The sequence below is a fragment of the Diceros bicornis genome, chromosome 34, assembly GCF_020826845.1.
Source record: "Diceros bicornis minor isolate mBicDic1 chromosome 34, mDicBic1.mat.cur, whole genome shotgun sequence".
Lineage (NCBI taxonomy): Eukaryota > Metazoa > Chordata > Mammalia > Perissodactyla > Rhinocerotidae > Diceros > Diceros bicornis.
Genome location: NC_080773.1, coordinates 14,665,267 through 14,726,214, shown reverse-complemented (window position 1 = coordinate 14,726,214; position 60,948 = coordinate 14,665,267). Strand labels below are relative to the sequence as shown.

Sequence of the window (60,948 nt, the reverse complement as noted above, 5' to 3'; positions counted from 1 at the left end):
CTTTTTTATCTTGAATTCTGCTTTCTCTGATACAAGGATGGCTACATCTGCTTTCATTGCTTGTCATTTGCTTGAAGTATCAATCTTCTATCTCTTCTCTCTGAGCCTATGTTTCTCTTTAGAGCTGAAATGTGTTTCGCAGCAGAAGCACAATGTTGGGTCTTATTTTTTAATCCATTCAGTCACTCTCTGTCTTTTGATTGGTTAATTCAATCCATTTACGTTTAGAGTAATTATTCATATATAGAGAGGTTAATACTGCCATTTTATCTTTTGTTTTCTGGTTGTTCTATATTTGCATTGTTTCTCTTTCTTTATATTTCTGTCTGTAATTTCAGTTTGGTGGTTTTCTGTGAAGGTTTCTCAATTTACTCTTTATTTATCGTTTATGACTATGCTCTGATTTTGTGTTTTGTGATTACCACCAGGTTTGTAAAAAAAAAAATCTCATAGATGAGACAGTAGTTTTTCTGATAGCCTCTAATCTCCATTAGCCTATGCAGGTTCCATCTATTTCCTCTTCTCCTTCTATGTTTTTGTTCTCAAAAATTATTATTTCTTGTGCTGTGAGTTTGTGACCAAATTGAAGTGTTTATAGTTATTTTTGATGCTTTCTTTCCCTTTATCCTTAGGTTACAATTAAATATTTACTAACCTATTCTGATGTAAAGCTGCAATTTTCTGATTTCATCTGTCCCTTTATTGCCTTGCTCAAAGTTTTGTAGACCTTTGCCTTTCTGTGTCAGAGAGGTGGGCTCTCTACAACATTTCTTGCAGAGAAAGTCTAGTGGAAATGGACTCCCTTGGGTTTCTTTGTCTGGGAAAGTTTTTCATTCTCCGTCATATCTAAAGAATAATTTTGCTGGATAGAGTAATCTTGGCTGATAGTTTTTCAGTGTTTTGAATATATCATTCCATTATGTCCTAGCCTGTAAAGTTTCTGCTGAGAAATCTGCTGAAAGCCTGATGAGGGTTCCTTTGGAGCCTATTTTCTTCTGTCTTGCTGTCGTTAATAATTCTTCATTGTCATTGACTTTTGACAGTTTTAATATTATATGCCTTGGAGAAGGCCTTTCTGGATTGATGCATTTGGCAGTTCTTTTAACTTCATGTACTCATATGTCCAGCTTCTTCCTAGAGTTAGGGAAGTTCTAAGCTATTATTTCTTTGAAAATATTCTCTGCTTCTTTCTCCTGCTCTCCTTCCTCTGGGATATCTATTATCCCTATGTTGCTTTTCCTAACTGAGTTGAACACTTCTGAAAGAATTTCTTCATTTCTTAAAATCTTAGTCATCTGTCCTCCTCCAACTGAGTCACTTCTAGGTTTTTATCTTCAAGCTGAGTAATTATTTCATCCATAAGATGTGCTTTATTTTTAATGTTTTCTACATTATTTTTTATCTCATGAATTGTTTTTTCACATCTAGAATTTTTGTTTTTTTTGTTTACAGTTTCAATCTCTTTGGTGAATTATTTCTCTCTTCATTAATTTTATTTCTGACCTCACTGAACTGTCTTCCTGATGTTTCTTGTAACTCATCGAGTTTCTTTGTAACAGCTACTTTATTTTTTGTTTTTTTTTCTTTTTTTAATTGAGGTAAGCTTAGTTTATAACATTATATAAATTTCAGGTGTACGTCATTATATTTTGATTTCTATGTAGACTATATCATGTGCACCACACAAAGTCTAATTAAAATCCATCACCATACACATGCGCCCAGTCATCTCTTTGGCCCTCCACCCTCCTCATTCCCCTCTGGTAATTACAAATCTAATCTCTGTATCTATGTGTTTGTTTGTTGTTGTTGTTCTTTTTATCTTGTATTTATGAGTGAGATAATACAGTATTTGACTTACTCCATGTGACTTATTTCACAAAGCATAAAACACTTAGGGTCCATCATTGTTGTCCCAAATGTCAAGATTTCATATATTTTTACAACAGTAGTATTCCATTGAGTGTATATACCACATCTTCTTTAACCATTCACCCCTTGATGGGAACTTAGGTTGTTTCCAGATCTTGGCTATTGTGAATGATGCTGCAATGAACATAGGGGTGCGTATGTCTTTATGCATTCATGTTTTCATGTTCTTTGGTTAAATACTCAGCAATGGAATAGCTGGATCATATGGTAGTTCTTAATTTTTTTAAGAATCTCCATACTGTTTTCCAAAGTGGCTGCACCAGTTTACATTCCAACCAGCAGTGCATGAGAGTCCCCTTATCCCAACATCCTCTACAACAATTGTTATATTTTGTCTTGTTAATTATAGCCATTCTGATGGGCACTAAGTGATATCTCACTGTAATTATGATTTGCATTTCCCTAATACTTAGTGATGTTGAGCATCTGTTCCTGTGCCTGTTGACCATTTGTATATCTTCTTTGGAAAAATGCTTGTGCAGACCTTTTGCCTATTTTCCAATTGTGCTGTTGTTGTTGTTGAGATGTATGAGTTCTTTATATATTTTTGATATTAACTGCTTATCAGATATATGGTGTGAAAATATCTTATCCCCATTGTTGGGTTGTCTTTTTGTTTTGTTGATGGTTACTTTAGCTGTTCAGAAGCTTTTTAGTTTGATGTAGTCTGATTTGCTTATTTTTTCTTTTGCTTCCCTTGCCTGGTCAGACATGAAACTTGAAAATATGCTGCTGAAGACTGTTGTTGTAGAGCGTACTAATTTTTTCTTCTAGAAGTTTTATGGTTTCACGTCTTACATTCAAGTCTTTAATCCATTTTGAGTTAATTTTTGCAGATAGTGCAAGATAATACTCTTTCATTCTTTTGCATGTAGCTGTCCAGTTTTCCCAACACCATTTATTGAAGAGACTTTCCTTTCTCCATTGTATGTTCTTGGCTCTCTTGTCAAATATTAGTCATCCATAGATGTGTGGGTTTATTTCTGGGATTTTGATTCTGTTCCCTTGATCTGTGTGTCTGTTTTTCTGCCAGTACCATGCTGTTTTTGTTACTACAGCTTTGTAGTATATTTTGAAATCAGAGAGTTTGATACCTCCAGCTTTGCTCTTTTTTCTCAGGATCCCTTTGTCTATTGAGGGTCAAGTGTCATTCCATATAAATTTTTGGGTTCATTGTTCCATTTCTGTGAAAAAATGTCATTGGAACTTTGATAGGGATTGCGTTGAATCTGTAGATTGCTCTAGGAAGTACAGACTTTTTAACTATGTTAATTTTTCTAATCCAATACCATGGAGTATTTTTCCATTTCTTTGTGTCTTCCTCAGTTTATTTCAACAATGTTTTATAGTTTTCAGTTTTATAGGTCTTTCACTTTTTTGGTTAAATTTATTCCCAGGTACTTTTTTCTTTTTGTTTCAATTGTAAACGGAATTGTATTTTTAATTACTCTTTCTGTTACTTCATTTTTGGTGTATAGAAATGTGGCTGATTTTTGTATCTTAATTTTGTATCCTGCAACTTTCCTATATTCATTTATTATTACTAATGTTGTTTTGGCAGATTCTTTAGAGTTTTCTATATAAAAAATCATGTCATCTACAAATAGTGACAGTTTTACTTCTTCCTTACAATTTGGATCTCTTTATTTCTATTTCTTGCCTGATTGCTCTGGTTAAGACTTCAAATACTATGTTAAATAAGAGTGGCAAAAGTAGGCCTCCTTCTTAGTTCTTGTTCCTAAAGGGATAGCTTTCAATTTTTTCCCATTGAGTATGATATTATTTGTGTGTTTGTCAAATATGGTCTTTAATATGTTGAGGTACTTTCCTTCTATACCCATTTTATTCAGAATTTTTATCATAAATGGATGCTGTATCTTGTCAGATGGTTTCTCTGCAACTAGTGACATCATCATGTGATTTTTATTCTTCATTTTATTAATTTGGTGTATCATGTTGGTTAATTTGCAATGTTGAACCATCCCTGCATCCCTGGAATAAATCCCACCCTATCATGGTCTACGATGTTTTCGATGTATTTTTGTATTTCATTTGCTAGTATTTTGTTGAGGATATTTACATTGATGTTCATCAGTGATATTGGCTTGTAATTTCCTTTTTTTGTGTTGTCCATTTCTGGTTTTGGTATCAGGGTAATGTTGACCTCATAGAATCAGTTAGGAATCTTCCCCTTCTCTTCAAATTTTTAGAAGAGTTTGAGACGGATAGGTATTAAGTGTTCTTTGAATGTTTGGTAGAATTCACCAGAGAAGTGACCTGCATCCTGGAGCTTTGTTTTTGGGGAAGTGTTTCATTACTGTTTTGATCTCCTTATTGGTGATCGTTCTATCCAAATTCTCTATTTCTTCTTGATTCAGTTTCGGGAGGTTGTATGAGTCTAAGAATTTGTATATTTCTTTTAGATTATCCAAATTGTTGGTGTATAGCTTTTTGTAGTATTCTCTTAATCTTTTATATTTCTGAGGTGTCCATTGTAATTTCTCCTCTTTCATTTTATTTATTTGAGCCTTCTCTCGTTTTTGCTTTTTGAGTCAAGAAAAAGGTTTGTCAATATTTGTTATCTTGTCAAAGAACCAGCTCTTGGTTTCGTTGATTTTTTTCTGTTTTTTTTTTTTTTTTTTTTTTTTAGTCTCTATTTCATTTATTTCCACTCTGATTTTTATTATTTCCTTCCTTCTACGGATTTGGGGCTTTGTTTGTTCTTCTTTTTCCAGTTCCTTTAGGCGCAATTTTACGTTGTTTATTTGAGATTTTTCTTGTTTCTTGATGTAGGCCTGTATTGCTATAAACTTCCCTTTTACTATCAATTTGCTGTGTCCCATAAATTTTGGCATGTCATATATTTATTTTTATTTGTCTCCAGGTATTCTTTGATTTCCTTTTGATTTCTTCATTGAATCAATATTTGTTCAATAGTATTATGTTTTTTTCTATGCATATTTGTGGCTTTTCTAGTTTTCTTCACGTAGTTGATTTCTAGTTTCATGCCATTGTGGTCAGAATATATGCTTGGTATTATTTCAATCCTCTTAAATTTATTGAGTTGTTTTGTGGGTTAAGATGTGATCAATCCTGGAGAATGTTCCACGTGCATTAGAAAAGAATGAGTTATTCTGCGATTTTTGGATGGAATTTTCTGTATATATCTACTAAGTCCATCTGGTCTAATGCGTCATTTAAGGCAACTGTTTCCTTATTGACTTTCTTTTTCAATGATCTATTCATTGGTGTAAGTGGGGTGTTAAAGTCCCCTACTATTTTTGTGTTACTGTCTATTTCTCTTCTTATGTCTGTTAATAATTTCTTTACATATTTAGTTGCTCATATGTTGGGTGCATAGCTATTTACAAGTATTATATCCTCTCACTGGCTTGTTCCCTTTATCATTACGTAGTGCCTTTCTTTGTCTCTCATTACAGTTTTGTTTTAAAGTCTATTTTGTCTGATGTAAGTTTTGATACTCCAGTTTTCTTTCATTGCCATTTGAATGGAGTGCCTTTTCCCATCCCTTCACTTTCAATTTGTGAGTGTCTTTAGGTCTGAAGTGTTTCTCTTGTATGCAGCATATATATGGGTCTTGCTTTTTTAATCAAATCAGCCACCCTATGTCTTTTGATAGTAGCATTTGGTCCATTGACATTTAAAGTAGCTACTGCTAAGTATGTACTTATTCCCATTTTGTTGCTTTTATTCTGGGTGTTTTGGTAGTTATTCTCTGTTCTTTTCTTCTTCTCTTGCTCTCTTCCCTTGTGGTTTGATGGCTTTCTTTATTATTATATTTGGGTTTCTTTTTCTTAATTTCTTTTGTATTTATAATAGGTTTCTGGTTTGCGATTACCACGAGGTCCATATGTAATAAGCTACATAAATAGCAATCTATATTAAGTTGATGGTCTCTTAAGATTGATCTCTTGCTAAAAGATCTATCTTTTTACACCCCTCCACCCATATTTTATGTTTTTGGTATCATGGCTAACCTCGTTTTTTGTCCGTGTGTATCTGTTACCCTCTTATCATGGAAATAGATAATTTCAGTCCTTTGTCTTTTGACCTTCATATTAGCTTCATAGGTGGTTGACCTGCTACCTTTACTGTATAGTTGCCTTTACCAGTGATTTTATTTCATTTTTTGATAATTTTCTTATTCCTATTCATGGCCTTTTCTTTTCCACTTAACTAAGTCCCTTTAACATTTCTTGTGAGGCTGGTTTATTGGTGATAAATTCTTTTAGATTTGCTTGTATGGAAACTTCTTTATCTCTCCTTCAATTCTGAAAGATAACCTTTCTGGGCAGAGTATTCTGAGCTGTAGCTTTTTTCTTTTAAGCACTTTAAATATATTGTGCCACTCCCTTCTAGCCTGTAAGGTTTCTGCTGAGAGGTCAGCTGATAGCCTTATGGGGTTTCCTTTGTATGTAGATTGTCTTTCTCTTGCAGCTTTTAGGATTCTCTCTTTATCTTTAATTCTCTTTTTTTGTGTGTGTGTGAGGAAGATTAGCCCTGAGCTAACATCCATTGCCAATCCTCCTCTTTTTGCTGAGGAAGATTGCCCCTAGGCTAACATCTATGCCCATCTTCCTCTACTTTATATGGGATGCCACCACAGCATGGCTTGACAAGCAGTGCATCAGTCCATGCCCATGATCTAAAGCTGTGAACCCAGGGCCACCAAAGCTTAGCTCATGAACTTAACCACGATACTACCAGGCCAGCACTTTTATCTTTAATTCTTGAAATTTAAATTATAATATGTCTTAGTGTGGGCATCTTTGAGTTCATCTTGTTTGGTGCTCTCTGTGCTTCCTGTACATGGATCTCTGTTTCCTTCCTTAGGGTAGGAAAATTTTCAGTTATTATTTTTTCAAATAGATTTTCTGCCCCTTTGTCTCTCTTCTCCCTGTGGGACACCTATAATACGGATGTTAATATGCTTGATGTTGTTGTTTTTTTTAAGACTGTCCTCATTCTTTTTAACTCTTTTTTCGTTCATCTGTTCAGCTTGGGTGATTTCCTCTAGTCTTTCATCCAAATTACTGATCCATTCTTTTGTATCATCTACTCTGTTATTGAATCTCTGTAGTGAATTTTTCATTACCATTATTGTATTCTTTTGTTCTGATTGGTTCTTTTCTACACTTTCAGTTTCTTTGTTGAAATTCTTACTGTGTTCATCTATTTTTCTTCCAAGGTCAGCGAGCATCCTCATGACTATTAGTTTGTGCTTTTTATCATGTAGATTATTTATCTCTGTTTCCTTTAGTTCTTTTTCTGAGTATTTGCCCTTTCCTTTATTCAGAAAATATTCCTTTTTATTCTCATTTTGCCTAGTTCTCTGTGCTTATGTCTATTATTAGGTAGATCAGCTACATCTCCCAATCTTGGGGAAGTGGCCTTATGTAATTCATGCCTTATGAGGCCCAGCCATGTGCTTCCCTCACATCACCAGTTCCAAATATTCCAGAAGTATCCTCTGAGTGAGTTACATATGTCCTTCTGTTGTGCAGGGTTGCTCTTATTGTAGGTGCATGGGGAGGCTAGGCTATCCCCATGGCCAGCTGACTTTAAGGTTCAGCTGTGTGCAGCTGCTATTGTCCCATTAGTCACTTTGTTGGGGTAGTGGAACCCCAGCACAGTTGGCTGCAAGATCTAATAGCACATACCTGCTGCTGTTTTTCTGGCAAGTGTGTAGGCCCCCAGCATAGCCGGTTGCTAGGCTCAGGGGCTCACAATTGATGAAGGCCTCTGGTCTGCAAGGCTGTTGTCAGGTCTCTTAGAAGTGCAGCTTGGTGGGGCCAGTCTCAGGCATAGCAGCACACAATTGTTTCAGGTGTTGGAAGGTTGGGCAGGTCGCTTATGTGGCCATATATATATATATATATATATATATATAAAATAACAAATGTTGGAAAGGATATGGAGAAATTGGAACAGCTTTGCACTGTTGGTGAGAATGTAAAATAGGACAGCTACAAAGGAAAACAATAGGGAAGTTCCTCAAAAGATTAAAAATAGAATTACCATCTGCGCTAGCAATTTCACTTCTGGGTATATATCCAAAAGAAATGAGAGCAAGGTGTCAAAGAGTTATTTATACACCCATGTTCATAGCAGCACTATTCAATATAGCCAAAAGGTGGAAGCCACACAAGTGTCTGTTAATGGATGAATGGACAAGCAAGATGTGGTATATACCTGTAGTGGAATATAATGCAGCCTTAAAAAGAAAAGGAAAAGTGACACATGCCATAACATAGATGAACCTCAAGAACATTATGTTTAATGAAATAAGCCAGTCACAAGAAGACAAATATTTATGATTCCAGTTATATGAGGTATCTAGAGCAGCCAAATTCACAAAAACATTATGGAGAATGGTGATTGTCAGGGACTGGGGGAAGGGAGAAATGAGGAGTTGTTGTTTAATGGGTACAAAGTTTCAGTGTTGCAAGACAAAAAAGTTCAGGAGGTTGATTGCACAACAATGTAAATATACTTAACACTGGTGAACTGTACGCTGAAAATTGGTTAAGATGCTAAATTTTATGTTATGTGTATCTTACTGCAATTAAAAACTTAAAAAAAAATCTTTTCTACAAAGAAAACTCCAGGCCCATATGGCTTCACTAGTGAATTTTACCAAACATTTAAGAAAGAAACATTACCTATTCTATACAAACTCTTCCAGAAAATTAAGAAGTAATGCTTCCAAACTCAATCTACGAAGCCACTATTACCCTGATATGAAAATTAGACAAAGTCATTACAAAGAAAAAAAAATGTACAGAACAATATCCTCATGAACATACCAATTCTAAACAAAATTTCAGCAAATCAAAAAAACAATGTATAAGAAGAATATAATACATTGTGGGTCAACCCCCTGATTTAACTGTATTACCCATGTGGGTTTACTCAGGAATGCACGGTTGCTTTTACATTTCATAATCAATTAATGTAATTCACCATATTAACAAACAATTATATCTATATCTATGATCATTGCAGTAGATATGTAAAAAATATTTGATAAAATCCAACATACATTCATGATCAAAAAATATCAGTGAACTAGGAATAAGGGGAATTCTTCAACTTGGTAAGAGGCATGTACAAAACACCTACAGGTAACATAATACTTAATAGTGAAAGACTGAAATCATTTCCTCTAAGATTGAGAGCCAGTCAAGAATGTCTGTTCTTATTATTTTCTATTCAAGATTGCACTGGAGATTCTAGCTTGTGCAATAAAGAAAAAAAAAAGGAATAAAAGTCATCCCGATTACAAATGAAGAGGTAGAAATCTTTTATTCACAGATGACATGCCTGTTTAAATCTGATGGAAACTACACACACACACAAATCTACTAGAACTAATAAGTGAGTTTAGCAATGCTGCAGGATACAAGATCAGCAAGTGCATTTCTATATACTAGCAATTTCTATGTACTAGCCATGAAGTAGAAGTTCTTTTAAAAGAATATTTACTATATCATCAAAAATGTGTAATACTTAGGAATGAATCTGACAAAATATGTGAAAGGCCTGTACTCTGACTGCTACAAAACACTGCTGAGAGAAGTTAAAGAAGATTGTATTAGTTTTCTGTTGCTGCTGTAACAAATTATCACAAATCGAGTAATATAAAAACAAATTTATGATCCTTAGCTCTATAGGTCTGAAGTTCAATATAGGTCTCACTGGACTAAAATCAAAGCATCAGCAGGACTGGGTTTCATTCTGGAAATTCTAAGGGAGAATCTGTTTCCTTGCCTTTCTCCAGCTTCTAGAGGCTGCCTGCATTCATTGGCTTGTGGCCCCTTCCTCCATTTTAGTGTCAGCAATAATGTATCTCTCTGATCATCCTTCTATAGTCCAGTATCCTTCTGATCCTTCTCTTCTGCCACCCTTTGCCGCTTATATTAAGGACCCTCATGATTACATCACAACCACCTGAATAATCCAGATTACTGCCCCTATCTTAAATTCAGCTGATTATACCCTTAAGTCAATCTGCACAGATAATTCTCCTTTGCTGTCTAACCTAAAATATTCACAAGTTCTAGAATTAGGATGTGGACATCTTTGGGGAGGCCATTATTCTACCTGCTAGAAAGACCTAAATCAATGGAGAAATATATTGTCTTCATAGGTCAGAAGACTCATATGGTTAAGATGTCAATTCCCTACAGATTCAGCACAATTCCAATCAAAATCCCAGGAGACTTTTTTTTCTTTTAGAAATTGACAAACTGATTTTAAATTCAGATATAAATGCAAAAGAATTCAAATAATATACCTTATAAAAAGATGAAGAGTGTTGGAGGATTACATTATTTGATTTCAGGAATTGCAAATCTACAGTAATCAAGACAGTTTGGTATTGGGTCAAAATCAACAAAATAAAGAATAGAATAATAGAGAGTCTGGAAATTGACCCACATATGTGTTCATATGATTTTTGACAAAGGTGCAAAGGAAATTCAGTGGAGAAACAATACTTTCAACAAATAGTGCTGGAAAAATTGTATATTCATATGCCAAAAAGTAATTTTGATCCATACCTGTCACCTCATGCAAAAATTGTCTAAAAATGTATCACAAGTCTGAATATAAAACCTCAAACTGTAATGCTTCTAGGAAAAGACACAGGATCAAATCTTTGTGACCTTTGGTGGGGAAAATTTTTTAAGATAAGACAATAATAGTGCAATCCATAAAAGGAATAAGTTGAACTTCAGCAGAAGTAAAAACATTTGCTCCTCAAGAGACACTATTAAGAGAACAAGAGGAGAAGACATAGACTTGGAGAAAATATTTATAAATCACCTACCTGAGAAAGGGTTTCTCTCCAGAATAAAGAACTTTCAAAACACAATAGTAAGAAAATGAAGAACTAAATGTAAAAAAAGGACAAAAGATTTGACCAGCCACTTCACCAAAGATGACATACAAAGGACAAATTAGCACTCAAAAAGATGTTCAGCACCATTAGTCATTATAGAAATTAAAATTAAAATTAAAATGAGGTACCACTACACACCTATCAGAATGTCTAAAATGAAATAGACTGACTGTACCAAGAGTTGGCAAGGATGTGGAACAACTGGAACTCTTATACACTGCTAGGGAGAATGTAAAATCCTACAAGAGGTTTGGAAAACAAGTTGGTAGTTTCTTACAAAATGTATGCCCCGTATCATATGATCCACCCGTTCCGCAAATTGGTATTTACTCAGAGAAATGAAAGTGTATGTATATACACACACATCTATGCAGCAAGATTTGTAAGAGCCCCAAACTGGCAATAATCCAAATGTCCATCAACAACACATCAATGAGTAATCAAACAGTGGAGTATCTGTACAATGGAATACTCTCAGCAGTGAAAAGGAATGGGGGACTGATATTTGCAACAACATGAAGGAACCTTATATTACTCTCTTGGTAGTGCTGTAATAATTCACCTCAAACTTAGTGGCATAAAACAACACAATTTATTCTATTGCATTTCTGGAGGTCAGAGACCAAAATCAATCTCTGGGCTAAAGTCAAGGTGTTGGAGGGCTGTATTCCTTCTGGAAATTGCATTCCTTGCCTCAGTGTCCCTTCACATTGCTTCAACCCCTTGTTTTGCATTGTCACCTCTCCTGCTATTCACTTTGAAATTCTTGCCTCTTTCTTTAAGGATACTTGTGATTACCTCCTTGGCCTACTTGGATAACCAGCTCATTTGATGACCCTTAATTTAATTCCATCTACAAAATCCCTTTTGCCACTGAAGGTCACATTCACAGGTTATAGAGATTGGGACATGGACATATTTGGGCGGCCGTTATTCAGCCTACCCCAGACTTCAAAATAATTATGCTGAGTGGAAAAAGGCAGACACAAAAGAGGATGTACTATGTGATTTCATTTCTATAAGATTTAGAAAGTGCAAGTTCATCTCTAGGGACAACAGCATGTCAGTGGTTGCCTGGGGAGGGGGTTTGAAGTGGGGGAAAATAGGAGTTACAGAAGGGCAGGAGGAGACTTTTGGGAGTTATGGATATGTTCATTATCTTGAGTGTGGTGATGGTTTCATAGCTGTGCAATATGTCAGAATTGATTAAATTGTACCATTTAAATATATGCATTTAATTGTATGCCAATCATACCTCATTAAAACTTTTAAAAATAAAATAATAATAATACGAACATAGTCTCACATATAAAAACAAGCTCTTTCATAGATGCCAGCCATGCCTGTGTCCCCCGGAGGCCCTCGGTCTCTGTGTGTCTGTGTGTCTGCCTCTCTTGCTCTCCTGTTCTCTCTCTCGGTCTCTTACAACTTCCCTTTGTCTGCCTCCATTTCTATATTATATCTTTATATCTCTTGTCTATTTCTAGGCCTCTCTTTTTCTCCGAGTTTCTTTCTGTTTCTGCCTCTGCTTCTCATCATATCTTTTTTCATTATAAATCTTTGGAATCTGGTGTGTATTTCGCACTTATATTTCATCTTAACTGGGACCCTAAAGTTTCTTCAGAAATACCTGATCTGTATTTAGATTTCTTGAAAGTTACAATGTAAAAAGGAGATTCACATACTCAAGTTCCTCCAAATGTACTTAAAAGTTTTCCAGTAACTGAATTGAGTATCAATTTCCAGTTAAAATTAACTTTTAGTTTTAGTTAGTCTTACAAGCCATATTTCAAGGGCATAATAGCCACATGTGGCAAGTGGATACCATATTCGACAATGCAGTTCCAATCTGTGGTGTGACCTTGGGAAAAACTCCCAACCTCTCTGTGCTTCAGTCTCCCCATCAATAAGGTGGGGATGACAACCATACCTGCCTCAAAGGGTGAGAATACGTGACTTACTCTGTGTAAAGCACTTCATGTGTCCCAACTTGCGATTCCCAGGACTGACATGAAGACCCGAGCCTAGTGCCAGATCACTCAGCACAGCAGGAGCCAGTATCCAGGTTCAGCAAAGTCCATGGTGGCACCTCTCCAAGGTCGGGAAAGTACAAGTTCCACCCCTGAATTCAAGAGGTCAGGATTATCAGTCCACGACTCCTGGGTTAGAAGAGTATGACTCAACTGTTGGAGTCAGGGACCTGGGTCCTGCAAGGATTTTGACTAACATTGCAGGAAAGGTGCTGCCTCATCTCCCCCCACTCCCTTTTAAAGGAGAGAGACAGAGAGAGGTGGAAAGTCAGGCCCAGGCCATGACAGGTGGACATGGACACATTCATTCACATGTTTGGCAAATACGGAGTGAGCCTGCCAGAGGCTGGGTGGGGGCAGGCTCAGAGTGGTGATGGAGACAGATGCATGCCAAGTGGACATCAATCAAACTGGACCCAGTCTCTGAGCTCCTGGAGCTCAGAGTGTAAAGGGGGAAACAGAGACCCTAAGACAGAGAGAGAGAGCAGGAGATACAGCAACACACATACAGATTGTCAGTGAGGGTCAGAGAAAAGTCCTGCACTGTGAAGAGAGAGCCAGAGGCAGGGAGAGACCCGCCTGGCGCTGGTCAGAACAATCAGACATCCAGAGGACCCCAACGCTCCACCTGCCAGGTCTCGGTCTCTCCGTCTCTCTCCACCTGACCCTCTCCACCTCTGAGTCTCACCAGTTCTGTGTCTCTCCCCTCATTCTGTTTCTCCCAACTCTCATCTGTGGTTGTCACAGAATGGAGGATGAAGGAAGGGGGACTGGAGAGAAGGACACTGAGGGTCTGCAGGCGCCATAGAGACAGGAACTGGCTGATGCACAAACACACAAGCACACACAGGATCACACACAGGGACGTATACCAAGACCACGATGTAAATGCAAACACACCTTCAGGTATGAAACCATGTAAATACATATAAGTTTGCACATATGCAAAAATATACGCATAAGCACACACAGACTCATACACAGAGACACACATCATCACATTCACATAAATACAAACACCCCTTTCACGTATGAAAATCATGCAAGCACACACACGGATGCAAGCGTGGATGGACAAATGTATGCAAACAAAAACACTCAATCACTGCCAAAACAAGCGGTCAGTGGATGCTCACCCATACCCACAAAAATAAACACACACACATGCACATGCATGCACACAAACTCATGTGGACCTTGGTATCTCTACCACAGTATCTCTGCCAACATCTACGGTGGGATTGCAGAGGTAGGGCATGAGCAGGTTTTCGGGCTGCCAGAGCCAGAAATATGGGTCCCTTAGCTCCTATCTTTAAAGTTCAAACTCCTGGACAATTATGAGGGAAGGGGGGGGGATGGAGGACCTTACATAACTGGGTGGGGGGGGCAGGCTCAGGATAAAAGGCCCAGCTCAAGGCTGCAGTGGGATGGAAGGCAGTCAGAGCGAGACCATGGAGATCAGCGTGCTCCTCCTGCTTGCTCTCCTCTTGGGACTCTTGGTTCTCTCGGTCAGAGGCCGCCCAAAGGCCCAAGGCCACCTCCCGCCAGGACCCCGTCCTCTGCCCTTCTTGGGGAACCTTCTGCAGATGGACAGAAGAGGCCTACTCAAATCCATCCTGAGGGTGAGATGCAGATGAGTTGGGTCTGATGGTGGCTCCCTGCCCCCATACTTGGGTATGACTCCCCAGAAGGAGTGAGGCATCCTCCCAGGCTCAGGGGTGGGATGTGTGAAGGTTGGTGAGTGAGTGGCGTGAAGCTGAAGCTGGTGGATGGAGGTCAGACAGTCAGAGGTGTCCTTTCTCATTTGGAAGTGTGTGGATACTGTCTCTAGAGCAGGCAAGTGGGCAAGAAGAGGTGTCTGGGTGTGAACCATGGGTGTAGAACTTCACCCACCTCTGCGCCCTCTGCCGTTTTCCTGGGTGCCTGCTCACCACTGGAAGAGACAGAAAAGGGGAAGGTGGCAACCGTCAGGTAGGTTTCTCCTCTGCCAACAAAAGACAGCAAAGAGTGGCTCATGGCAGTGCCAGGACAATGGGGAGACAGGAGGGAGAGCAGGACAGGAGGCCAGGTGCTGAGTGCTTACCAATAATGAACATTAATGCACTATAATAGTAGCTGACACTGTGGAGTATTTACTAGGCTCTGTGTCACTTCCAGATATGATTTCATGTTTGATGACATATTTATTAGTTAACAATGTAATCCACCTCCATAATCCCACTACCCAATAGAGAATTGGAACACTGACAGTAACTTTCACCTGCCCTGTGCTCCTCCAACCATTTTCCCCCACCATGGTGACCACACCCCTGAGTCTTGGGCTGTCATCCGTTTGCTTTATATTTTTTTAATTTTTTCAAATTTTTTGTTTATTGCAGTAACATTGGTTTATAACATTGTATAAATTTCAGGTGTACATCATTATACTTCTATTTCTGCATAGATTACATCATGTTCACCACCCAAATACTGTGCCAACACACATGTGCCGAATTATCTCTTTCTCCCTCCTCCCTCCCGCCTTCCCCTATGGTAACCACCAATCCAATCTCTGTCTCTATGTGTTTGTTTATTGTTGTTGTTATCTACCACTTAATGAAGGAAATCATACGGTATTTGACCTTCTCCCTCTGACTTATTTCACTTTGCATAATACCCTCAAGGTCCATCCTTTGCTTTTAATAGAGAGCATTTTCTCACAGATGTGGAGGCCCCAAGTGCATATTATTTAACTTTCAGTGTCCTTAATGCATCACAAGGGCACCATGTTTTTGTGTAAACTCCTGGACTTTGTTTCTTCATTCAGAATTATGTGGCTAGGATTTATCTGTATTGACGTGGAAATTCATCAGGTCTTTTTACAACAAGAAGGCTGGGGAGGACCTATCTGCATCATAGAGGCAGAGAGAGTACATCTCAGCCTGGGGAGGGCACTTGTCCACAGTCACAAAGCTGAGACTTCAGAGGGGAAGCTGGGTCCAGCACAAAGATCTCTTCATCTCCAATGCCCTCATGCACTTAAGCTACCTAAGAATTTTGGGATCACTGAATCCTTTGGGAATTTGATTAAAGCTGTGCCCTCCCTCCCCTACAAATATTCATACACATTTAGCATAAAATTGTGAGAGTTCCAGACCCCCTAAAGCTCTCCCATAGACCCTCCAAGTATCCTCAAGTTGTCCATGAACCTCCATTATCATTGCATCCTTGTGGAGAGAGAGAGAGAAGAAGAGAGAGAGAGATTGAGAGAGGGAGGGAGGTAGAGGGCATGGGCTAGTGGATGTCATGATGGGACAGGTTAGGGACGGTGGCACTGCTCCTCCTCCATTCCCCTGTATGCTCCCAATTCCTTCTGGGTCAGACAGACATGGGTTCATGTTCCAGATTCAACTCTTATTCTTTCCTCAACTCTCACTCTTGGCTTCCTCTTCTGTAAAATGAGATGGTGACCACAAGAACGTGAGCCTCCTGAGACTGTTGTGAGGAATAAATGGGATATTGCATAGAGCCTGATGTATAGTAAGCTAACTTGCAGCTACTTCAATCTACTCATTCATTTATTAACTCATACAATAATAATTTACTGGGCACCTTCTGTATGTTGGGGAATATTTTCAGCATTGATGATGTGGCATTGGATAGTGCATACAAAATAAACAAATAAGGAAATATTAGTTAGACAAGAGCTATGACTAAAATAAAGCAGAGTGATATTTTAGAAAGTGGTGAGAGCTACTTTAGATTGAGTGGTGAGGGGAAAGCTCAGTCTTGCTCTGTTTCTGAGCAGAGACCCTGAAGGAGGCGGGTGGAAGGCACCAGAGAGAGACAGTTGTTGGTGTAAGAACCCTAAAACAGGGGGCAAGCTCAGCATGTTTGGGGGACAACACAGAGACTGGATCTGAGTGAGTGAAGGGGCGAGTGGGAGGAGAAGTCAGAGGAGTGGTGGGGCCACGTTATGTAGGGCCGTGTGGTCCAGGGTGAGACTTCAGGTGTTATTATCCGTGCAGTGCGAGCGTTGGAGGTTTTGGAGCAGGTTAGTGATATTAACTCACATTTTAAGGAGGTTACTCTAGCTTCTGGATTGGTGTGGGGTGGGTGGGTGGTCAAACAATTGCAGGGAGGACAGGAATGAAAGTAGGGAGTCCAGTGAGGAGGCTTTGCAGAGACTAATGTAAGTTTTAAGTAAACTTAACCCTTTTATGATTTCAAGTCAACGTTTTATTGAAGTTTAACATCACTCTACAAAAGCGCACGAATCATAAGTGTGCACCTCAGTGAATATTCTCAAATGAACATACTCACGTAAATGACATACAGGTAAGTAACAACATGGCCTGTCCCTGCAAACCTCCCTCATGCACCCATCCCAGTCACTACCTTCTTACTATCCTGACACCATAGGTCTGTGTTATCTGTTATTGAACATAATATAAGTAGAATTAGGATGGATGGACTCTTAGTCTAGTTGCTTTCACTCAACATTATGTCTGAGAGTTTCATTCGTGTTGTTGGGCATAGCAATGGTTTGTTCTTTTTCATTGCTGTATAGTATTACATGGCATGAGTGCATCATTACATATTTATTCTGTATCGATGGTGCTGAACATTTCATTAGTAAGGTTCCTAAGAATCTCGTTGTTCATATTTTTGGTGAATCCACATGCATATTTTTGCTGTGCATCTTGTTTAGAGTGCATATCCTGACTCACTAAGTAAACATGCATTTGTAAGTACAGCTGGGGAGTTTCCCAAGTGGCTGTACTGATGTTATGATTTTTCAAATTTCATGATCACTTCAGAAGGCCCTCTCTTTCCCTTCATGTCTTCCAGGTGGTCAGTTCAGGGTGGTTCTCTGGGGAATTTGTCAGGAGGAAGATGGCAGGTTGAAGTTGGTTCACAAGAAAGATGATTCTTCAGTTATGATGTCAGAGAGGTCTATAGACTCAGGGGTTTGGGCAAGAGTGTTACTAGAACTATTTAAACATCAGGGCACCAATCATGTGGATCGTGGCTGGGTCTTGGATTAACTTTGTAGTTGCTGAGTCCTGAGGTAGAAGGTCTCGGGGGGAGCAGCTATTTATCTATTGTGAGTCTTTTGATGGTATAACAATTAGGATGGCCACAGAGGTGCACATTGACTAACAGCAAGCCCGTGGGTGGCTATCATTGGCAGCTCCAAGAGAAATATGGGGACGTCTTTATGGTGTACCTGGGTCCAAGGCCTGTGGTCATGCTGTGTGGGACAGAGGCCATCCGGGAGGCCCTGGTGGACCAAGCTGAGGCCTTCTCTGGCCAAGGAAAAATCGCTGTTGTTGAGGAAGTCATCCAGGGATATGGTAAGGACCTCAGAAGAACTGAGTAGGGGCAGGATGGAAGAAGGGGATTGGGGAGGTGGGAAGGCAGGATAAGCACTCAAGAGGGACCCAGAGTCTTCTTCTAACTTCTACAACCCCAGGTGTGGTCTTTGCCAACGGGGAACGTTGGAGGACCCTTCGCCGATTCTCTCTAGCCACCTTGAGGGACTTCGGGATGGGAAAGCGGAGTGTGGAGGAGCGGATTCAGGAGGAGGCTCAGTGTCTGTTGGAGGAGCTGCGGAATACCAAGGGTGAGCCCCGGGGGATGGGGAGGAAAGAAGGACAATGAATCAGGAGAGAAGTGTAGTGCACAGCAACAGAAAGACAGAGGGGTAGAGGTGGGCAGAGAAAGAGAGGTGGAGAGAGAGAAAGACAGAGCCTGAGAGACCATCAGACTGGGGGACAGGGCCAGAGAGAGGAGCATGGAGATGGACAGAGATGAGCAGTAGACGGACACGGGGAGCTAGAAGAGATGTGGGGTGTGTAGTGTTGACAACAACCCAAAGACATAGGCTAAGAAATTAGCACGCTGTTTACTGACATTCAGGGAAACCAATGCATGGCTTAATTGTATCTATCAAAGAAAAAACGAGACTTAAATAAAAGAAAGTAGAGAGAGAAAAGTGAAAAGTATAGACGTTTTGAAAATGAGGAACTGAGTTTTCCTTTCTTTGCATAAACAGCTGATGAGCTGGCAGTGAGCAAAGAGGGCAGACGGGTATTCTGCTCTCAGGCAGCTGGATGGGCCATCAAAGAAGCACTTCTGGTTGTTTGTGGATTCTCCATCAAAGAGTGTTTATGAGACACAAATGTGACTTCTTAAGAGATTTCAAGACATAAGTGTGGAGACTGGGAGGGAGATGCAGAGGCAGAGAAACAGGGAGCAACAGAAGAATAGAGCCAGAGGGCTGAGAAGAAAGACGGGAAGAAACAGAGTGACACAGAGAGACAGAGAAAGAGACAAAGACAGAGATGGGGAGACCAAGACCACGAGAGACATGCAGAGACAAGAGAGAGAGTAGAAGAGGCTCGGAGAGACAGAAAGAAAAAAGTCAGAGAGAAAGTGAGGCAGAAAAAATTGGAGAGACAGACAGACAGGCTCAGGAAAGGGTCTGCAGGAGAACAAGGGAAGATGGATGGGTGAGACCCAGAGAGAGTAGCTGCACCCACCTGACATTCCCCGGGCTCACAGCCCACCCTCCCTCCAACCGGGCCAAGTCTGTCTACACAGACATCAAGTAACAAGTGCAGAATGATTCCTGAAGACCAGAGCCTGACAGGTGGGGAGAAGAGATGAAGAGGGAGTGACAGATAAGGGACAGGGGGAGCAGAGGTTTTTAACTTGCACATGTGATTAACTGAACCCCTGCACTGCACAACCCCTGTCCCTGGGACTGAACTCTCCCTGCTCCCAGAGTCAGAGCTGGACCCTGAGCGGGGACTGACCACACAGCCCTGTAGCTGGGCTGCCGGGGTCAAATCCTGGCCCCAGGGAGGAGTAGCTGGGGAACTCTTGTCAAATGACATAACTTCTCCATCTGCCCATCTATGAAATGGGGGTAATAACAGAAGTGTGTATTCCTCACAGGGTTGCTGTGGGGAAATTAAGTAAAACAATATATGAAGTGTTTAGAATAGGGCCTGGCACATAATATGGTCTGACATCTGTTAGCTGTTCCTGGTCCTGTCTTCTCCATCATTACTGAGCGATGGAGGACAGTCACACAGAGCTGGGGCAGCAGCCAAATACTCTCTAGGCCTTTGAGTCTGTGTCCAATGACCTTCACCTCCTCCCCCTAGGAGCCTTCCAGGATCCCACCTTCTTCTTCCACGCCATCACCGCCAACGTCATCTCCTCCATTGTCTTTGGAAAACGCTTCTCCTACAGAGATCCTGAGTTCCTGCAGCTCCTGGACTTGTTCTACCAGTCCTTTGCACTCATCAGCTCCTTCTCCAGCCAGGTCAGGAAGAGGCTGAGGTACAGTGGTGATGAGGGAGCACCCAGAGCAGGGGAAAGGAGTGATCTGCTTTGAGGGCCAGAAATGCAGCTTAGGTCTGGAAGAAGGGCAGAGACACAGGGAGAGACAGGGACACTGAGACCTGGGGGGAGGGACAGTTGGTGAGACGGGGACTGAGATACTAAGAGAAAGAAAGAGGAGTGATGAGGGAGGCAGAAATAGAGAGAGAGACTAAGGAATGTGGACTTGGAAGAGAGAGGAGAGAAAAGGAGAGGAAAAGAGAGAAGACAGAGAGAAAACAGGACAAAGAAGGGCAGAGATGAAGAGATCCTGAGACAGGCAATTGAAAATAGAGTTTGTGTGCGTGTGTGTGTGTGTGTGTGTGTGTGTGTGTGTGTGTGTGTGTGAGACGGGGGGAGAGAGAGAGAGAGAGAATGAACCAGGCTTTCAGGCTCTCTACTCTTCTGTCCCTGCTTCCCCTGGATCTTTGCCTCTGTCTTTGGCAAAACTCCTCACTTGATGAAATCCAAAGATCAATGAAAATAAGAAACTGCATTTCTTCATTTCCCCCTTTCTCCTCCTTCTTTATGTTTTTAGAAATTGTCTCCCAAATTATAAAGGAATACGCTCCTCTTTTAAAACAAAATAATAAAGTTTCTCTTTCTCGACTAATCTGGAAATACACCTATTGTATATTAACTTAAAAAAATTAAATGGCATAACATACACATGGCCATTGTTCTTCACCAGGTGTGTGTCACATTCACAGGTTGGACTGTTACAAATCTGGAATGGGGTCCCAGGGGAGGATCTGAGACAAGCCTAAGAGGTGGTTTCAATTATCTCTTCCCCTAGAGAACCATGGAAATAGAAATGTCTGGAAGCTGATCCACTAAAAAGTTAATATTGGTTATCTTTAGAGGGAGGGATTAACAAGGAATTTTACATTGATAGGTTTTTAATCTTTTGCTGTTATTTACAATGACTTGACTATTACATTTATTATCAGACATAACAGTAAAAATATGTCTCACATAAATAGTCATAAACCACCAATAGGCTCATCTTGTGTCAACATCCTGTTATCAATATCTCACACAGCAAGGGAGATGCAGGAGTTGGAAAGAGTCAGAGAGAGGTTTGAGCAAAACAGGTAAACTGGCTGAGGTAGGCAAGAGAAACCCAGAGAGATAATGATAAGAGGAGACACACAGAGATAAGGAGAGGTGGAAAGGAGAGATGGAGAGGTGGGGCAGAGACCACCAATAAGACAGGAGGACGAGAGAGGAAGATGCAGAAAGAGAAAAATGAGAGAAAAACAGATCAAGGGAGAGATAGAATCAGTGTCTGAGGGACTCAGATATAAATATATATATATAGAGAGAGAGAGAAAATGAGACAGAGAAACAGAGAGACAGAGACAAACAGATAAAGACAGAGGGAGACAGAGATTCCCCTAGGAGGTATAAAGATCCAACAGGGCTGCCCCTTCTGTGACCTCAGCCCCAGGAGGACCTCACATCCCCTTCTCTACCTCCTGCCTCAGGTGTTTGAGCTCTTCCCCAACTTCCTGAAGCACTTTCCTGGCATACACAGGCAAGTCTACAAAATCCTGCAGGAAATCAACGCCTTCATTGCCCGCAGTGTGGAGGAGCACCATAAAACCCTGGACCCCAGCAACCCCCGGGACCTCATTGATACCTACCTGCTGCGCATGGACGAAGTGGGGTTTGGGAGAGGGGAGCTGGATGGGAGGGGAAAAAGGAAAAATGGGGGATGAGAACAAGATGGGGGAAAGGTTTAGAGGGTGGGGAAGAGGAGGAGGGAAGTACAGAGGGGGAGGAAGGGACATTAGGAAAAGGAGGGGGGCGATGCGGGAGAGAATGGAGTGGGAGATGAAAGGAAGGAGAAAGTAGGGAGGAGAGAGTGAGAGAGATACTGGAAATACAGGACAGGGGACAATAATACAGCAACAGGTGAAAAGACTCACAGAGGCAGAAAGAGGCTGAGAGAACAAGAGAGACAAACACATCAAAGAGATGGAGAGAGAGTTTGAAACAGAGCCAGACAGAGTGAAGAGAGACTGAGAGAGACAGAAACAGAGATACATGGTTGGACACACAGATGACAGAGAATAGGAAAATGAGCCAGACAGTGTGAGAGACCCATAAACAGGTGGAGGGCACCCTGAGACAGGTGTGTGGGGTGAGGGTCCAGCCTCCCCTGACACAAGGCCTACCCCTCTGGACACAGGAGAAGTCAGACCCAAACAGTGAGTTCCACCAGCAGAACCTCATCTTCAATACGCTCGCGCTCTTCTTCGGGGGCACTGAGACCACCAGCACCACTCTCCGCTATGGATTCCTGCTTATGCTCAAATACCCCCACATCACAGGTGGGCAGGCTTGGGACAGTCAGGCAAGAGAGGTCTTCTGACCCCTTTTGGAATGCAGAAATGGGACTAAGAGTCCTTCATCAATGAGAGAGGATGTGTTCCACTCTTCTGACTGGATCACTGCAGGTTTTGAAGGAGCTCTCAACTGTGCCAGTCCTGTTGGTGGATGGATGAATGAAGAATCTGTCAATCTGTTCTCCCACTGTTTTCTCTGATCCCTTAAAGATCAACTCATGCATCCACCCGACCATGCACCCATCCGTCCATACATACATACATACATCTATTCATCTGTGCGTCCTTTTATTTCTTAATTAACCTGTATGCTCAGATTCTTTTATCTATGATTTATCCAAAAGCATGCACTTCATTCTTTATTTGGATTAACTGATTCATCTATTCGTCCTTTGAAATGATGATGAATTCAATGAACTATTTGTGATTGATTCATTGGCTCATTCATTCATTGGCTCATTCATTCATTCATGCATCCATCTGTCCTTCTTTAAGCTACGTATCATTCTTTAATCCTTCCATCAGTCAGCCTTTCAATTCATACTTCATCCATCTATTCCTTCATTTGTCCCTTTAATAATGCACTCATTTATGCATTCTTGATTTGGTCATCTGTCATTAAATCCATCCTTTTATTTATTGGTTTATTTACTCATTCTTTCTCTAATTTACTCATTCCCTTATTTCTCAATAAATCTAGCCATTCATACATTCACGTGATTTATTGATATATGGACCATTTATTCATTAATAATTCATAAATTCATCTATTGATTGATAAGTAAATACATACATACATTTATTAACATTCTTCTATTCAAGAATCTTTCCATTCTTGAATCGGTCTCTTGGTTGATTGATTGATTGATGTATTCATTTACGTATCCAGTTGTTCATGGGTTAATCTATTGATCTATTTCACTGTCATATTCCTGAGGACCTAGCACAGTGTCTCATCTATCATACATACAAAATAAGTATTAGTTCATTGTGTACTCTTCTAGGAGAATTTTTATAGATTCATAGCCTAGAGTTGTTAATCTGAAATTCTATGCAAAATTGTGGTACCTGTGGGCATGTGTGTGTCTGTGTTTACCTGTGCATGTGGGGAGAGCATCCATAATATTCCCTAGATTTCAGTGGGTAAGAAATCATGTTGCTTCCTCCATCCTCCTCCCACCTCAAGCTGGTTGCTCTGAGGGATGTCAATAATCTAATCTTTTACTATAGGTATTTCCTGGCTTGCTGGCCCATTGATCAGTGTCCCCGCTGAAATAAGGTTCACTGGTCCCACTCTTCTATGCAGAGAGAATCCACAAGGAGATTGATCAGGTGATTGGCTCACAACGCCCTCCAGCCCTCGATGACCGAGCCAAAATGCCATACACTGATGCAGTCATCCATGAGATTCAGAGGTTCTCGGACCTCCTCCCCATGAGCCTGCCCCACATGGTCACCAAAGACACTTACTTCCGAGGGTACATCATCCCGAAGGTGAGGCCAGCTGGGCTCCTGCATGCCTCTAGAGTGGGCATCCTGTGTTCTTTTCATCTCAAAACTTAACATCCTGTTGGTTTTATGACTAAGGGCCTCTTGTTTTGAATTTGGGGTGGAGTGGGGAAGAGAAAGACAATATTTTCCTCCTATGACCCTCCCTCAGGGCACTGAAGTTTATCCCATTCTGAGCTCTGCTCTCCATGACCCACGTTACTTTGAAAAACCACACGCCTTCAACCCTGACCACTTTCTGGATGCCAATGGGGCACTGAAGAAGAATGAAGCTTTTATTCCCTTCTCCGCAGGTAAGGTGGACCCGTACTCCCTTTCCCAGACACCAGAATGCAGATGCCATCCCCTCCTTGAGACAATCAGGGAGAGGTCTTTGTTTATTGAGCAGTGAATGTATACCAGTTGCTTTACCTGCATTAACTCGCTCCATCTTCACTACAACCCTAGAGGGGGCTTGAGAAGTTAGATGGCAAAGGCGCATCTTGGTTAGCTGGACTCTGGGCAGGTATTTTAACATCTCCGCATCTCAGCATAAAATATCTGTTGATAATTATTCATAGCACAATGCTCTATTGGGGGCTGAAGATAATGTATTGGACACACCACATAGAGACATTTCCTGCCTCATGAAATTTATGGTCCAGCAGGAGAGATGGGCATTCATAGTACAGTCACACAATAGTAACTAACTAAAAGAGTTAATGCTTGCAGTATGCTTAGAATGGCTTGACACAAAGTAAATGCTCATGGGGCAATTATTATTATTATAATAATCATAATTGTCATAAGTGCTGTAAAGAGGGTGTTGGGAGCACGGAATGGAGGTACTGACAACTCTTGGTACGTTAGTGAGGAAAAGCTTACTTGAAGCACTGGCTTCTAAGCTAAGACATCGTGGGTGACCATCAACCAGCTACTGGAAAGAGTGTTTCAAGCAGAGGGAACAGCAAGGGAAGAGCCCAAAGGTGGAGATATCATGGTGCATTGAGAAACTTGAAGAAACCAGGCTGTCTGGGGTATGGATTAAAGAAGGGGATAAGGGCAAAGAGCTCATCTGGAGGGCCTTGAAAGTTGGAGAGAGTTTGGCTTAATCCTGATGGCACTCGGGAGCCAGGGAGGGTCCTGACATCCTCTGATGTGTCTCTATCCCAGTTCTCCACTCTTTGGCCCCATCCAGATTAAACCTCTAGCACCAGGGTCCTCTTCATTTAGGAGAAAGGAAGACTGGAGAATCAAGTCCCGAGTCTTGATTTCCATCAGTGACTTCAGTGAACCAGGGCTCTGGCTCTGCCTAGTGCAATGGACTCCTCCTTCACTTCATCTTAAGTGAGAGTTGGGGGCCATGTGGTGGGCTGAGGGTCAATTCTTCCATTCAATAATACTGTCCTATGTTTAGAGAGAGGCAGAGAGGTGGGAAAACAAGGACAGAGACACACAGAGAAGGACAGAGTGAGTGAGAAACAGAGAGGGGAACAAAGAGAGACACAACGGGACATAGACACAGGGGAGACAGGGGTGGAAAGAGACAGAGTGAATGTCAGACAAGAGAGGAAGGAGAGGAGAGAGAGTGAGAAAGAAAAGAACGAGGGAGGTGGAGAGTGGAGGAGGGAAAGGGGGAAGAAGAGGGAGAGAAACAGAAAAGCAAACAAGGGAAAAAAGAGAGTGACATAAGCAGAGAAGAAGAAATAGTAAAGGAGAGAAACGTTACCTGTAGATGGGGATGAAAAATGAGAGAGAGAGAGTTGCAGACAGAATCAGATCCAAATGGACAGAGATAGGGAGGTAAACAACAGGAAGAAAGCAGAAAAAAGGAGACAAAGAGAAGAGAGACAGAGAACCAGGGCCTGACAGGAGGTATAGACAGAAAAAACGAGACTGATTGCCATGGGCAGAAAGGAAGACAAGCGGAGCCAAAAAGGTGTTAAAGCCAAATGTATACCAAAGTGTTTCCACGTGGACAGCCCCAGGGATGCAGAGGATGGGCAGGGAGGGATACAAGAGGTGTCATGCTGTTCTGAAAAACCTGGGTCACAGAACCAGTTAAACATGAAGAGCCAGCCCTGAGCTCTGCCCTGAGTACTTCTAAGCTCATGACCCCTAACTTCTGGAAGTTCCAGAAAGATGTGGACCCTTTCCCAGATAGCTCCACAAGGTCGATAAACTTGGAAGGTCTAGCAAATGCCTGGAAACCCGTCCTTGACGTGACATCCCAAGGTTGTCAGCTTGCAGATGAAAAACACGGAGGTAAAGGAGGAGGCTTTCAGTGTCTCTGCATGAGTTTCCAGCTCCTTTTCTCCTCATTTCTCTCCAAGCCCGTGGTTCATAAACTGTTGGGGGTGGGTGTGAGAATCTGATGGAAGCCATAGAATCCCCTCTCATAGTCATCAATCCCATTCACAATTTTATGCACAGTTTGGGAATTTCTCTGAACTCTTGAAGTGCGTGGCTCTCAGGCTGAGATAAGAAGACGTCCCAGAGATAGACAAACACGCTCAGTGTAAGAGACACACTCCCACCACACATACCCAGAAACAAACAGAAAGTCCTAACTACATATACAGGATCCTAAATCGGCCCCAGAATAGAATTCTAGTCTAATAATTTTTACAAATATTAAATTCTTCATCCTCATAATAGCCCTCTGAGATAGGAACCCCCATATTAGAAATGAATGACATAAAAAATGTTATATCAGAAATACACACACACCTACATGTAGAGGCAGACACACACACATACACACACACACACACATCCAACCAGAACTGGATCCTTAGAGTCTGTGGGGACACTGAACCCTTTGGAAATCTAAAAGAAACTACAAACTCTCTCCTGGAAAAATGTGCAAGACACAACCACCCAAGGTTTACACCTGGATTCACAGGGTTTGGGAACCTCCTAAAATCAACCCTAAAATGCAGTTTAAAGGCGAATCCCATGGAAATCTGTTGCAATGGAATCAGGTGTCTGGGCTTTGGGATGTGACAAGGCAAAGAACATGCACCTGCCCCATGCCCACATTGATTATCATCTGTGCCCACAGGGAAGCGCGTTTGTCTCGGCGAAGGCATTGCTCGTATGGAATTATTCCTCTTCTTCACCACCATCCTCCAGAACTTCTCTGTGGTCAGCCCCGTGGCCCCTGAGAACATCGACCTCACTCCCCTGGAGAATGGTGTGGGCAAACTGCCCCCGAAGTACCAGATCAGCTTCCTGCCCCGCCGAGGGAGCTGAGGGAAGGGAGTTGAAGGATTCCAGGGTCATGAAGTATCCCCACCTCTGAAGAGAATGGCCCCTGACTGTCTCCATGTCTTTCCACCTCTGAGAGAACCTTTGTAAGACTTTGTCCTCCCCCTCCATGGTTGCCACCTCCATGGGAAAGTGCTTTCTGTGGTCTTGCCTCCTTCCATCAAGCTGCAGCTCTTCTAAAGAATCAAGGAGGTGTTTTCCTTTTCTCTGTTAATGCAATTCCAGAAGTAGTGTACATATAGAAACAGGGTCCAAAAGTGTGAACTTGGATCAGGGTCTCTGAAGCTCTACCTATGAGGCCATGGCTCACCCTGAGGAGCTTCTCCCTTCCCCAGAACAACCACAACTGCCACTTATCAACTACTTGTGATCCAAGATCTCTGCATACATGACCATGCTTGAAACCTCCTCCTGTTATCCCTCTTTGGTGGGTGCAACGATCACGCGCACTTTACAGAGGAGTAAACAGTGGCCGGGCAGCAGCATCAGTTGTCTAAGGTCACAAGGCTGGTGAGTGGAGGAGGAAGATTCACACTCTGTCTGCCTGGATCTAGAACTCAAACTCTTCACCACAGCTCCTTCTCCCACCACATATATTTTAAAATAAAGGTGACGTTCACACAACATAAAGTTAACCATTTTAACGTGTATCATTCAGTGACATTTAGTTCATTCACAATGTTGTGCATCCACGACAACTATCTAGTTCCAATCTTCATCATCCAGGATGCAACCCCATACCCATTAGCAGTCACTCCCCATTTCCCCTTCCCTTCAGCCCGTGGAAAATACCAGTCTGCTTTCTGTCTCTGTGGATTTGCATTTTCTGGACATTTCAAATAAATAGAATCCCACAGTATGTGATCTTTTGTGTCTGGCCTCTTTCACTTAGCAGAGCATAAGTACAAAAGCTTTTAATTAACTATAAGGATGCCATTTAAGATTTTTCTGATACTATGGTTGTTTATTCAATCCACACGATAGATAGATCTAGTTCTAATATTCAGCGGTCATCTGATATTACTAACTATGATCTTGAAGCCTGGCCAATAGCCAATACTATTAATGGTACAAGAAATGGTTATTCCTTTTCTGTTGCTCAAAATACTCAATTATCCCAACACTTTGCCACTAAACAAAAGAAATTGAATTTTACAATAAGAACTGTGGGATGTTTCACACAAATCTGGGATGGATTTATCTGTCTCACTGCTAGTGATGGGTCTTTAAGTACATGAGCACCTTTACACTGGAACAGAGAAACCATTCCAAACAATACTTACCTAACTGTACCCACAACATGGGATGGATACTCCTGGAGTCATGTCTAAATACACTTTCTTAAAGAAAGTGATTGGTTTGGAACAGACTGGTCTCAAAGTACAGACATGTTATTGGGTGGCACCGATAGGAACTCAGCGGTCTTGTGGAACAAATCTGTGCCTTGGCTACCACCTGGATGGCTAGGAAGCTGTGCTCTGGGGTTCCCTTAGATGCAGAGAAGGATTCATCCTAAGTTAACAACTGTTGCCCATCTTCCTCTCCTTAAGGACAGATAGACTCATTCATTGTTCCATCGGTGTGACCACTTAGCAGCTGTATTTGTTCTCTTCATAGGATTAGAAGAAGTCACATCCCATGTAGAAGCCCTGACTAGATTTACTCAACAGGCCCTTGCCAGTAGCCAAACAGGACTAGCTTTATTGAGTACTGAGATGTCCTTAATGAGAAAGGCTGTCCATCAAAATAGAATGGCCTTAGATACTCTAACTTCATCCCAAGGTGTCACATGTGCTATAATTCAAACTGAATGCTGTGTTTTTATACCTGATGAATCTTCCAATGTGTCATCTCTGTTAAAACACATGAAAAAACAGGTGATACCCTAAGCGACCCTTCACAAAGTCTCAATTTATTTAGTTGGCTCTTTTCAGGTATTGATTCCCTTCTGTGATCTGATTACAATTCTTATTTTTGTTACTTCTTGGAATTCTTGTACTAATCATGCTAATCAAGCTAATAACGGTTTTCTTTGCTTATTGTTGCAAGAGTGATATGCAAGCTAGACTAATGATTTCTTGACAACTTGAGATGGTTGATCAATCTTATGTTTTGAACAACCTTCTTTCTCTGATAAGGATTAAGCTTAAGGCTTATTCCTCTCAACTAAACACTTTACTATCATTACTACTAAATCTTCTCTATAGTTGTTACCTGTTATAAGTGATGATTACAAAATAGTGTTGAACTGTATGTACAGTGTTTGTGCAACAATATAAAATTATTGACCTATGGAAAGCTTCCCTTATCAGCATATACCTCTATGTCTGCTCACTAAGCTCAGCTATTTTCCCCCCAACATGGGTAACTGGGTGAACCAATAAAATAAAAGCCCAGCTCTGAGGGACATGATGGACCCAGGGCAGGCAGCAACCACCCTGGCAAGAAGGGACAATAACTTGATCATCAGTGCTTTCTTCAAAATATTTTTGGTCATAAGGGGAAAAATGATGAAAATAATAAGAATAGGAAGAAGCTGTCACATGTCGGCATATGGGGAAGCCATTCTGGTTTAAATCTGATTTGGCATCAAACTTGTTTATCCCAGAGCAGCCTGACTTGTGGCCCTCTGCACATGCATTGTACATCTGCTTCAAACGTTTTCTGAAAGCATAGAACGCATTCTTTAAAGATACAGATGAATGTTTCCCTTTCTGTGATGCCCATACCAGTAGTTCTTTGAAGACAAGCCTTTCCTAACAGAAAACCAATATCAAGTTGACCTGCTGAGAATGTGCTCAACTGTGGCAAATAGTCTCCTTGTGATTTTAAGGAAAAAGTTATATTTCTGTGCTGCTGCTGTATGTTCTTTGTTCTGAAATCGTATATAACCACGCTGTAAACCACACTTCCCCAGAGTGCTTTCTTCCCTGGGGAAGAGAGTGCTTCCAGGCTAGTTCTCACATTAACTCTTTAAATACCTCTCTTACCTATAGATTGGTTATTGATTATTTGCATCAACAGTGGGTATCCAGAAGCCTGTGGGTGCCAATGCAAACAGACATATCAATTGTTTTCCTTAATTTTAGAGCTGCACATTTCCAATTCAATTTTAAGAAAGGCTAGTTTGGGGAGATCAAAAGTTCCCCATAATGGCCATTGCAATTCTGGACTGCTTTTGTTCTGTTTGGCACTCTTAGTTTAAAGTGTGCATTTAGGGGGCCTGAAGTTCTTAAACATAAACCAGGATGGGGTTCTGGAAAGAGAGTTTCCCTCAGAACCTTTAGATGACTGTTATCCCATTTCTGAAATTTCCTCTGAAAATGCAAGAAAGTTGCTCAAGTTCTAGCCCAATCCCCAAAGGAATCTAAAAACAAAAGAAAAGTTGCTGGATTTATTTTGAAAGAAAAAGCTGTCATTCCAAAAGGAATCTGATGACCAAAGAAAAACTCCTGGATATTCAGCAAGCCCAAGTCCCAAAAGAAACTGTGCTACACTCAGAAAACAAATGAGTAATCACCTAAGACAATGTCCTGAACCCAAGGACAGAGCCTTGAACTAAGAGGACCAAGTACCTCACCCAATAGGACAAAGCCTCCCCCATTTCCGAATAAAGTCTGAGAGCTCAAAACTCAAGGAGAGCAGAGTTCATCACCTGAGAGAAGACTCACCAAACTGAACGCAGGTGGCAACACACATAAGCAATAAGCACGAGGGGCTCCGTGTGGGTACCTTGCTCAATTCTGGTGGTCACTGTCTCTAGGAGATCGCCTCCCTTGGACCCACTTTTCTGAAACCACATATATGTCAACTAAAATGGCAAATTCACCTGTTATTTTATTTGAAAATGGGTTTATTTGGGAATAACGAAAAGGATTGCTATTCGGAATGTGCATACTACAGCAAATCGTAGGCAAATTCAGAAAACCAAGGGTGTGGAGCATGATTTTATAGAGAAAAAGGGGGAGTAGGGAGGGGATGTTCTAAACTGAAAGTCCATTGGAGGAAAGTAACAGTTCAGAGCCGTGACAGCTTCTCCTTGGCTGAGCTGTGGTGTTTCTCATTGGCTGGGCTCTTGCCTGATGGGGAGAGAAATCTCCTCTCAGTAGTAGAGTAGTTTCAATTCCTGTCAGAGATGCAAGCGTCTGTCTATCTCTTCCTGTTTGCTGTAATGGATGACATGTGATAGGATGTGAGAGCTCCCCCTACAGGCCTTCCTGACTCCAATTTAGTTAGGGTTTCTCTTATTAATTTCCACTGTTAATAAATTGTGTCCTGTTCCATGCACTCTTCTTTCCATGTGACACTGTCATGCCCCAACTGAGATGTCCTCTTTTCCCCTCCACTTGAATCTGAGTGGAATTTATAACTGCTTTGAGCAAGAGAATCCAGTGGAAGTGTTGCTCCATGACTTCAAAGGCAAGGTCATATAAGGCAGTACAGATTCCACCTGGCTCTCACTTGGGATAATTTGCTCTGCTCTCCACTCATTGATTCCCCATGAGACTGGTTCCAGCACTCAATCTCACCATATTGGAGAAGTACTGATACATGCTACAATGTAGATGAACCTTGAAAATATGCTAAATGAAAGAAGCCAGACACAGGCCACTTTACTGTATGACTCCATTTGTATGAAACTTCCAGAACAGGTAAGTTCACAGAGACATAAGCATACTAGTGGTTGCCAGGGGCTTGAGGGAGGGAAGAATGGGAACTGACTTCTTAATGGGTATAGAGTTTCCTTTTGGGGTGATGAAAATGTTTGGGCATAGAGATGACGATTGTACAACGTTGTGGTTGCAATAAATGCCATTGAATTATACCCTTGAAAGTGGTTAATGGTTGATTTTCTGTTTTGTGAAGGAGACTTAGGAGGCCTCCGCTGAGCCAGGTGTGACCCTTTTAGTTGATGGATCATGGAGAAGTCCAAAGGGGCTTGTGGAGGAGGGTTCAGGGTGGTCAGTGGGGATACCTGGAGAGCTAGGGAAAAAAACTATTGACTCAATTGGGTAGAATTATTTCAATATTTCAGCCACCAACTTTAGACAATACAGTGGATGAAGCTTGTTATCAACTGTGGATGTGCCATCATTGATTCAGTCAGTCCTTGTAGATGTCCACTTGGGTCCCCTTGTCTTTGACATCCTCTTAGGACACTACTGTGTACCCTGTCATGAGATCTGTCCTCCATGACCCATGCCACTTTGAGAAGTTAGACGCCTTCCACCGTAGCCACTTCCTAGATGCACAGGGAAACTTCAGGAAGCAGGAAGCCTTCATCCCATTCTCCACAGGTAAGCCATGCCCTCCCCACCCTATGAGAATGCCTTGTCACCCCTGTCTGTGTGTGACTTTCTCCCTTTGTCTAACTCCAAATACTGGGTGAACATTTTTGAAAAAGATGAGGATTCTGAAGGAAAGGGAATGTAAGACATCTACAGACACAAAGACAGTGTGAGGGGGATGGCAGAGAGGATGTACGATGGGGGAGAAAAATGGAGATGAAATTAGTGATGAATATTACATGAAAGACAAAGACATACAAATGCAAGTACATGCACACACAGAGAACCGACTGATAAATGTTCCATTATTGAGCACCTGCTATGTGCCAGAATTGAGAAAGGCATTTTCAGCTTTTCTTTCAAAATAAAAATAACTTTATTTTTTTATAATTTTTATACAAACAAGGAAGTAATTAAATTGAAAGTGAAAACCACCTGCAGTTCACCACCAAAACCATATCTGTTAATCATACAAAATTGTCCTTCCAAATTTTTTATTAAATATATGCACACACAACAAGGTAGGTGATGAATGGATAGACAGATAGATAAATGATAGACAGATAGATAGATAGACAGATAGATAGATAGATAGATAGATAGACAGACAGATAGACAGATAATAGATAGATAGATAGATAGATAGATAGATAGATAGATAGATAGATAGATAGACGAAAGAAAGTTAAGAGGGAAGAAAGGGAACAGAAGGGAAGGGAAAAGAAGGAAAATATATCATTGATTTATTTCTTGTGACCAGTTGTTCAAATCCAAGACCTGGACTATAATGAGGCCCAGGAGCCTTTAGGGTACAAAATCTTGAGGAATCCTCACTCTCAGGGTCGCGCAAGCACCCTGATACAATCTCCTATCAAATAATTCAACCTTTAGCCAGTGGCTTGAAATTTATCATACGCTAAAATTTTAAATCTCTTTAGGCGTGTTTCTGTTTTGTTTTTTTTTAACACTGACTCATATTCACACTTTTCACTGCTCTGTCTCTCTTTTCTAGCTGTAACATACGGCTAAAATTACTATACCCTATAACATGTAAGATTTTACAGGGATTAGTCTCCCTCCATTACTCATATTTTTCACATAGTCTTATGGTTTTCATAACACATATTTTTTCTTTCAAGTGCACTTTAAAATTATTTTCAAGGTCTCAAAAAATCCCACTGGGATTTTATTAGGTCTCACTTAAATCTGTAGTTTAATTTGGATAGCGGAGACAACTTTATAAATTTGGGATATCCCAGACAAAGGATACTGTGTCCATTGACTCAAGTCTTGTATGATTGGTGGCACATTAGACTTTTATTCTTTTAACCAGGTTTTGCATATTTCTTGATAAGTTTATTCCTAAGAAACATAGGAGGAGATTTTTGCTATTGTTCATAGACCTCTTCGTATTAGTCAGCTCAGGCTGCCATAACAAAATGCCATAGGCTAGGTGGCTTAAACAACAGAAGTCTCTTTTCCCACAGTTCCAGAGTCTGGAAGTTTGATATCAGGGTGCTGCCATGATTGGGTTCTGGCAAGGTCTCTCTTCTTGGCTTGAGGTTGGACATCTTTTTGCTGTGTCCTCACATGGTGGTGTGAGATTTCCAGTGTCTCTTCCTCTTCTTGTGAGCACATGAATCCCAACATGGGGCTGCACCTTGAGGACCTCATCTGAATCTAAATACCTTGCAAATGCCCCATCTCCAGAAACCATCACATTGGGGGTTACAGCTTCAAGATACAAATTTTGGGAAGACACAATTCAGTCCATAACACTCTTCTAATGTAGCTTTTAAATTGTTTTAATTAGTATATCAGAAATCCATTGGGCTTTTTGGGGTATATTTCTGTCATAACTGGAGAAGTTCCTTATATTACTTTTATTACTAACTGTTTTCCTTTATTCTCTTGGGTTTACATATAATTGGTCTTAGCACTGGCAAATGATGATTTTTTTCCTCAGGTGCTTTTTTTCTTAAATTATTTTATTGAGGTTATATTGGCTTACAATATTGTGTAAAGTTCAGGTGTATATCACCCTATTTCAGTTTCTTTTTATGTGTTTTCTTTTTCATTTGTCTCCAGGTATTTTTTTATTTCTCCTTTGATTTCTTCATTGATCCAATAGTTGTTCAGTAGCATGTTGTTTAGTCTTCACATATCTGTGACATTCCTAGCTTTTTTCTTGTAATTGCTTTCTAGTTTCACACCATTGTGTTTGGAAAAGATGCTTGATATGATTTCAATCTTCTTAAATTTATTGAAGCTTGCTTTGTTTCTCAACATATCATTTATCTTTGAGAATGTTCCATGTACACTTGAGAAGAATGTGTATTCTGCAGTTTGGGGATGGAATGTTCTATATATCTATTAAGTTCATTTGGTCTAGTGTTTCATTTAAGGCCACTGTTTTCTTGTTGATGTTCTTTCTGGATGATCTGTCCATTGATGTAAGTGGGGTTTTAAGATTCCCTACTTATTATTATGTTACTGTTATTTTCTCCCTTTACGTCTGTTAGGAGTTGCTTTATATAATTTGATGATCCTGTGTCAAGTACATATATATTAATAAGTATTATGCCTCGTGGTGGAATGTCCCTTTTTTCATTATATGTTGCCTTTGTCTCTTGTTAATTTTTTTATCTTGAAGTTTATTTTGTCTGATATAAGTATGGCTACCTCCAATTTCTTTTGCTTGCCGTTTGCTTGGACTATCATCTTCCATCCCCTCACTCTGAGCCTATGTTTGTATTTAGAGCTAGATGTGTTTCATGGAGACAGTATATTGTTGGGTCTTGTTTTTTAATCCATGCAGCCATGCTGTGTCTTTTGATTGTTGAATTCAATCTATTTACATTTAGAGTGACTATTGATATATGAGGGCTTGATACTACCGTTTTATCTTTTCTTTTCTGGTTAGAACAACCAGAAATATTGTTTCTGAACAATATATTTTGTTCAGAATATATGAAAATATATTTTCATTGTTTATTTTTCCTTGTATTTCTGTCTACCATTTCTGTTTCATTGTTTTCTGTGATACTATACTCCATTTACCTTTATTTATGATTTGTGACTCTGTTCTGATTTTTTTGTGTGTGGTTACTGTGAGGTTTGTAAGAAAGATCTCATGGATGAGATAGCCCTTTTTATGACAGCCTCTTATCTCCAATAGCCTATGCAGTTTCTGTCCCTTTCCTCTTCCTTCTATGTTTTGTTGTCACAAATTATCCTTTTCTGTGTTGTAATTCTGAGACTAAATTGAAGTGGTTATAGTTATTTTTGATGTTTGCTTTCCCTTTATCTTTCATGTTATAATTGTTTACTAACCTATTCTGATATAGAGCTGCAATTTTCTGATTCTGTCTATTTACAAGTGATGATAGTTTGACTGATTTCTTTCTACATTAAATCGATATGTCATGTTTTTCCTACTACCATGGGCTAGCACTTCCTTAATTGTGTTTAAGAACAGCAGTGATAATTATCTTTCTTGTCCAAATTGTAACTTTAAGAAGAATACTTTTATTTTCTGTATTATGCTTAATTATGACTATGGCTTTTTCCAGATAGTTGATGACTATTTTACCATGTATTTCCTCAATTTTAAATCAATCTAATAACAGATCTTGTTTCTCTCTATCATACACAGGTTCTTCTCCCTTTAAATTTTTAATCAGGATTTGGGGTTTGGTGATCAAACATATTTTCATCTCTTTCCAAGTGTCTTTCTCCTTTGATCTGTGAAAAAAAATAGTACATGTCTTCGTGTTGAATCAGGCACTATCTTGTAGAGCTGGAAGAAGATAGGCCCAGGAGGGCAGGGTGCTTACACAAGGTCCCATAGGTTGTCAAGACTTATGTTGGTCAGGGCAGCATGGGCTGTGAAAAACAACCTTAACATCTCAACAGCTTAAAGCCTAAAAGTAAATTCCATGCTCGTGCAACACACCCATCCCATGCCATCAGAGTTCCATAGAGATGGGGGATATGGGAAACTCTATCTTGACACAGGCAGAACAAGGTAAACAGCATGACACACATCAATTTAGCCCTCGCTTCATTGGCCAAAGCAAGTGCCATCCAAGTTCAATGTGGCAGAGATGTTTACCACACTCAAGGATGTGCCAAGAATATTTGTGAACCATAATGCAATTTACCAGACTGAGAGGGAAGCTCTCTGGGCTCCCTCCCTTTCCCACTGAGCAGATCAACAGGATGCAGTCCAAACTGTGTCCCAGCCCAAGGACACGATTGCTTCCCACCCTTGGTTATGCCAGTGACACAGGCTTGTGCTGAAGTGAACAGAGGATCCTGAGGCCTCCATCTAGATGGGACAGTTTCATGATGGTGGATCCAATTTGGCAAGAAGATATGAGTGGGGAGTATGAGATGCAGAATTAAAGGGCAAGTGTGGGTTGGGGGTGCTATTCAAAATGTTTATCAGGCATGATGGGGCCATGGACCAATCAGAACTGCCACTGGTGGTGGTGTTGGAACAAGGTCTGAGAGGCTTCCTCAGTTTGCTGCTGATAGTGGGAAGGTCTGGAGTCTCAGTGGAGGGCCAAGGTGGCTAGATGAGTGGGGGCGCTCAGTAGCTTAGAGTAGCAGCTGTGCATGACCTGTTCAGATGTAATTCAATATCTTAACAGCCAATCCAGATCCTGGTGTCCATCTACTACACATCAGTCCAGGATGGGAGCTGCACAAGTTTTAACTTCCTTCTGCCTCTCTCTCATGGCTTCTCATATCCAGTGCATACTAGAAGGGATTTTTCCAACGTTTTCGCATTGTCTCATAAATTGGCTTAGTTGAGAATATACTTCAACAGAGACACAGAGGAAATAGAGATCATGAGAGAGACAAAGACGTGGACCAAGAGAGTCAGAGGAGGGCACAGAAAGGGATAGGCTGATAAGAGGTGGGACAGAGAGATACACACACACACTTGTCTTGTTGATAGCAAGGACAAAAATAGGAAAAAATGTACCTAATATGTAAATCTATGTAAATTTTGCATACAAATGTCCTGGGAGAGTAGGGGTAGGACAACCAAGTTCTCTTCTAGGGCTCCCTCAAAGACAAACCCCAACTTAAGCCTTCAGGAAAACACCTTTGTCTGGGCAAGAGCTTGGCTTGCTCCGAGCTCTTGCTCATCTTGACCTGGATGCGGCAGAACTTCTCCTTGGGCTCTCTCAAGGCCCAAGAAGACATCAACCTCAACCATGGAAGAATTCGCTGGAGAAACTGCCCCTGTGTTCCAGCTGTGCTTCCTGCCCCACAGAGGAGGGGGAGAAGGGATGCAGATTCTTCCAGACTCCTTGCATTAAGCCCCCGCCTCTGCCCACAATGAATCTGTGGAGGCCTCCTGACTCCTCCTTGCTCACTTTCCCCTGCAGAAAGTCCTTTCTGTAGTCTCTCCTTCACCCAGACTGCTGTAATTCCCATTTATCCCAGATGGCCTGTGCTGTCGACGGAGGGTAAAACCTCGGGATTTCAGGGCTGAGAAACACTCAGAAACTTAGTGTTACCACCACCCCTAGCACAGTTAGGGAAATTGAAGCTGAAGGGAGGGAAAGATTTAGATCCAAGCTTACCCAAGATAGCAGCAGCAGTTGCCCTTCTTCTGTCCTTTGTCCCCATCTACAGCACCACCCCCACCCTCCTGTTCCCTCCTTCAGTTGAAAGGTCCAGTTCAGCCCTCAACTTCTGTGCTGTGTGACTCAAAAATATCTCCCTTACCTCTCTGATTTTATCTTTCCATGTCAGTGAGATCAAAATGAAGCATTTTCCGATTTCTGGGCCAAATGGCTCTTTCTGCAGCCTTGTTATTATTATTATTTTTGGAGGTAAAATTCACAGGACATAAATTAACCATTAACCATTTTAAAGTGTCCAATTCAATAGCCTTTAGTACAATCACAATGCTGTGCAACCATCAACTCTATTGATTCCCAAACATCTCCATCACCCCGGAAGGAAACTCTGTATCCATTAAGAAGCCAGTTATCATTCTTTCCTCTCGCCCCTTTCAACCACTGGTATGCTTCGGTCTCTGTGAACTTACCTATTATGGAACTTTCAACTGAATGGAATCATACAGTAAGTGACCTTTGTCTGGCTTCTTTCATTTAGTTTATTGTTTTCAAGGTTCATCCACATTGCAGCATGTATCAGTACTTGGTTCCTTTTACGGCCGTATAATATTCCATTTTTCCATTTTTCCAATGGAAATATCACATTGTTTATCCCTGCAAGAGTTGATTGTCATGTGGGTTGTTTCCACATTTGTCTATTTTATATAGTGCAGCTGTGAACATTTGCGCACAAGGTGGCCTTGCTTTTGTTTTACTCTTCATTGGGGCAATGGAAGGAAGGTGATATTCAGTCTCCACCTTCAGACCTGAGGGTTTGGTAGGATGAGGCCAGACATTTCCTCTCAGATGATCTTCACTGGTGGTTTTCAAGATTAAATGAGACAATACTGATAAAGTTGTTAGAACAGTGTTTGGCACCAAGTAAGTATTATTTGAGTGATTGATAAGTAAATAAGTCCTCATTTTCAAGTTGAGGCTCAGGGGGGTGGAGTCACTGGCCTGAGGTCACAGCATGACTCACACTCCAGCCTTATGACTGCCACAGCTGAGTTCTTAGACATGGACTACATTGCTGGATCAGGCAGGAAAGTTTGGGAGTCATGGAGAACGGTGGCCTTTCCCACCAGCCCTGTGCCTCAGGTTGCCTCCTGTCCCATGCTGAGGGGCCTGGTCAAGGCATGTGTGGAGTGAAACTGTTTAATAGTGAAGAGTGGGAGGGATAGCTGGCTTCTATATCAGAGAGGATGGATGTGGGGATGGGGATCCCAAAGAGCCAAAGTATCCCCCTCCTCTCTCCTGTTCTATCTTTCTGTGCCTCAACTGCAAGTGGGTGCATTGTGTGCTAGGACCCAGTGCTCAAGAGAAGTGAGACTTGGGGCTGGTGAGTTGAAGGGCTTACTGCATCTCAGATTACAGGTCCTTAGACAGCATAAGCTGCACCTTCGCTGCTGAGGGAAGAGGATGTGCTTAAGGTCACACACGTAGTTAAAGAATGTTCCTCTCTTTCCTTTTAGGGCCACAAACAGTAGGCTTCAGGCTCAACTGGAGGAGGTGGGAGAAAGGGAGTTGTGAGTGCTACACTATAACTTTAGGAGGAAAACTGGGCACTAGTTCTTCTACCAAGGGCTCTGGCTGGTGGTTGTGCTGTGTGGGATTGACATTGCTCAAGAGAAGCTGATGGAAGAATCAAGGGATTCTCCAATAGGTATGAGATTGAGTGCTGGAACCAGTCTCATATGTTCAATGAGTGGAGGGCAGAGCAAAGTGTCCCGAATGAGAGCCAGATTGAGACTGTACTGCCTTCTTATGACCTTGCCTTGGAAGTCATGCAGCATCACTTCCACTTGATTCTATTGGTCAAAGCACTTATAAATTCCACCCAGATTCAAGTGGAGGGGATAACAGGACATACCAGTAGTGGCATGTCAGTGTCACATTGAAGGAAGAATGCATGGGACAGGAGATATCTACATATAGATATAGATAGATAGATAGATAGATAGATAGATAGATAGATAGATAGATAGATAGATATAGACAGTGGAAATAAATAAAAGAAAACTTAATGAAATTGGAGTCAGGAAGACTTGTAGGGAAAGCTCTCATGTCCTTTCACACATTGTGAATTACACCAAACAGGAAGAGCCAGATGCTCGCATCTCCACAGGAAGTGAAACTACTTTGCTACTGAAGGAAGATTTCTCTCCCCGATTGGCAATAGCCCAGCCAATGAGAAACGCCACAACTCAGCCAATGAGAAGCAGTTGCCGCTTTGACCTATTACTTTCCTCCAATGGACTTTCAGTTTGGAACAGCCCCTTCCTACTGCTCCCTTTTCTCTATAAAAGCACACTCGCCTCCTTGGTTTTCTGGATTTGCCAATGATTTGCCATATTATGCACATCCTAAATAGAAATTCCTTTGGCTATTCCTGAACAAACTCTTTTTGAGATAAAGTAAAGTCTTTTGAATTTAGTTTTAACTTGACATATATGTTGTCAGAAAAGTGGATCCAAAGGAGATGGCGATCCTCAGATTCAAGCGAGGTACCCACACCAAGCCCCTTGTGCTCATCAATTACATGAGTTGCCATCGACTTTTGATTTTGTGAGTCTCCTCTCTGATTCTGAACTCTGCTTTCCTTACATTTTGAGCTCTCAGACTTCATTCATGATTAAGAGAGGCTTTATCCCCTTGGGGGAGGGACTTTGTCCTCCTGGTTCAACACCCTGTTTTTGGGCTGAAGACATCATCCTAAGTGAGTACTCAGTTGTTTTCTGAAGATAGCACAGCTCCTTTTGGGGACTCAGGCTTGCTGACAATCCAGGAGTTTTTCTTTGGTTTTCAGATTCCTTTTGGTATCAAGGCTAGGAATCCAGCAACTTTTCTTTAGTTTATAGATTCCTTTGGGGATAGGGCTAGGAATAGAAACTTTCTTGTGTTTTCAGAGGAAATTTCAGAAATGGGATCCCAGTAACCCAAAAGTTCTGAAGGAAACCCTCCTCAGGGGCCCCAGTATGGTTTATGTTTAAGAACTTTGGGTCCCTTACATACGCATTTTCAACTAACTGGGAAAAAGATGCTAAAACCAGAATTGCAATGACCACTATTGGAAACTTCTAATCTCCCAAGCTAGCTTTTCTTAAAACCAAACTGGAATACTACAGCTCTAAAATTAAGCAAAATGAATGATATGTCTATTTTTATTGGTATCTGGAGGCTTCTGGATACACACAAAGCTCTAAAATCACCTCACTACAAGATATCTTATCTAAATTAGCTGAAACAACTAAAGAAATGAGGGAGAACAAAACGATTTCATAAGCCTCATGTTCACCTACCCCTTCTTCTTTGTGTCAGGCACCATCTTGTTTGTCCTCACAGACTCTTTTGTTTCAGGCTCCACCCTGGCAGCCATTTTGTTCCCAAGCTCCACCCCCAATGCCATCTTTCTCTCTTCCCTTCAGTGAAAACCTGCCCCCTTTAAGATCAGATACTCTGAGGATTCAAATGCTAAACCCCTAATTATTATTTCTAAATTAACTGGAGCAAATAAACAACTAGAAGGAAACACTTAAATAGCAATTGCCCTAGACTTTTGGTAATAGACAAAATGACTCCAAAAACAGCTAAAAGGATTTTTACAGCATGCAAATAAAAATCTTTAATAAAAGACTTTGGCCACCTAAACAAGTAAGCTTACCTTAGTCCATGTGCCAGAAATACAATTTGGATCCAACTATTCTTTTGATTTTTGTACCTGAGACGTGGCTAAAAGTTTTAAAATGAAAGCTATGAGATCTCTGTTTGTGTCTGTCTCTGTGTCTATGTATGTATGTTATAGAGATGTGATATTTTTCTACCTCCATATGGTATTGCTGAAATTGATTAGCTAAAGCCTTTATTTAATTGGCTTGAAATTAAGCACTTATATCTTAAGTATTCCAAAATCTCAGAAATATAATGGAAGCAACTCAAATGCTTTTCAAGTTCACGTGATCTAGAATATATCTTTAGCAAATAAAAGCTAGCTTAAGCTTGTTGGTATAAATTTTAAAAGCTGGTGTGTCTTCAGAGTTCTTAGTATTGGGTGTAATGCAAATTTGTAACTTTTCTCTTTGCCTGTGTTTACTAGTCAAGTGGGCTCATGCTGTCTCTTACAAAATTTTTCAGCAAGACAGTTACTTAAGGCGATGGTTGAATATTTAATGTGTAATCCAAGTAAGATTGTTAAAAGCAAGTAATTAAAATAAATGTAAGTAAGACCAAAGTGTACACTAATAATGGATAGTCATAGAATACCTAAATCATTTTACAAAGAAGATAAAATGCTAAAACATTAGTTACTTTTAACATAGGTTTATCTACTTTTGGCTTTGTATTGCAGGGAAACTAGAGATATCTGAGTCTATTAGAGAATATACTTTATGTCAAGCTGCAAAATTTTCTGTAGAAAAAAAGCCATATGTTTTTAAAAGTTTATAAAAGGTATTTTAAGTTTGTTATGCCACAAAAATGCTAATAGTGTTCACAATTGCTTACATCTTAGTTTCCACTAGGAATTGGGGATCCTAAACAAAGAGTTAAGAATTCTAATATATGTAACTAAAGCTACTTGAAACAAAAAGGAAAACATTTCTGTACGCAAGGAAAGTAGGATGTGCATTTTGGTAAAAGAAGGTATGAGCAACGGAAGTGCATTTTGTTGAGGGAAAATAAAGTAATTTAGCCTTGAAGAGATGCCAATTATTTCAGAATGGGAAAAAGGAAAAATAGGAAAAATTTGAATGTAAAAAGAAAGTTGTAGGAGGTTTATGGAAAGGAATCTTGGGAAAGGAATTTTAATGTGTGGTCAAGCTGGCTAAGTTTAAGATGAATTCAATGAAATGAGTTATAGTACCAAGATAAGATGATGCAAAATTAAAAATTGGCTTTCTTTTCTGTTGAAAAGACAAGACTTTCTTAGCCTACTGGTCTGCTCTTTATAACAGATCATGAAAGCTTCTTTACCTTTAAATAATATGCCTAGAAAACAGAGATACTGTGTTTTGTTAAAATAATTTATTGTGTTGTTTCAAATAGGTCTTTACTAAGAAAACTGAGTCTTCTTGGCATTAAAGGAGTTGAGTTTTGCTTACAACTATGTAATATTTTGTATTCACCTTTGAAACCTGTTGCCATTACTTTGGTTAAACAGATACTTAATTATTGTTTTATAATGATCTGTGATCCTATTTCATCACATGTCCTAACCTTTTGATGTTTTTGACAAGATTCCCAAAATATTCAAATTCTAAATGATGTCTTTTTCATGTGGATATAGATTTGGGATTTTCCAGAGGGCACCTGGTACATCTCAAAAGATTTATTCCCTCCTTTTATAAAAAAAGAGAGAGATTCCACTAATTAGAGTTATTTGGTATGTCAAGTTACATGATGAGTGTGGTCAAATAAGTAATAATAAACCTTTTTAGGTTATATTGTATGGGTGAATGTTACTAAGAAGTGCTCTGGAAATTGTATAAAATTCCCAAAAATCTGATGTGTTCTAATATAATGTTATTACCTGTAATTCTATTTGCTATCTAAAACGTACATCACAAAAATACCCAAATTTCCTTGTCAATTGTATTCACCCATTGCTTTTTTTAAAAAAAGTCTTTTCTCAGTTACAAAGAGTATTGTTTTACTATGATACTTTTAAAAATATGTATCATTTTCAAAGAGACTCATGAAAAAGACTTTGACAAGTACTCTGGAATATAGGTTTTGATAAATTTAAAATCATTACACTGAACTTCATGGAGTTTCTGAAACTCGAGTGGAAGACTGAGTGCTTTGATGTTTTGTTTTCCAGGTGTAAAGAACCCTTTTTTCTCATCTCCTTTAAGCTATTGATAATTCAAAGCAAGTTGGTAAAGTGTACCTTTGCAAAAGGGTTGAAACATTTATCTGTTTCACTCTACCTGATCCTCCCAGAATTCAGAAACACTTAAGTATTCTTTTCACTACAAAGTATGTATTTGCATGGTTCAGTGAAGATCTGTTCTCCTTGCAACAGAACAGTTGGAAATATTGGCACCATTATCAAGGCTTTGACTAGAATGTTGTATTCAAGAAAGATGTACATAGACTCAGATATGACAAGACAGCTATTAGGAGCTGCTTGGAAAAATCGGCCTAAGGCCTTGCTTACAAGAATTCAGCAAAGCAATCTTAAAAAAAGAACTTATATGGTCAATCACTATTCTTGCTGCATTTATATAAATAATCAGGCTAAGTTTAATACAAACAAATTAATTTTACTATGATTCCCTTTATTAAAATTGGGAGTAGTTGAGGAGAGAGAAATTGTGTTTGCAGATACTTCTGACATCTTTGCAGATACTAAATTCTAGGCCTATTAATTGTCTTTAAGGTTTTTTTTGTATAAGTGTAAGCTGGACTGGATCCTAAATTCTTTTAGTTTCCTTAAATGTCTGGATACTATACTCCACATTGATGTTTCCAATTTTACTGCCCTTGAAATCTTCTTATAAGGGACTATACTAGACCTTCCTCATTACCCAAATGGTAGTCAAACTTTAGGGACTTGAGCCTTGGTTACACATTACAGCTAAAGAAGGATTGACCTGATATCTGGTCCTGAAAAAATGCTGGAGACCCCAAACCAAAATTACTAGGAAGAGAAGCAGCTGACATCTGAGGCAGACAGCTTTCCCAAGATCACTGGACCAGGCTTGTATACCCTTTTCCCACTGTTGTTTCTAATTTATTTTTCCCCCTCTTTCCTGGAAAGACAGTGCCCTTGTTCCCATTTCCTGATCTCTTGTGAAAGGAGGAAGCCTCTCTGATTGTTGGGTTTGCCATCAGAAACCTGAGTTTGTCCAAAACAATAATGATCCATTAGTCCTCCCTACAAGTAATTTCACTGGGAGTCCAGATGCTGCTCTTTGTCTAAATTGATCTGCTGGCCCATTTGACAAACTCAGTATGCTAAGCTTCCCTAAGGTTGTGCCTTGCTTTAATTTAACACAGCCTTGGGAGGGGAAAACAAGATCTTTTGAATATTTTTGTGAAAAATTATCTGGGGCTGCCAATATAACCCAGGCCATCTGTAAATTTCTTGGTATACCCATATATTTAGGCAACTGTTCAGTATTTAACAACATAGCTTCTGAGCCTTGTTTATGTAATGCTAGTGCCTCTGTGCTAATGAATGACCCTATAGATTATACCCCCACTTACACAGGAGTGTAATGTACACCCTTGGTTACATCTTCATCTGTGGCAGTTTTAGTAATGGCCATTATGCTTGAGCAACTCATTGCTTTGACAACTGAAGAATACAAGGACAGTGTTCCCTCACTATATTCACTGTTCTGTTTTCTCTACATAATCATACAGAGGCCGCTCACTGTTCTATTCCATTAAACCACTATAACTGCTTTAAATAAGAACTTCCAGGAGGCATGCATGACTCTATGTTTGCCCCCATGGAAGAGCTTTCTTCCTATGGATCAAAGTGAGTGCCAATGAACAAATGATCAAGAATCTCTCCCTGACAGTAGAAGAGTTGTCCCACTTCATAGCCAAAGCAATTTCAGCTTCAGCAATGGTTGCTTAACTTATTGGCCAAGGTAGTTTTGGATAACTGTATAGCCCTTGATTATCCACTTGCTGAGCAAGGAGGTGTCTGTGCAGTGGTGAATACCTCCTGTTGTCCATGGATAAATGCCTCTCGGGAAGTAGAAACCCAATTACATAAGATTAGAGAGTAAACACATTGGCGAGAACAAATTTCACCCAACAATCTACTGTCTTTTCATTTGTTCAGCTGGTTACCTTCAGGTCTGGGCTCCTGATTTAGAATGATCCTGCAAAATATATTATAGTATTGCTCTTCATCTTACTCTGTATACATATTTCAAAGTTCTGTCCCTATTGCCTGTCAAACCTCTATAAATATGGTGTTCCCAATAAGGTGATGCTGGTTCAGCACTTCAAGATGATTTCCAAAGCCTAAGACCTTGGATAAATATAAACTTTAGATGGGAACTGCCTGAGAGTTCTCCCTCCTTACCTTCCTTGTTACTCAAATGTGGGCTTAAATGGCTTCCAACTGCTATGCACTTTCCCTCCAACATAGGACACAACACAAGGAAAGGTCTTTTCTGGCACTGAGGGACAAGACCACTACATGCAAAGAACCTGACTGTTATCAACACTGCGTTGGGAGGAAGATTTTGATCAAAAGGGAAGTATGTAGAAATTAATAAAGGAAACCTTAACTAAACTGGAGTCAGGAAGGCCTGTAGAGGGAGCCCTTACCATCTATCATATATCTTCAATTATACCAAATAGGAAGAGGTAGATAGATGCCTGCATCTCTGAGAACTGAAACTACTTTACTACTGAATGAAGATTTCTCTCCCCATGGGGCAACAGCCCAGCCAATGAGAAATGCTGCAGCTCAGTCAATGAGAAGCTGTTGGTGCCATGAACTGTTACGTTCCTCCAATGGACTTTCAGTTTAGAACAACCCCTCCCTACTCCCCATTTTTCTGTATAAAAGCAACTTTCCTCCCTTGATTTCTCCATTTGTCTTCTGAAAATCTGTCACAGATATGCTAGGGTGGGGCAGGCTGTGACACTCAGGCCTACATATCAGGGGCATCTGACTCCCAGAGTCTGTCTGGACAAAATGGACCATAGAACATGTGTCCAAGCACCCGGGGCTTCAGGACTAATTAGAATGCCCTGCCTCCACCTCACCCCAGTGCCCAGCTATAGAAGGCACTGGTTGGGTGTTCAGTTTGTGATGAAACTTGGAGTCCTGGAAGGGAAAGTCTTGGTGAAAATGATAGAATTGATGTTTGTGGTAGATTTTGATAGATTCTTCAAAATAGTCACTACTTCTCCTTACAAGGTCCTTTTCTACAGATAGATTATATTTTCCCACCCTCCAAATGTCCACCTTGGCCATATGATTTGGTCAATGTAACGCAAGCAGAAATGCTGAGTGTCATTGTAGCAAGAGTTTTAAGAGCCACTGCATGGTCTGCTACCATCCCTCTTTTTCCTCTGCTGCAAGACTAGCAAAATCCCTGATAGGGCCTGATTCTTCAGCCTGAGTCCAAACATGAAGAAACCTTGCAGAAGAATCTTGAGTTGACTTTCCTTAAAAATGAATGTGAGCAGGAAATACACCTTTGCTGTCATAAGCAATTGAGATTCTAGGGTTGGTTTTTAGTGCAGCAGAATTTATCACAAGCTGACTGATGCAATCATGCTGTAGGTAATGCAATGAAAGAAGAAATTAGGAACTATGAGGGCTTTCACCCCTGGGGATGAGACTCTATTCTTGTCTCTCTTTGTTTTCCTTCCCTTTCTTTCTCTCTCTCTCATGCTATTTTTCCCTCTACATTTTAATATCTGGTTTTTTTCTCTGTGAATGTCAATATCGGTGGGTCTGTCTTTGTAACTCTGAGGCCATCACTCTGTGCCTGAGTTTTTCTCTTTCTGTTTATCTCTGTCTCTGTTCTAGTAACAATCATAATAATAACAATAACAATAATAAAATATTTCTGTTTCAATAATAAGGATAATGATCACTTTAATTTGTATTCAATTGACCAAAGCAAGTCTCATGGCTATGTCTAAGTTCAAAGCGAGTGAGAAAAATTTATGCCAGTTTCAAGAGAGGACAGAATGGGAATATTGGTGAATAACCTTGATGACTAGCACAAACCTTGCATTGTTTCCAGAAGTTGATCTTAGGAAGTAGTGTCAGCATCAGAACCTCCTCACCACTCTTTTCTCACTCTTTTTGTGGGCTCAGAGACCACCAATTTTAATCTCTTTTCTTAATCATTCTCAAGTCATAGGTGGGTGAGGTGATTGAGAAACAGGATCTCTATGGCACCAAAGTCACTGTGTCCTGGCTTGGGTGTGGGAAAAAGGGAATGCTATTCTGATTGGCTATAAGGATAGCAAGGTCTCCTGCAGTGACTTGCACATTAGGAAACATGATGCCACTTGCAAAGCTCTTTCCAGTTGATAACTGCCTTGTGTTACAAGCCACATTATGAATTATAAACTACCTTGTGATGGAATGCAGTAATTTACAGTTCAGATCAGATTTTTTTGTGTACAAAATACTTCATGATTTAGAACAATTTTTGACCGAGGTTCTTTATTTTTTCCAAATGCTTTTTAGCATGCCAAGTATGCTAAAATGTTAAGGATATTAGGTTATAAAATTAAATGTAAACTATATAGAGCTGTTTACAAATACTTTGTCATTTATAAATCACTTTACTAATGATCTGATTTAATGAATTATTCACTGTTTTAAAATTGTTTTTACCATTCACTAAATATATTATACCTCACTAAGAAGTTGTCCATTTTAAACCACTTCAGTGTGTACTCAGGTTTTTAGAAAGGAAATGTTTGGCAATTTCTAAGTCCTTATGTATTTTCCAAAGCAACCAATAAGGTTCCACTTGTAGATGTCCAAGGGCACTAAAAATGACAAACACATTACAATCTACCATCAATTTGTTGATTACCGAAACCACATACTTTATAATCCATGGTATAATTTACGGGCTAATATTTAAAATCATTTTAGAATTTGCAAAGTACTTTAGGGTTTACAAGATATTTATTCATTCATCAAACCCCTACTGAGCCTCTGCTCTGTTCCAGGCACTGTTCCAGGCAGTTGGCAACAAAATATGTTAGAGGATTCGAGATTATTTCTGAGGTGGTTATGTCCTTCAAAAGCAATACCATTTAGAATTATTTCATAATTAACAACTCACAGACTTAACACAGCAGCTTATCATAGAGAAACATGCTGCTGTTTACAAATTACTTTGTTATTTAGTGAGCTCAGTACTTTATATTGTGTGAGACTTTGCCTCTTGTAAATAATTTGGTTACTATAAAACATACAGTAATTTATTTATCTTTCCAAATTATGAAGTGTTTTTCAGTTTAAGAACACATTTTATAATTACAAAACATATCAGTGTGGACAGATCACTTTGCATTTTAAAAAATCTTTTGCCCTTAGCAAAACCCTGTGCTGTTTACAGAGTATTCTGTAGTATACAGAACTCTTTGTTGTTTATGAAATATTTTGTACTTTTTAAAGTACTTTGAAATTTCCCAAGCAGTTTAACATTTACAAAAATTCTAGATGGTACATAGGGTAGAGTCTTTATAAACACTGTGTGGTTTACAAAGAATTTTGAGATTCATAACAGTTTTTCAGTTTACAAAAGACCTTGGCAGAGTGCATTGTTATAAAGTGATTTTCCATTTTACAATGTACGTATTTTATTAATTCCTTTGCAATGTTCACAAAAAATTACCATTCATAAAGGGCTTTACTTCTATCTGCAGAACACATCAAAATAGAACAACACTTGATGATGGCTTAAAAATTTCCAAAGCATGTGAAGGGAATTTACAAAGTCCTCCAGCATTTATTTGATGAATACTCAATGAGTGCATATCGAGGGCTAGGTAGGGCAGTGAGGTTTGAGATTGGTCCGTAACCAGGGAGATGTCCCTCCCCTGCTGGAACTGACGTCAAGTGGAGCAGAAAATAAATAAACAAGGAAATGACATACAGTGATCAGTGCTATGAAGAGAGAGCAGAACTGGCAGTGATAGAGAGTGGATAAGAAGTGTGGAGGCTTAGTTATAACAAATGTCTTCAGTCATTTGGGAATGAGGATGCTTATTCCAGTGAGAGACTCCTGTGTTCACTCAAACACACTGAGGGTTTTCTCTCAGGTTTCCTTTCGGAGGAGAATTTGTGTATCTCTCCTAGGGTCTTCTCTCAACTCCAGAATATATTACACCCTGAGCTCAGTCCTTCATGACTTTACTGCTCTGAGATGTTACCGTCTTCTTCCTGAGCCACTGTCTAGATGAGGAAGAGACATTTGAGGAATACTTGGCCTTTATTCCATCCCCCAAGGTAATCAGACCATGTCCACCCTCCACACTTAGGAGTTGGGTTGGGGACTGACTTCTCCTCCTGGACCAGGGAGAGGCTTTAGACCCTTGTTCACTCTTTATTCAGTCTCCCTATGGTAAAAGAGTGGACAAATTTTAAATAGGGGGAAATGAGGTGTAATATGAAAATAAATATATCTGGTCTTTGTCCCTGGTTCCTGGGACTTTTTTGTGCTGATGAGGTGACTCATGGAGGGCACCTAGATAGGATGGTAGCTGGTCAACTGGAAAGACCAACCATATGATTACAGGATTGGAAGTTTGGGCCAGCCTGACCTCTGGGGAAGGGAAGGGGGCTGGAGACTGAGTTCAATCACATGGCCAATGATTAATCAATCAGGCCTGAGTAATGAAACCCTAATAAGAACTCTTGACAGCAAGGCTTAGTGGACCTCCCTCATTGGTGAACATATTGGTGTGCTGGGAGAGTGCCCAGATTCCACAAAGACAGAGCATAGAAGCTCTGCATCCTCTTTGCAGTCCTTGCCCAAGAGTGTCTTCCTCATTTGGCTGTTCTTCAGTTGTATCCTTTACTATAAAACTGTAATGATAACTGTAGTACTTGCTGAGTTCTGTGAGTTGTTCTAGTGAATTAGTGAATTATTGAGGGGGCTATGGAAAGTCCTGAATTTGTACCCAAGTGGGCAGAAGCCTGGGTGGTCAGGACACCTGAAACTTCAGATGTAAGTGGCATCTGAAGTGTGGGGAGTCTTGTGGGATGGAGCCCTTAAACCTGTGGAGTCTGATGCTGACTCGAGGTAGTTTGTGTCAGAATGGAATTTGATTACAGGATGCATAGTTGGTGTCAGAGAATTGATGGTGACACAGACACAAGGGCAAAGAGAGTATGTGAGGAAAAGAGTAGAGTGAAGAGGATGGAGAGGAGGAGTAAAGGAAAAGAAGGGCGGAATAGAACGAAGCGGAATAGTGGGTAACAGTGTGGTAGGAAGAGACAAAGGAACACAGGAAGATGACAAAGGAATGAATAAATAAATGAGTGAGTGAATGAATGAAATAATCTATCATGTGCCAGGCAATGTAGTAGCCATGTCCTTATACCTTAGGTGATTAGATAATGTATGTTATACCTGGAAACTGTAAACTCTGTTAGTAAGACCAGAATCCAACTGAAAGCTTTGAGTCCTTCAATGTGGGGCCCAAGCTGATGGGGAAGCAGCTACCTGGGGGATGATCTTCATAGCAGAAGACAGCAGCATAAGAGGCTACCAAACATTGTCCAGCACATTTAAAGCCTCTGCTTACATCCCATTGGTTAAAACAAGTCACATAGTCAGGCCCAACATTCCTGGGGCTGAGATACACATTCTGCCCTCAATGAGAGGTATTGCAAAGTTACACTGCAAAGAAGGTGAGTATATAATCCTGTTACATGAGAGTGAAAAACTGGGAACAATTCAGGTTAGCACAGGGAATAAATCCCCTTCCCTATTAAGCCATGAAAGAGTCAGAGGGCAGGCACATGATCCCATCTATATTCACCAATGCTCTCTCTTTGTATTTTGAGTCTTGAGTGACTGATACAAGTAAGAATAGAATGATTGGAGGTCAGCTTTATTCCAGCAGCAGCAGCAGCAGCAGCAGCAGCAGCAGCAGCAGCAGCAGCAGCAATGGATTCTATGACTCATTTATATCCTTCCAAGACATCTTTCTCTGCTCAATATAGCAGACTTGCATCCCCTCACCTGTACTCAAAGATAGTAAGTGCTTCGAGCACTTATTAACTCTATAGTGGCCCTTCTCCAAGGACCCACTCTTTCCACCAGTTTTGATGTGTACATCACTTCACAAATCTATTCTTCCTAAGTCATTCCTTTTTTATCCACTCATTTAAATATTCATTTAAGCCTTCAACAATATGAGTTCTGCCAGAGTCCAACCTTGATGTCAATGCAAACCACCATACCCAGATCTTTCCTGTCACTCCCAACACTGTTAGCATCCCTGAAGAATTCAGTACCTAGAAGAGTCCACAAGGGACTTGGCAATGTCTAATAGAGAGGAAGCCATAAACCTCTGTATCTGCTGCTGACAAAAGGGCTGGTTGGTTTCTTCTGCATTATATTCCATGATTTACATCATGTGATCCTGTTCCCTTGTCCATATCTTCCAGAAGGGCATTAAATCTGAAGGCACCTATATAGAGGTTGGATGGGCAGTCAATGAGATTGACCAAACTTTGGTCAAAGGGGCATTTTGAAATTTTCCCTACCCATAGCCCCAGCTAAAGGAATGTTAATATAAAGGCAGTCATATAATTTTTACTGCATTATCTCACATTCATGGCCACAGTGGTTTGGACTAAGGATGATCTTCTGACATGGCGAGGCAACAACACAGATCCATGGGTTAGACCAATCAAATTCTCTCCTTTGACACTGTGAATTCAAAGTCAGTCTGCTTGAGTAAGGGATGTGTAGGGAAATACCAGAGAAAGCCAGAGACACATTCAAGCCAGAATTTGTGGGTTCATGCATTAAAAGCCTTATATAAGACATTGATATACTGAAAGAGGCATAAATAGGCATGTTGAGAGAGGCAAAAAAAGAGGCTATGAGTCCCCAGAGAAAGAGAGACTGAGATACGGCTCTGTCTCCCATAATGCGTTCCATGAAATTCCTTTGTATATTTTCACTTGCATTTCTTTTACTCAGTTTGTTTCTTGCAAGCAAATTGTCCCTAGGACAGTGTCAATGCCTTCCAGTCAAAGACCACCAGGAACACATCTGTAGTCGAACAAGTTGAGTTTATGACTTGTTGCAGTGAAAGAGAACACATACCATGGGGGACAGTGTGCATCTCAGAAAAAGGGTGTTAGGAAACACTTACTATAGGATTTGAGTTTGTGTTAAGTGATTTGGCAAGGGTTTAAGGAAATAGGGTGTTGCTCTGGAATGGATACTATCAGGAAGCAGGGGTAAATCAATGATTGGTTATGGCTATGGATTGAATTGTGCCTTCCTCTCCAATTCATATTTTGAAGCCCTAAGCCCCATTGTGATGGTATTTGGGGATGCCTTTGAGAGGTAATTAGTTTTATGTAAAGTCCTGAGGGTGGGACCCTTGTGATGGGAATAGCGCCCTCATAAAAGGGACACCAGAAAGCTTCCTCTCTCTTTCCTCGCCATGTGAGGACGCAGTGAGTAAGCAGCCTTTTGCAGGTGAGGAAGAAAGCTCTCACCAGAGCCCAAGCATGCTACACCCTGATCTTGGACTTTCAGCCTCCAAAACTGTAAGAAAGTAAATTTCTGTTGTTAGCACCACTCAGTCTATTGTATGTGTTATGGCAGCCTGAGCTGACTAATACAGACACCTTAATAACTTTTATCTACAGGGAGGGCAGATTATAGTAAGGTGAAAGCCGTAATTGGTAAAGAAGAAGAAATTGCTCACATCAACTGGGAGAAAGGAATACTTGGCATCTTTTGGTTTGATAATATTTATGTTTTATCTGTGTTCAGATGTGATTATGGAGTGCTCTTGATCCATCATGGTCAAAGAGTGTCTGTGTCTGATGCTGACGGTCTGTGAAGTTGCTTGTGTTCAACAGAGAACACCAGACCAGCCTGTGAGTGCCAGCAAAGATCCTGAATATCAGGGGATTATTTTTTTCTTCCTCAACAGAGTGAGGGTGAGATCTGTGACTTGGTTCTAGCCAGTAGAACATGGCAAATGCAAAGTGATTTTGCAGATGTAATTAAGGTCCCAAATCAGTTGATTTGTGGTTAATCAAAAGGGAGAAAATCCTGGGTGGGCCTCGCCTAATCACCAATCTAATTAGACTGTTGATCACCAGACTCAAATAGAAGGAAGTCGGTAAGGCAGGCCCATATTCAAGAGAAGGGACATCAGACTCCACCTTTGGAGCGGAGGCATGTCAAAAAATTTGTGAGCTTGTCTAAAAACCACCACAAAGTTAAAAAGAGTTAGGAGAGAAGGGAGGGGCTGTGGGCTGCTTTTTGTGGTGCTTAGGAGGGGTTGACTTTCTAGTGTGTGATCATTCTCCCAGCCCTGAAGCAGTGTGGACTTCCACAAACCTCTCCCAAGAATGTGACTCAGGAAAGGAAAGAGTTGTGTGAAAAGAGGAGGATGGGCATCCAGACAAGGAGAAACCAATTTATAAACACTGTTGAGGTGGCAGAATCGCAGAGAGCCTGGAAGAAAGAGAGATTCATGTTGGCATCATATTCAAATAATTGCTACTTCTATGAAATATATACATATTTTTTCTCACTGGAAAATTGAGGGTGGAGCTCTTGTGCCACTAAGGTAGTACAATGGCTATTTTTTCTTTTTCCCTCTCAGCTTCCATTCCCCCTCCTTTAGGTAACACCACCTGTCTTTAGCTCTGGATATCTTGCCATCCCATGTGAGATGAAATTTTGTTGGGATTGTCAATCAAGATACCCCAAGCATATTCCCATGGGTCACATGACCCATGTCAGATCAATCAAGTACTTCCTCCTTGGATTTTTCTTTTTGACTGGAGTGATGCAAAGGATAACAACTCAAACTCTTTACCATGGCCTACAAAACTCTCTGTGACCTACTCCCTGCCTACTTCTCCATTGTCCTCTTTTGCTGTTCCCCCATCAGTCACCATGTCACTATACTGTAGTCCTACTGGCTATATTTTTGTTTCCTGAATCCACAAAGCCCTTTCCAGCCTGAAGACCACTGCGCTTGCTGTTCCCATTGCCTGCAATTCCCTTCCCCCTTTATTTCTCAGCTGGCTTCTCTTTCACCCTTCAGAACTTTATGTAAATGCTCTCTATACAATATTCTTTACTTGAACTAACTTAAAGTAGCCCTCCCAGACACTTTTAATTTTTTATTTTATTTTATTTGTTACACACTCACAAGCCAAGATCTTATTTAACTGTTAACTTGTTTATTGCCTGCTTCCTCTAAACTTTGAGCATCAGAGCATCACATAAGTAAAGCTAAACCTGTGTTGCTCTCTGCAGCATGTCCAGTGCCTGGAACACTGCCTGGCCCATAATAAGATCATATGTTTTTCCCTCTTTCACCTCTTAATGTGTTGAATTATGTGAATAAATGTCCCAATATTGATACATCTTCTGCTTCTTAGATTTTGGAAAATTGAGGCTCAGATATCTGGGAAGAGACTTTTCCAAAGTCATGCAGTAAGTCTGTTCTGGGCCTCTAGGTTCCTCCTTTTCCCACTGGGATTGCAGCAAGGGGATTCAGGTAGGCCAAGGAGAATTTGTTTTCTCAGAGTTATGCGAGGAAGGACAGTGGTAGGACAAGGTAATGACTTAATCACGGGAAGCAAGGCAAAACACTCTCCCTCTCTTCTTCCATCCCTCCTCTCACCACCTAAGGAGCTCCCTCACCACTGAAAATTCTCGATGATTCTTCTACGATTTTTTATCCACCCTATGGGACTTCTGGTAGACAAGCAAAGCACCAAATCAATCAGCTGAAGAAATTCTACAATGATGCAGAAAGTGGCAGATAGAAAGACAGGAAGAGAGAGAGAGAGAATTATAAACAATGAACAAAAACATAGACAGTGACACAAGACCTTCATTGCTGGTGAATTGGTAGCTGCCAGGGTCAAAAGGGATGAGGGAATGAGAAGGAACCTCTTAATGGTACAGGGTTTCCTTTTAGGATGACAAAAATGTTTTGGAACTAGATAGAGGTGGTGGTAGCACAACATCGTGAATATACTAAAGGCTACTGAATTATTCAGTCTAAAAATCATAATTTTATGTTATATAAATTTCACCTCAATGAAAAACAAAACCAAAAACTTTGGAGCCAAGATTCCTGTTTAAATCCTGGTTATGCCATTTCCTGGCTGTGTGACTTTGGGCAAGTTATTCAAGCTCTCTGTGCCTTGTTTCCCATTCTGTGACATGGGATAAAAATAAAACCTACCTCATGGGGTTTCTCTGAGAGTTGGATGAGAATTAAATGCACAGTGCTGAGAGTGACCTCAGAAACATGGTGTGAGCTGTTCCCTTTGTCTCTCCCCCTTTGAACTACAACTAAACGGACATTCATTGACCAATGGAGGAAACCCACAGAGTACCACAAGATGCCTGAGAGACCCATGCAGCTATACATCTGAAGGTGGATTAACTGGCCCTCCAGGGAGTGGTTGAGATATGTGAGCACTCCCTGCCCATCCCTGGTGGTCCTGTGCACACACATGAATGCTTTCCATCCTGGCACAACTGCCTATGGTACCTCTGCATCCCAAAAGTGGGAACACACCCTGGGGTGACTGGAAGAAGAGGAACTGGTAGCCCTTAGCCCACTCATGATTGCTTTCCTGGTGGTGGGGGAGCCCATTGTGCCCCTGTAGCCCCAAGAAGTGGCCCTGGCTTGGTCCCCATGAGGAAGCCCCACCTTCCAAGCACAGCCACTGGTGGGAACACAAGAAGAAGTGGTGACAGGTCTACATGCAGAGGTGAATGTACTCCCAGCTGGGGTTAGCAACCGTAGTAACTCTGAGCCCCAAAAGTGGGATTGTGTCCGAGGGTGACTTTAGGAAGAGGTGGAGCCAGACCTTAGCCTGCTCATGATCACTTTCCTGGCAGTGGGGGAGCCCATCATGCCTCTGTGGTCCCAAGGAGTGACTCTGGTGTGGAACCTGTGACTAAGCCCCACCCACCAAGCACAGTCTACATACACACCCCAATGCTCTCCAGGCCATACAAGCACCCATAGTACCCACACAACTTCCAGCAGATGGAGTGGGATCAGAAACTCAACTTCTGCTTCTCCCTGACAGTAGTAGGTGGAATCTACTGACAAAAGATTAGTTCATCAAACACCGTGAGAAACTATAACAACAATTCAGACCAAGAGGAAAATGACAATTCTCCAGAAACCAACCCTGAAAGCACAGAAATTTACAATCTAAATGGCAGAAGATTCAAAATAGCTTCATAAATAAACTCAATGAGTTTCAAGAAAACATGGAAAGACAGTTCAATGAGCTCAGGAACAAAATTAATGGCAAGAAGGAATATTTTACCAAAGAGATTGAAACTATAACAAAAAGGCAGAATTTCTGGATATGAAGGACATAATTAATGAAATAAAAAATAATCTATAATCCTTTAAAAATAGAGCCGACATTATGGAGGAAAGAATTAGTGATGTAGAGGACAGAAATATAGAAAAGCTACAGGTGGAGGAGAAGAGAAGACTAAGATATAAAAAAAGAAGGATTTCTTTGAGAAACATCTGACTCAATTAGGAAAAGCAACACAAGGATTATAGGTATTCCAGAGGGAGAGGAGGGGGGAAAGAAGAAGAAATCTTGTTCAAAGACATAATGGCTGAGAACTTCCCAAACCACAGGAAGGAACCAGATTTACAAATACATGAAGCTAATAGAACACCTAATTACATCAATGCTAAAAGACCTTCTCCAAGGCATATAATAGTAAAACTGGAGAAAGTCAACAGCAAAGAGTAATATTAAGAGCAGCAAGTAGAAGAAAATAACCTACAAAGGAGCCCCAATGAGAATTTCAGTGGATTTCTTGGCAGAAACCTTACAGGCTAGGAGAGAATGGAATGACATATTCAAAATATGGATTGACAAAAACTTTCAGCCAATAATACTCTATCCAGTGAAACTTTCCTTCACATATGATGGAGAAATAAAAGTTTTCCCAGATAAACAAAACCTGAAGGAGTTCATTACCACTAGGCCTGCCCTACAAGAAATGATTAAAGATGCCCTCACACTAGAAACAAAGAGGCTTTGAGCAAGGAGGTAAATACACAAACAAAATCAGAAAACTGCAGCTGTCTATCTGAACAAGAAGCAAATACTGAATTAGAACTCAAAAGATAAAGGAAAGGACAGCATCAAAAGTAACTATAAACAGTTCAACTTGGTCACAATCTTACAAAACAGAGCAGAATAATTTGTGAAAACAATAAATCAGAAGGGGAATAAGAAAGTGATGGAACGTGCTTAGGCTAATGGAGATAAGAGGCTATGAGAAAAAGGACTATTTCGTCTATGAGATATTTTAAACAAACCTCACAGTAACCACTAAACAAAAAATCAGAGCAGAACCACAATTCCAGAAAGAGAGAAAACTGACAAAACCACCAAAATTAAATGGCAGTCAGAAATACAAAGGAAGAGAAACAATAGAAACACGGGACAACCAGAAAACAAGAGATAAAATGCCAGTATAAAGCCTCATGTATCAACAATCACTCACATGTAAATGGATTGAATTCTCCAATCAAATTACACAGAGTAGCTGGATGGATTAAAAAACAAGACCCAACAATATGCTGCCTCCAGGAAACAAATCTCAGCTCTTACGACAAACATAGGCTCAGAGTAAAGGGACGGAAGATGATACTCCAAGCCAATGGCAAACAAAATAAAGCAGGTGTTGCCATATTTATATCAGACAAAGAAGACTTTAAGTTAAAAAAGACAATGAGAGGGTCCATCCCAGTGGCACAGCAGTTAGGTTCACATGCTCTACTTCAGTGGCCCGGGGCTCACCAGCTCAGATCCTGAGCATGGACCTACGCTCATCAAGCCATGCTGAGGCAGCATCCCACATAGAACAACTAGAAGGATGTACAACTATGACATACAACTATCTACTGGGGCTTTGGGGAGAAAATAAAAGAAAAAAGGAGGAATATTGACAACAGATGTTAGCTCAGGGCCAATCTTTCTCAAAAAAAAAGATAATGGGAGATAAGGAGGGACAGTATATAACGATAAAAGGGACATTTCATGAAGGGGACATAACACTTATAAATATATATGTACCAAACACAGGAGCACAAAAGTATATAAAGAAACCGTTAACAGACCTAAAGGGAGAAATTAACAGCAACAGACTAATAGTAGGGGACCTCAACACCCCACTTACATCAATGGACATGTCATCCAGACAGAAAGTCTACAAGGAAGTTGTGGATTTAAATGAAACACTAGACCAGGTGGACTTAATAGATACATAGAGAGCATTCCATCCAAAAACAGCAGAATGCACATTCTACTCAAGTGCACATGGTTCATTCTCAAAGATAGATCAAATGTTGGGGATAAAGGCAAGCCTCAATAAGTTTAAGAAGATTGAAATCATCTCAAGCATCTTTTCTGACCACAATGCTATGAAAATAGAAATCAACTACAAGAAAAGAAAAAAAAAACGGGTAAGACAGAAATATGTGGAAACAGAATCACATGCTACTGAACAACCTCTGGATCAATGAAGAAATCAAGGGAGAAACTAAAACAATATCTGGAAACAAATGAAAATGAAAATGCAACATACCAACTATTATGGGATACAGTAAAAGTGGTCATAAGGTGGAAATTCATGGTAATGCAGGCCGACCTCAAAAAACAAGAATAATCTCAAATACGTAATCTTAAACTGCACCTAACAGAACTAGAAAAAGAAAAACAAAGTCAAAAGTCAACAGAAGGAGGGAAATAATAAAAATCAGAGCAGAAATAAATGAAATAGAGACAAAAAAGAAAAAAAACAGTAGAAAGATAAGTGAAACTAAGAGCTGCTTCTTTGAGAAGATAAACAAAATTTGCAAAACCTTAGCCAGATTCACCAAGAAAAAAAGAGAGAAGGCTCAAATAAATAAAATTCGAAATGAAAGAGGAAAAATTACAATGGATACTGCAGAAATACAAAGGGTTATAAAAGAATACTATGAAAAACTATATGCCCACAAATTAGACAACCTAGAAGAAATGGATAAATTCTTAGAATCATACAACCTCCCAAAAGTAAATCAAGAAGAAATAGAGAACCTGAATAGACGAACCAGAAGAGATTGAAACAGTACTCCAAAACCTCCCAAGAAAAAAAATGTCTATAACCAGTTGGCTTCTCTGGAGAATTCTACCGAACATTCAAAGAAGATTAAATAATTATCCTTCTAAAACTATTCCAAAAATTGAAGAAGATAGAATACTACCTAACTCATTCTGTAAGGCCACCAGTATCCTGATACCAAAACTAGACAAGGACAACGCATAGAAGGAAAATGATAGACAATATTGCTGATGAACATAGAAGCAAAAATCCTCAACAAAATACTGGCAAACCAAATCAAGAATATATTAAAAGGATCATACACCATGATCAAGTGGGATCTATTTCAGGGATGCAGGGATGTTTCAACATGTGCAAATAATCAATGTGACAGATGACATTAACAAAATGAGGGATAAGAATCACATGATCAGAGGGGTGAACTCAAGATGGTGGCGTAAGCAGACTCGGAACTCACCTCCTCCCGTGACACAGCCAATTTACAACTACTTGTGGAAAAATTACCCCTGACACAGAACTGAAAACTGGATAAGAGGAACTCCTGCAACAACGGACAATCCTAAATGAGGTGGAAGAGGCAGAAACTCCCTTCTGGAGAGGAAAAATGCCACCTTCACAAGCCGCCAGCTTCACGGCCACTGGCAGAAGACCACAGGTACGCAGCCTCCCTGGAGGCACGGGGCCCTGAGCCGGTGAGCGCCCCCGCTGGGGACATTTTGTGGACCCAGCACAATCAAGACGAGCGGCATAATATCTGACTTTGCCTGCTACTAAAACATTGGGGAGTACCCCCAGAAAAGCTGGTTCACAAAGAAAA

At 40.5% G+C, this 60,948-nt stretch overlaps 1 protein-coding gene across 1 annotated transcript; it reads left to right on the top strand.

Annotated features, from left to right (window-relative positions):
- The first annotated feature begins 14,336 nt into the window (after window positions 1-14,336).
- Window positions 14,337-27,350, top strand: LOC131397980 (cytochrome P450 2B11-like). Its single transcript, XM_058531073.1, has 9 exons — window positions 14,337-14,507; window positions 18,059-18,221; window positions 18,341-18,490; window positions 20,040-20,200; window positions 21,744-21,920; window positions 22,451-22,592; window positions 23,914-24,101; window positions 24,268-24,409; window positions 27,160-27,350. The coding sequence occupies exons 1-9, from the start codon at window positions 14,337-14,339 to the stop codon at window positions 27,348-27,350; spliced, it is 1,485 nt and encodes a 494-aa protein (XP_058387056.1).
- The last annotated feature ends 33,598 nt before the right edge of the window (window positions 27,351-60,948 follow it).

What these genes read in the sequence shown, in the direction of transcription:
- LOC131397980 (XM_058531073.1), top strand. Translation starts at nt 14,337, where the DNA reads ATGGAGATCAGCGTGCTCCTCCTGCTTGCTCTCCTCTTGGGACTCTTG. An exon ending in GGAAGTCATCCAGGGATATG is followed by an intron (nt 18,222 to 18,340) that starts GTAAGGACCTCA and finishes CTACAACCCCAG; the next exon opens with GTGTGGTCTTTGCCAACGGG. An exon ending in TTTTATTCCCTTCTCCGCAG is followed by an intron (nt 24,410 to 27,159) that starts GTAAGGTGGACC and finishes CTGTGCCCACAG; the next exon opens with GGAAGCGCGTTTGTCTCGGC.